Source organism: Alligator mississippiensis, chromosome 10 (assembly GCF_030867095.1).
Source record: "Alligator mississippiensis isolate rAllMis1 chromosome 10, rAllMis1, whole genome shotgun sequence".
Lineage (NCBI taxonomy): Eukaryota > Metazoa > Chordata > Crocodylia > Alligatoridae > Alligator > Alligator mississippiensis.
This window is the reverse complement of record NC_081833.1, coordinates 51,968,588-52,040,676: the sequence shown is the minus strand read 5'-3', so window position 1 is coordinate 52,040,676 and position 72,089 is coordinate 51,968,588. Positions and strand designations below refer to the sequence as shown.

Genomic DNA, 72,089 nt, shown 5'->3' with positions numbered 1-72,089 from the left:
TACACTGTGCTTGGCACCATATGGCCTGGTCTCATTTGGGGATGATGTCTCTGTCTGTTATCTCAGTACAAATAATATATAAAAATGAGCTGGTAGAAGAAGAAAATTGCAGTATAAAACATTCAGTCTTCAAGTACTTATTAATGCTAAATTGATTTTGCTTTTGTCAGTGGATCTTTTAAGATCTTTTCTCCATAACACATAGCACAAAACTCTCTTTAAACACTATTCTACCTAAAGAAAAATGCTTGTAGGCTGAAAGGAACAGCTGACCTGGAGTGGTGTAGAGGATACCAAGATTTGCGTGTCATTGGGTTAAAGGTAACACTTAAAGATCTGGGGTTGAGTTACGCCTCAACTGAAATCAATGGCAGACCTCCTACTGACTTGTAGGGGGCCTGAGGGGAGATGAGATCACTAAGGGAATGAGAATATAAAAAAAAACAACAGGAGACTGAGCAAAAAACCCAAGGGGAAGTAGCTTCATCTGTCACCATGCCAACAAAAAAGGGAAAGGAAGAATCATCAGGGCACTCCTGATGAACATATTTAAAATATTATTATTATAACAAGTCTAGAAAGGATGCAAATAATGAGGTAATACCATTCACTGATGTAAAATTATTCTATCAAATTCATTTTGGTATTATTGCCTGTGTCTTTACTCATTATGGAATACAGAAGGCTTCTCGTAACATCTTCTAGGAGCAGATGATGTGAGAAAGACTGAAGTATTTAATACCTTTTTTACTTCACTCTTTATGAATAAAGTTGGCTACCAAATGACAAGTGCAGTTGGCAGCAAGGACAGGGAGGAGAGAAGCAGCCTAAGTAGTGATAGAACTAAGTAGGTTAGGGATCACTTAATATCAGTAATGCTGATGAGTTGCACCCTAGAGAACAGAACTGGATTCCAAGCTTACTTTAACTGAAACTGATGACATTTCTGCTATTGCCTGCCACGGAAACTTACCACGTTTGGTTTAGCTCATTGATTCTCTACCAGAGTGCCATGAGATTCTTTCAAGGGTACTGGGCATATTAACACTGTTAAGTGTGCAAAAACCTGTACGTGATTCACAAGATAAACCCTGAGATTTCGAATAGGAATCCATTGTATCAAAAACATTTGAAGCTGTTGTGGTCCTTCTGGAGTTTTGTGCAACAGAAGAATTGTTCTACTATTTTTCTGTAGTCAAAAACCAAGTGAAAGCTAACCGCTGGCATTTTTCAGGGGATTGCCTTGAGACAAAAATGTTGAAAACCATTGATTTAGTTAATGATTGCTTGGTCAGAGGGTTACAACTTTACTAATAAGAATGAAAATAGATACAGTGCACTGGGGAGTGTCTGGGGGCCTGTGACCTGTGCTGGTGTGGCCACTGCAGTGTGTGGGGCCCCACTGGTGCAGCCCATGGGGCGTTCAGCCCCTGGCCACTAAGAAGTTGAAGAGCCTGGCTTAGCACATGCTGTCTCTTTTTATTTTTCCAATCTTAATCTTATCTCAGTTACAGATTTTGCTCTATGAGCTTGGCCTTTCAATCCTTATAATTCATTCCCACCTAGGGTTTCCTTTTTACTTTTCTTCTGTATGCCAACCATCCCTCAGAGTAGTAAATTAATTAATGTTTGTGAAGCACTTGGACACTATGGTGATGAGTGCCATAGAAAATCCCATGAGGAAATTAATACGTCTTGTATACTGTACAGGGATTGGATGGTAGGTGGTAAATAAGGCCCGAAACCATGCATTGAAAGAAAAGGATAGCAAATATTGAATTACAAAAAGTAATGCATAGAATCAAAGCATCATAAGCTTAATTAAGTTTGCACATGGCATTTCCTGACTTCTGCATGTTTGACTTTTCAATTCTAACGTTCTTTTACTGTAGCTGTTTTGCCCAGAACGCAGACAGCAGAGTAGAGATTGACCATATAGATTAAGTGAATCAGAGTTGCATAAATTTTAAGTTAATATCAAGAACTGATGTGAGCTCTTGTTCATGAAAACTTATGCATCCCTGATTCAGTTAGTATATAAGGTGCATCATGACTTTAGACTAGCATGGCTAACTCCATTTTTATGTACATAATACAGAAAGTTTCGTTTCATCTCATTGAAACAATTTCATTTCGTTGAAACAGTTGCACCTTAGGGCTGTGTGAAATTTTGACATAAGTGTTTCATTTAAAATTTTGTTTCAATTCGAAACCGCTGTTCTGTTTTGTTTCGTTGAAACAGTGAAACTGTTTCGACGCTGTTTTGAAGTTTTGCCCATAGGTTATAATGAGGAAGCTCAAAACAGCCTATAACTTTGTCATTTCTGGCCTGATATAGATAAAACAAGCAGCAATGGTAGCCCCTTCTAAGGGCATGAAGCCCACCAAGTTTCAAGGAGATAGATGCAGGGGTTTTGGGGAAACTGCACCTCAAATTCTTGAAAGCAAAACTCACGTCATGTGTACTTGTTAAGCGACAGCAGGGTCAAAACTGCAGGCATGCTAGTCCCTGCTGAGGCCATAAAGCCTGCCAAGTTTCAAGGAGGTAGGTGCAGGGGTTTGGGGAAGCTGCACCTCAAGCTGCGGACAAGCAAAACTTGTGATGTTGGTGACACTGTGTGTGTTAAGGTGCAGCAGGGTGAAAGCTGCAAGCATGCTAGCCTCTGTTGAGGCCACGAAGCCTGCCAGCTGTCAAGAAGATAGGTGCAGGGGCTTCTGGGTTCTGGGGCCCTGCACCTCTGGCTGCTGACAGGCAAAACTCATGACATGGGTACTTGTGCAACTGACTGTATCTGTCTTGGGGCACAGGGGGGTAAAAACTGCAGGTCTGCTAGGCCCTGCTGTGGCTACGAAGCCTGCCAGCTGTCAGGGAGATAGGTTCAGGGGGAATCTGGGTTCTGGGGCCCTGCACCTCTAGCTGCTGACAGGCAAAACTGGAACACACAGATCAGTAACTGACACCAAGGCAGAAAGCAGGGCAGTTCAAACAATGCTACCTTTTATGCAGTTTTTCCATCCCTCCCTTAGTGCACTTGGAAGGGACCTCAGGGAAGGATGACAGTCACGGGCCAGCTACACAGTCAACAGTGGGAGCACTCCTTCCCCCCACTTCCCTCTCCCTCTCCTTACTTTAGTTTCTGTTTCTCTGCAGGCAAGCCCAGCTTGAGCTTTGAAACTCAAAATGTTTTGAAAATTTTGAAATGTTTCAACTTGCCTCATTTCATTTTGAGGCTGTTTTGAAGCTCTCTGTCTTGTTTCGATTTTGCTGTTTCAAGCTCGAAACGAGTCGAAACAGCGTCGAAATGAAACTGCCAATGAAATTTTGCACAACCCTATTACATATGTCCAAATCTTTGGATCACAGCACAGATAATGTGCATGTTAGGGGTGTGTGAAGCGGGACCTATTCGATTCGGATTAGGCCGATTCGGCTTAGGCCGAATCAGGGACAGTGATTTGATTAGTTGATTCAGATTTCTGTCCCTGATTCAGTTCAACCGAATCTAAAGATTTGATGACGATTCAGAGAATCAGCAATTTGGACATAGAGTTTTAAAAGTTTTTTCTACATACCTCAAGGTCCAAACAGGTGTCTTTGCTTGTTTGGGCTGCTGCCCCTCCCTGGCATTAGTGTGTCTGGGGACAGGGAGGAGGGCCCTGCGCAGGCTGCTTTGCTATGGGGCTGTGGGGGCTCGGTGAAACTGGAAGTGCTATGGTGGACACTTCCAGTTTTGGTTTTGCTGTGTTGACTGGCATGCCAGTTAATGGAGCATGCTGGTTTCTAAGGTGCTGGCTAAAGCAGCTTTTACTGTACCAGAGTGGCTTGTGAATGCTACAATGCTGGGGTGGATGGAGCATCCCACAGGAGTGCAGGGGGGCCCTCCACATGCTTGGCGGTGAACCAGGAAGTGGACCAGAAGTAGTTCCGGTCCATGTCTGGGCCTGCTGGGTGCCCAGACCCAGGAGGTACTAGCTGTTCAACCATGGGGAGGGGCGGGGGGTGGGGGGGAAATGTCCGCATGCTCCACAGCAGACCTGGAAGTGGACTGGAAGTGCTTCTGGTCCACTTCCGGGTCTGCTGCTGAGTGCACTGGGGACCTCCCATGCTTCTGAGGGATGCTTCATGCGCCCCAGCATTGCAGCACTCTCATGAGCCCCTGCTACTTAGAGGTATGTAGAAAAAACATTTAAAGTTGCGTCTATGTCTGAATCTCCAAATTTTTCCAAATCTCTGTGAATCAATTCAGAGGGTTCTGATTCAATTCAGAGAGATTAAAAGGTCCTCTGATTTGATTTGGAGATTTGGCCACTGAATTGGGCTGAATCTCCACCGAATCGGATCAGGGACTGAAGCTTCACACAGCCTTAGTGCGTATTTGTGTGTGCATGCATGTAAAGTTGGCTTTTGTGTACCCTAAACCCAGAGTGGTTGTATACTTTGATTCTGTTATGTAGCTCAGAAACCAAATAAGTCACCCCAAGAGGCCAATATTGTGGAACCTGTTTTGCAGGACATAAAGAAACTCCAGTCATCAGGGGTTAGCATGGCAGCTTTGCACCCTGGGCAGTGGCAGCACATGGGCAACGTCAGGTGTTGGATGCTGTGGCATGGACAGCCACCAGCTGCATCAGTGGCTATCTTTTCACTTTGTCCCCTTCCATCCTTCAAGGCAGTGTTTGGAGCTGCTACCTTGGCTTCCTCCCCTCAGTTACGCTACTGTCTAATCAGACATCTTTTCTATGGAACATGCTCTCTACATTGGCAGTGGTGTGATGATTTGATGTAAAGCAGACACTGCAATGTTGGAATCTGGGTCACAGAATCTGTATGATGAACTATACATTCCTTTTAATGTATGGGTTAGACCATGTGGTATCTAGTCTGAAAATGTATACATTTAAAATTATATTTTATTAACATATGGAGTATATTTTCTCTTTATTAGTGCCAAACATGTAAATTTTAAAACTATATAATATATGGTATTGTCCATACACTGAAAAGGATCTGTTCCATTCTGTTGGGGTTTTTGCATGTTTTTCTTTGCAATGTTCTTCTTTAGGTCCTTGTCCTTCAACTGTTGTTTTTTTTTAAAACAAAGATGTAAAAATATTTGTTTCTTTCTCTGAAGTCAGTGAGTCCTATGGAAGGAAAAATAATGTAATCACAATTTTACATATAGCCCTTCAAAGGCAGTGTAAGGGAATCTTTATTTTCTATAGGAAAGATAATGTCAATATATTTATGTAATTTCATTAATAGGAAGGTTTTGCAGAAGACCTTTTCTACTCAAAATAGATCAGTTAAAGATGTCTAGTTTCTACCTCACAAGCTGGTTCAGGTTGGTGGAGAAATCATGCAGGAATGTGTCTACAATTGGTTTGCTCTACCTTAAAGGCACAGAGGAAGGCAGCATAGAGCTGTCAGTTGAGCAGACTACCTTGCAAACTATGCCCACTAGCTGCAGTTTCTGTCTTGTAGCGGCAGCATTCAGCCTTTGTGTTTTTGAGTAAGCAGGTATCTTATGGGGCTGTCGACTCTGGTATGCAAATTACTGTCTTCACAGCTAGTTTAGGGTACCTCTTCACAGCACACTGTATTTATTGTCTTATCTGCTTATGACTGAGGTTAGGTTAATGTCAGTATAGAGCTTAACTTGGTAGAATTTGAGCATCCTTGAAGACAAACATTTGAGACTTACTGAGACTGCTGACCAGCAGTAATTGCCACAAGTAGAGATTATTAGTAAAAACTATATTTGCAATGTAAATGAGTCTGACTGCTGACATGTTTTGGAGCTAAGTATAGATTTATAGTCACCTTGTATACTGTAAATATGCCTTCAGTGTGAGAGGCAATCATTTTTCTGGGTGATATCTGTTAGTAAACCAAATGCATGGTTCAGATCAAGTTAGATGAGTTTTTGAATGCAAGGTTTTATCAGGTCAATCCCACATGTCCCTATTCTGGACTTCTAGCTCTTCTGTACCGCATTCCTGAACTTAATGAGAGGCAAGCACAGAAAGAAAGGGATAGTGAGCAGACTGATTCCTAGAAGGACTCTGCTCAGGGACAAGAAACACAGTACATGTGAATATGATGCAGGCCACAAGGTCTGTAGACAGTTCACATGGCTCAGGCTGGTTGAGACTGACCCTTAGGGCCAATACTCAGTATCACTGTAGACGTGCCCTTAGAGCTCATCATCTTGGAACAGTAAAGAGAGTTTGCATCTTTGTCCATATCAGCAAACCTGCATGTGCCATCAGGCTTGTGCAGGAACCGTTTGATCTCCATTCGCTGTTTTTCATGATAAAATGCATGCACATGGCCAATATTTTCCAACAGCATTTCTGCTTTGAACCAGATCTGCTGCACTGGGCATGTTTCAAGTTCCCTTCTTATTCTTTCTTACCCCTAGTAGGTTGCTCCAGGTTTTTCACTGTGCTGTTGCTAGACTTGTATAACAGCTCTTGCATACCACAAGTCCATTCTGTCTACACCAGGACTGCTCAACGTCTGGCCTGTGGAACCATAGCATCTGACCTGAGGAATTTGGTGGTAGGGGAGCAGTGGAAATTAATACCACCACTCTTCTCTGCTGCCAACCTCCCAAGCCCCCTGTGGTGAGTTGGTGTAGTGCTGGGTCAGATTCCCTCCCCCCACATAGCCAGATCAAGGCCAGGCCATGCCTTCTTCCCTCTGAATAGCTGGGTTGGGGCTGGGCCATGCCACCTCCCCCCTGCATGGCTGGATTGTGGCTGGGTCTTGCCTCCTCTCCCCCACTTTCTCCTTCCCCCGTGGGGCCAGGTTGGGGCTGGGCTGAGTCCCCTTCCTCGTAAGCTGCTGGATCAGGGCCTGGCTGCCTCCCACCCTCCTCCATGCTGCCAGATGGCACCCCACTGCACCTGCCCCAGGTACTGGAGTGGGACTGCTGGTCAGATCCAACTCACAGATGGACCAGGCATCACCCATCCAGTCCACCAGGCAAAAAGATTGAGCACCACTTGTATACATCATGGAAGGGGGTGGCTTATATAGGATGGTGGATGCTGACAGACAATTTAGCTTATAGGCAGAAAATGGCCTGTGTTGCACAGTATCAGCCCTGAAGACCTTCATAAGCCTGTCCCTGATCTAACAGTCATGTTGACAACACTTGCCTTTTTGCTAGTAAAAGTTGCCAGTTCCTGTATAAGTATTAGCATGTTCTCTTCGTATTGGTATGCCGCTCTCACTCTTTTACACAGTTCAGGCTCACTATTTCTGAAATATCTTGTTCATAAGTTCTCCCAATTTATTGTATTTTCCATTTCAATATCTTCCATTTTTTCTTTTCCCTCCTTAAAAGACATGGATGTTGAATCCTTTCTTTTTCTTGTCTTCATGAACAGTGAGGTAAAGGAGGCCCTTTGCTTCCCAAAAGCCTCTTCTTTCTCTTATCCAGTCTTCTTTGCTCTCTCCAAGGGCCTCCCTGACTCCTTGTCATCTTTATGCTCCTTTTGTTTGTCAAGCCTTTTTATCTTGAATAAAAATCTTTTAATGTTCTCTGTGATATCATTTTTGATGTTTTGCTCTGGAGTTGTAAAATAGTTCACGTTTAATATTTATAGGTTCATGAATTAATTAGTTGGCAAATGCGGTATAAGGGTGAGTGCACGTAGTAGTAAGCGGGAAATATTAGATTCTGCCCTCCCAAGGACTCATTTTGTTTAAGTTCTTGCCATGGAGCATGCTGATTTGAGTTTGGCATCAGGTATGGTATGTCATATGGAGTTTGCTTTCTCCTGTTTGAAATGAGTTTAAATTGCCTTTTTATCTGTGTGCAGCGCGGCAATCATTTGGATCTGGGGATATGCCTTTGCAGACAGTTAAGCCAGATGCTTAGCTGGATTTCAGAATATTAGCTCAACGCTCCAATTCCCTCTCATTGTCCATACAGCAAAATCTCTCATCTGAGTTTGGCAGTATTCTACCTAGGCATGTGGGTTAGAGTTTGGGTTTCACTTTTAACCTAGCCTGCCTGCTCATTTTGTAATGAGGGTACAAGCTAAACCAGCCAAGAGCTGATAGCCCTTCAGTGTTCTCTATAAATTCCTTGCTGAGGGACAGGCAAGTTTCCTTATAATTCACACAAAGAAGTCTAGACCATCTCTAGATGGGGGTTGGACTTGAAATGCAGTTAGCATTAGGGGCTATAGGCAGTTAGCATTAGGGGCTATAGGCTTTACAGGTGGGATAGAGAAGGAAGGAAGGGAAGGGGTGTGGCGCTCTATGTCAAAGAGCAATACACATCTTCTGCCAGCAAAATGGGGTCAGAGGAGGGGCAAGCTGAAGTGCTCTGGGTCAAGATACAAGGGGGTCGTGGGGAGAGGGATTTAACAGTGGGGGTCTACTACAGACCCCCAAACCAAGGGGAGGAGCTGGACCGGGAATTTTCGGGCCAGCTTGCAGAGGCACTTAAGGCAAGAGATGTAGTTGTCATGGGTGATCTAAATTACCCAGACATCTGCTGGGAGGAGCAGTCAGCCAGGTCGGACCGTTCCAGGAGGTTCCTGGCCGAGATACAGGACCTCCACTTAACACAGGAGGTGCACAGTCCCACCAGAGGAAATGCCCTGTTGGACCTGGTCCTGGCCACAGGCGATGATCTGGTAAGGGGGCTTCAGGTTCTTGACCACCTGGGTGATAGCGATCATTGCTTGCTGGAATTCATCATCCAGCGCAGGGTGACAAGGACCTGCAGCAAGGCAGTAGCCCTAGACTTCAAGAGGGCCAACTTCAATGAGTTGAGGAGATTGGTGGGAGAGGCGCTGGAGTCCTCAAGGGCAGGGGAACTCAGTGCCCAAGATGAGTGGTTGTTCCTTAAGGAGACGATACTTCGGGGCCCAAGGGGTGACGATCCCAACAAGAAGCAAGGGGGGCAAGAGTGCCCGAAAGTCTCCCTGGCTCACCAAGGAAGTCCGGGAATGCCTGGTTGCCAAAAAGGTGGTGTACACCCGGTGGAAGGAGGGGGCTATCTCCGAAGAAGAGTATACCTCCACTGCTCGGGCCTGTAGGGGGGCTGTTAGGAAAGCTAGGACGGACATAGAGCTAGGACTAGCATCCAAGGTCAAAGATAATAAAAAGTCCTTTTTCAAATATATAGGGAGGATGAAGGAGGCACCGGGAAATGTGGGGCCCCTGCAAGATGCGCTGGGCAATCTGGTGGTTGCACCAGAGGAGAAGGCAGACCTCTTTAACAAATTCTTCACCTCCGTTTTCTTGTGCAGGGACCGGGACTCCTCCACTGTGTTTCAAGATGGACTCAAGGGGAACGCCTCAACACCTAAGGTTGAGGAGGACCGGGTTAGAGTGTTTCTGGAGGGGCTGGACGTGTTCAAGTCAGCAGGTCCAGATGCTCTCCACCCCAGGGTGTTGAGGGAGCTAGCAGGGGTTATTGCTGGGCCCTTGGCATGGCTTTACGAGCGCTCGTGGTGCTCAGGCCAGGTGCCAGATGATTGAAAGATAGCCAATGTGGTCCCCATCTTTAAGAAAGGGAGGGAGGGAGGACCTGGGCAACTATAGGCCTGTCAGTCTTACCTCAATCCCGGGGAAACTCTTTGAGAAGATCATCAAGGAGCACATCTGTGATGGGCCAGCATCGGGGATGATGTTCAAGGGCAACCAGCACGGTTTCATTAGGGGCAGGTCATGTCAGACCAACCTGATTGCCTTTTACGATCAGGTCACAAAAGCATTGGATGCAGGTGTTGCCGTGGATGTAGTCTTTCTGGACTTCAGCAAGGCCTTTGACACTGTCTCCCACCCCATCCTCATTAAAAAACTAGGTGACTGTGGCATCGATGCCTACACAGTCAGATGGATTGCTAATTGGCTGAAGGGTTGTACTCAGAGGGTGGTGGCAGATGGGTCATATTCGACCTGGGGGGAAGTGGGCAGCGGAGTCCCCCAGGGCTCGGTCCTTGGGCCCGCACTGTTCAATTCAGCAATTTGGACGACGGGGTGAAAAGCAACCTGTTCAAATTTGCTGATGATACTAAAATTTGGGGTGAGGTGGGCATGCTAGTATTGAGGGAAAGACTTCAGAAAGACCTGGATAAGTTGCAAGGGTGGGCTAACAAAAACAGGATGCGTTTCAATATGGACAAGTGCAGGGTGCTGCACTTGGGCAGTAGTAATCGGCAGCACACTTATAAGATGGGAAACTTCCTTCTTGAGAGCACGGAGGCAGAAAGGGATCTTGGAGTCATTATTGATCCCAAGATGAACATGGGCCGACAATGCGAGGTCACGGTCGGCAGGGCTAACTGGACCCTATCGTGCATCCACAGGTGCATCTCAAGTAGGGCCAAGGAGGTGATCCTCCCCCTCTATGCGACACTGGCCAGGCCACAGCTGGAGTACTGTGTCCAGTTCTGGGCACCCCACTTCAAGAGGGATGTGGACAATATTGAGAGGGTCCAGAGGAGGGCCACCCGCATGATCCGGGGACAGCAGGGCAGACCCTACAATGAGAGGCTACGGGACCTGAACCTGTTCAGCCTTCACAAGAGAAGGCTGAGGGGGGACCTTGTGACTGTCTATAAACTCACTAGGGGGGACCAGAAGGGTTTGGGGGAGACCTTGTTTCCCCCAGCGTCCCCTGGGATAACAAGGAATAACAGCCACAAGTTGTTGGAGAGTAGGTTTATATTAGACATCCGTAGGAACTACTTCACAGTTAGGGCGGCTAGGATCTGGAACCAACTTCCAAGGGAAGTGGTGCTGGCTCCTACCCTGGGGGTCTTTAAGAAGTGGCTTGATGCCTACCTGGCTGGGGTCACTTGAGCCCAGTTTCCCTCCTGCCCAGGCAGGGGGTTGGACTTGAAGATCTACAAGGTCCCTTCCGACCCTACTTCTATGATTCTGTGATCTCAGCACAGAGAACTGCATACTCCTAGACACATATGGGTGATGAAGAAACAATAGACACAGTACCTTGGGTAAGGGTTCATTGTGGAGATACTCATGGCATGCTCAGAGTGCAAAGTCCATTGCCAATCGTCTGGTCAGCTGTGCAGTGTGGACACTCCTCTTACATCTCTGTTGTGGTCTTAACTGCAACTGAGTTGCAGGATGCTAGAATTTGACTCAATAAATTATTTCTGACTATTTTTATGATACAGACATTATATATGCTATGCAAATATGAGAGTATGGCGCCTAATTTTGCTCGGATTTATTAAAACCATAACCATAGGAAGGTAGTATTGGAAGGGACCTCACAAGGTCATCTAGGCCAGCCCTCTGCTCAAGGCAGGATCATCCCTGACCAAACCATCCCAGCCAAGCATCTGTTTAACCTCTCTTGAAAAGTTCTAAGAATGGTTATTCCATGATTTCTCTAGGTAGACTGACTATCCACATAAAAAGTTTCTCCTAGTCTCTAACCTAATTTTCGCTTGCTGCTGCTCGAGGCCATTCCTCCTAGTCCTGTCCCTTCTGGCCACAGAGAAAAACTCATCTCCATCCTCTCTGTAATCACTGTTCAGGTATTTGAAGACTTATCAAATCTCTCTGTCTTCTCTTCTCCAGACTAAATAACTGTATTTCTCTCAGCCTTTCCTTGTAAGTCTTGCCTCCCATGTCTCTAATAACTTTTGTTGTCTTTGTTGGATTCTTTCTAAACTGTATGCATCCTTCTTAGTGTGGGGCACAAAAACTGGACATAGTACTCCAGGTGAGTCCTCACCAGCACTGAATAGAGAAGAATCATGACCCTAGATTTGTGAGAGACACTGTTGCTAATACAACCCAGTATGCTCTTGGCTTTTTTTTCAACAAGAATATACAGTTGGCTCATATTCAGCTTATGTTCTACTGTAACTCCCAGCTCCTTCTCTGCAGTACTGCAGCCTTGCTGCTGATTACTCTAAACGTGTGTACCCCTAGTGACAACTTCAGGGAGAATCCTTAAGTGCTCAATGTTAAACACCATGCTGGGGAGCTTTGCAGAGATGCTAAGCACCTACAGACGCCATTGATTTTGTTTGGAGTTCATATGTTCATCTTGTTTTGAATATCAGACCCATATTATTTTCAGTGTGAAGCACAGTTTAGGGGACTGCATATTGGGCTGGGATCCAGGAACTTTCTGGGTCTTATTCCCAGTTAAGACATTAACACGCTATGGGGCATTACAGTAAATTACCTCACCCTTTAAAATGGGGAGAGTAATCCCAATATACTTAACATAGATATCGTGAATGGTGATTTATATTTGTATAGTATGTAAATATATGCAAATATAAATCTCTTTAGCTTATTATTCCTTTATCTTGCTTAACATATAAGCCCTTTGGGGCAGGAACTATCTTTATCTCTTTGTCCTGTACAAGGCTGAGCACATAGTCTTAACAAATCTTGAATAGTAGTACAAAGCTTTCTCAGATCACCAAATATGCTCCTTTTTGGCTCCATTTATTCTTCTCTCCCATCAAACTTGTTCCTTTCAATTGTTTTTGTTAGCTGCATTCACTGGTGGTGAAAGAGATGCTTTGATGTCTATTTATTAAATCTGCAGTGCCTTAGAAAAATGGACTGGTTTCTCTCTGCCCAATCCTGTAAGGTGCTAAGCACCCTCAGTCAGTTCCAATTACACTAGACACTCAGCACTCTAGAATTAACACTTGAATCCTGCTCAGTCTTGGACATTGGCTTATGCAGAGGGGCTGGCTGCGTACCATGTATTTCAGAAGGTTTCAATGCACTATCTTTTTAATGATCTCATTTTCCATAACAAGGATGTAATTTCTGTTCATTCTTACAATTAACTTTTTTTCCTAAGTTATTACCCACAAGAAATGAACATCTCTAACTTTCCCACATAAATCCCGAAAGTAGGTCATACCTAATAACTTTTAGTCCCTCACTGACAAAGTTTCAAACAAAAACAATAACTTGGCTTTGACCTTGCTCTCTTCAAAAAGGAAGTTACTTCTGAGCAGCAACATCAAAAAGAATAAATAATTGTTTTTCTTTTTGTTGTTATGATATGGATCATCTGAGCAGTTAGTGGTAAGCAAGCCGTCTTTGATTTGGTTCAGACGCCCTAGTGCTTGGTCCTCTATTTATGTCAGCATGTTCCTGTTCCCACACCAGGAAAGTAGAATCCCTTGATTAAATTCATATTTGTTTTAATCTTTCTCTGTGTCTGATCTTGAGCTCAAAGATTCTAATGAAAAAAGGAGTGTATCCTGCTGGGAAGAGTGCTGATGTCAGACTTTAGTCTGTTTGTTCTGTTCTAACCTGATAATGCTGGTAATGCTCAGAACCCAAATGCTTGACTCCAGCAGATTCTTAAGACAAAGATATTTTGATATTTCATGGAGGGTTATAAGTAGAGTATTTTATTTGTAGAACTAAGTAAAACAAAACAACCCCCCCCCTTAAAACACATGTTTATGAAACAATGACTGAACACAACAGTGAATATAATTAATCAGATCCTAATGTAGTTCTTTGTGAGGCAGATTTGCAAAGTTTAACACTTAATCAAAGTGTATAAGAAATAACAGCAAAAGTAAATGTTTGTCTAATTATGTTTACATCTTGTGAGATATACTTAGGAAGATTGGCATGCATTTTCCATCTCAGGTTTTCCATAAGCATTCAGATACTTAATAATTAAATTAATTTTGCTCTGCACAAAGCTGAAATAACTGAGATTTTTGTAGGGAACTCGGGCTCCTGGGAGATGTTGAATGCTTTCTTAAAGATGCTAAAGGTCTTATATTCCATGCTGAGAGTGCTCAGGAGCTTCCAGGAGCTGATCAATTCCTTAAAGCAGTGGTTTTCAACCTGTGGTCCATGAGCCCCTGGGGTTCTGCAGACTACGTCTAAGGGATCGGTGAAAGATGACTATAATCAATCAAAAGGATGTGTATATCCACATTTACTTTTGGATATTACCTAATGTGACAGGGTTGGACCCCAGGAACGACTGTGATGCCCCCTGGTGACCATTCAGCTCCTTCTCTGCTTGGGGTATCCTCCCCCTTCTCCTGCCTGCCATGGCTTGATGTAAATATTCAAAGGAGTCCGCACCTCCATTCAAAATTTCCAAAGGTGTCTGCAAATGAAAAAAGGTTGCAAACTACTGCCTTAGAGAATCAGAGACTAGAATAGAGAAGATAGGGATGGAATTTGCCTTCCCAAAGTTATGGGCTGCAGACACCTATGGAGAACTCCACAGTAATTGCAATTTTAGCCTATAGACTGAAAGAGCATCTTATTGATCACTCTTGCCCATCTGTAGATCCTTGGGGTCAGTGAATTTATAAGTATGGGAAAACTCTCAGCATAGTCCATATCCTTCCTCCATGTTGACTTTTTCTGAACTAGTACAAATCTTGCATTAACATAATCAAAGGTGCACTGAGCATACCTCCTGGAAAGTTACTAAGAAATAACTGTACAGTTGGCTATACAGTCCTCACCGGAAAGTTGAAGCAAATTTACATGTTGTGTGGTTGATCCAAAGGCCTCAGAATGGTTGCAATATAGCCAATTATACACCCAGTCCACTGGTATAAACTATAAACAGAAAATATAGACTTGTTGGCTGAACTAAAACTCTAAGCCTAGTGTCTGCATAAGAGACTCTTCCTGGGTCACAGCTCCTGCAAACCCTAAGCCCTTGCTTCCAGTTCCCAGGTGCAGCCATCTCAGGCATTATCCTGAGTCTCAGCTGTCCTGCTGCAGAGTTCTTTCCCCAGTGACTTCCAGGACCAGACTGAATGCCTTGATACAGGCCCTGGACTTAAATACCTCTTAAGCGCCCCCCTCCCCTTTTCCATCAGGTGGCTCCCCCCAACTACCTGCAGGGGTTTCTCATTAGGGCCTGATGGCTGGTCTCTTTGTCAGCTGGCAACTGGTGTTGTAGCAGTGCCCTGGTTGCCTTAACTAGGCTTTGTCCTACTATCCTACTGAAGAGTAACTAGCTCTGTGATAGGCATTCATAGCCCATGGCTTTTACCTGCCTGTTCTCCTGCAGCCATCTTATTCTGGACAGTGCTCCCTTGACTGGTTATAGGTATTCTCTTTTTCTTTAATATGCAGCTCCCTACCTAGGCAACAGTGTTTCTTTGTCACCCACCTCCTTGCAGCTATTATCTCTTCAGCTTCCTCAGTTCTATCTCTGGGGTAGGCAATTATTTCGGGCAGAGGATCACTTACCAAGTTTTAGTAAGCCATTGAGGGTCACATGGGTAGCCCCACCCCTTGATGGGTGCCCTGCCCCCTGGTCACCATCTTGGGACCAGAAGCCCCACCCCCTAACTCCTAACCTTTGCCACCAGAAGTCCCTCCCCTTGTCCCCCGGAATTACTCCTTTCAGCAAGGAGGTTTGCCATCTGTGAACCAGAAATATATCAAATTATATTCTAAAAATGAAATGTACTACAACATTCATTAATTTCATTAAAAAAAATATTTTTGTCCTGATTTACATATGTTTGTGTAGTGTACATAGAAGTGATAGTAGACTAGCTAAAAATGAAGTCTTACTCTTGTATATTGTGGGAGGGTGGATATAGGTTTGTGGGGGAGGGTGTGTGTGGGGGAGGATTTGGGGGGTGGATAGGTGTGGTTGTGTGGCCTGTGGGTGGGTATGGATTTTGTGGGGGACTGTGGGTGTGTTGGGGAGGGTGGCTGGAGAGGGTTGTAGCTTGTGGAGGGGGAGAGAGTTTGCCCACAGCCTGTCCCCCTTCCCCTCCCACAGCAACCAGAGCCCCTGCCAGCATTCCTGCAAGTCTGGGCTCTGCACGTCTGTCACTCCTGGCCCCAGGGCACTGGCATGGGCCCCAAGCTGCTGCTTGCTGCCACTTGCCACCCATCTGCCACTGCTGCCTTTCTCTTGCTCCATCCCAGCTGCTACTGCAGTCCCAGTGCAGCAACCCTTCTCTTGCTCCATCCCAGCTGCTACTGCAGTCCCAATGCAGCAACTGGGAACCATGTGGTACCAAGGGGGGGGTGGAGGGGGGAGCGGGAAAATGGCAGTGGGGGGAAGGGGCAGCAAGTGGGCATGAGGAGTGCAGCGATAGCCAGGCGCGAGTGTGGCGCTTGCACTGGTGAACCGGGGACAGTGCCGGTGGAACCCAAAGTGGGGTGGCAGGAGCATGGGGCAGGGGCTGCCTTGGGCTCTATGGAGTTGAGTTGGCTCCCTCCTCTCCCTGCTTGAGCAGCACAGCACGGTTCCATAGAGGCTCAGGCAGCCCCCACCCTGTGCTCCTGCCACACTGTGCTTCTGCTGCCCTGCTCTGGGCCCTGCTGGTGCTGGCCCCGTTGCACTGGTGTGGGCCCCATACTCCTGCCTGGCTGTTGCTGAACTCTGCATGCCTGCTTGCTGCCCCTTCCCCCTGCCTGCCCCAGCCATTTCCCCACTTTCCTCATGCCTGCCTGCCAGCACCCTGTGGTTCTTAGCTGCAGCACTGGGACTGCAGGATCTGGCTTGGCCAGCCCTGATGACTGGGGTGATTGCCTGCAGTCTTCCCCTGCCTCCCACTGCTTCCTTCTTATCTGTATTTCCCTCAGCCCAGGGGGGCAGGAACAGTCCCAGGCCAGAAGCCTCCAGAAGCCCCTGATAGGCAGAGGCTTCCAGTTGGTGCTTGGGGTGGAGGGGTCAGGCCAGACCTGCTTCTCCACCCACTTGATCCTGCCTGAGGCTCCCCCTGGGTCTTACTGCCACTGGCTCCTGTCATCTTTGACAGGCAGCCAAGGGCAGATAAATATTAATTTTCTAAATTTTTTAGGGGCCCCGTGGGCCAGGTAGAATAGCTTGGTGGGCCGGATGCTGCCTGTGGGCCATATTTTGCCCACCCCTGCTCTATCTGCTGCAGCTTCTCTTCTTAAAGTAACAGGAGCCCTGGGCTACCTGTTGCACACAATTTCTTTTCAGCTATAAGTTTCATAATAGGAATCTGGTTATACTCTGATTATTGGCTCTGTTTGACTTAATAACTTCATGTAGGTTCATCTGTTTTGCTGTGAACTGGCCAGATGGCTTTCTCCCCTCATATTTCTCTGCTTTATTTTGGCAACACCATGGAAAATATATCCTCTCTAAAAATACAAAAAACAAACAAAAACCGCCCCACAACATCAGTTTTGGCAATTTCAGGAAAGAGTCTTTCATCTTTCCATATCTGTATGGCATTATTACCTGAAGTGTATTTTTTACTTCTATGGATTAAGCATCTCAAATGAATAAGAAAATGCCTCTACTTCTTACATGATGAACACTTAAGACTTGAATATTGCACTTGCCTGAGAATGATATAAGTAGGTATGTGGTGTGATATGTTTGGTTTGAAATAGACTTATTATGAGGGTAAGGTTGGATGGCAGAAACTGAATCATTCCTGGCTTTGCAACAGATATTTTCTGTAATTTTGTGCAAAGGAAAGATGTCAAGTGATTTCAATGAGCTTTGGATCAGGCCATATTCCAAATACCTTTGTCTGTGTCTGATTCTTCCCCTGAATTTTCTGATTCTTATCCTGAATTTTCAGGATAAAGTCAAAACCTTTGTTATATTATAGGATGTTGTTGTTCACACTTGACCATAGTCCATCTTGCCATTACAATGATAGAAGTAGTTTTAACCCTTAGAAGCAGGTCTAAATGAATGTCTGCACATAACCTGGGATCCTATATGATTTTGGTCCAACAGTCCCAGCATCCACACACATACCTCTTAAGCATATGTTTTGTTGTGCCTTGATCCCCTACTTTTTTGCACAGATAGAATATGGTTTAGAGCCTGAGCAGTGCTTTACGTTGGCTAGAAGTCACTCTCTTTACAGTAAAAAGAGGTAACATCGCTTGTGTGCCCAGTGCTCGTCTCATAATCTCTCTAGAGAATATACTAGTTCTTCCACAATTGGCATAACTGACTGGGGAAAAAAATCCTAAAACATTTAAGCACAAAAAGGACATGGACATACATTAACAAGTGCAGAAAATGAGGGCTTTATAATGTGGTATGGGAACATTCATACTTTGCTATGAGAACCTACATATTTTAGGTAAGCTAACAAAAGTCCTCAGTTCTGAGTACTATTTTTCTGAGCTAACTCAGACAAATGTAGACAAGCCTGCAATATAGACAAGCCTGAGGCTGCAATATTTTACTTACTTAGTTCTTGATCATGTTAATAGTCTACAGTTCCAGAGGAGTGTGTGTGAGCCTTACTCCAGACCCAGGCTGGAGGTTGTTTCCAGTTGACCCAGCCGTAAAATGATTAGCTGGTCATTTAAGAGTCAAAGGTGACTGATGGCTAGAAAATGATATTTAGAAATTTGATTTTAGAAATTGGCTTGTGTTAGAACAATGGCCATGGGGAATGGCAAGGGTTAATTGGTTTCTAAAGTCTGTTTGCAGTGAAGATAAATGTTCTTAGCATTTTAGCATCTAAGGGTTTGAAGCTAGCAGACAGACAGGCACATACATACTGGGAAATTGAAAACATGCAGCAGCAAAACAAGCACTTTGCTCCCTTGGAACCCATAACAAGATAGGAAAATGCAGAATTAGCATCAGGTCACAATGACCAGCTGTAACTTGGTGAGAAGTTTTGGTGGAATGACCAAATTAGGAGTCTGGGAATGACTAAATTAAGGTACTGGCAAATGACCAAATTAAGATGTATGCATGTGATGTGTTTAAAGAAACAAAGGATTAAGTAGACAAGGCAGATCTTTGGGGCAGGAATTGGGTATTGACCCCCAACCTCTAAGGCTGCTGACATCCTGATTCAAGTAAGAACCATGAGATGGCACTCACGTACCGGCCGGATGTACCATCTCCTTTTCCTTGTGAAACCCTAGGACTGGTTAAGGAGTAGGGCTGTGTAGTCATTTTGTGTGCTTTTGTTGCATTAACCTTATTTGCTATCATTATGTTTCAGTAAAATTCAGCTATTATGGAATGGAAGGGGTTGTTATTGGTCTTATTCAGAAAGGCTGTGCTTGCCCAGAACAAGGTAACAGGACTGGTTTGTAAATCCAGTGCCAACAGTAGTGACTGGCTGCTAGGCTTGGCAGAACCTTGCTCTTTTTTTTTGTACTTAAATGCATTTTAATTAGTATGCGAGGAATTGATTCCTTCTAGATTAAAGCAGTTACACATTTAACTGGGGATTTCGACTGGGATGTGGCAATGCTTCTGCTGGGACTGAACCCCAGAGACTCCTGGTTAGAAGGTCCTCCCGCTCCACCCCCCCCCTGCTCAGGGTCAGACTAATCACCATATTTAGGTTAAGGAAGGAATTTCACCTTATGGTCATGTTAGGAACTGTGGTGGGTTTTGCCTTCCTCTGTAGCAGGGGGGCCATAACCCTATTCCCTGGATCTTTCGAACATATTTTAACAACTTTTGTAACATCAGGATGTTGGCCACCATGGTCCCCCTGCTTTACCTGTTGCAAGTTAAGGTGTTATATATTGTGTTGGGTCAGGGTTGGCTGTGTAGTTTTACTTGGAGGTTAGATAATCGATTTGTGTAGGATGGTTCAGATAGGGTGATCCTACCTCACGCAGGGGGTTGGTCTAGATAACCTTTGGAGGTCCCTTCCAACCTTAGTTTTCTGTGATTTCTAAGTTAAGCACATGACTACTTAGGGCTGTCCAACTTGTGGCCTATGAGCTGCATAGGTCCCATGAGGGATTAACATGTAGCCCCCAGCCTCCCACTTGAGTGCCACTCTGCCCATTGCTCTTGTGACAGCTGTGGTCTCCAAGCTCCCCTTCCCTTCTCCAGTTATTGATTCCTGCCCCTGCTGCTGGGGGTGAGGCAATACAATAGGAGGAAGCCAGGCTGCCCATACAACACACACAGTAGGGAATGGTGCCATGGTACACACACTGCTTGCTCTACAAAGGAGGGAGTTGGGCTGCATGTGCGACTTGCGGTTGTCTGAGATGCGTATGGCCAGAGGTGGGTGTAGGTGCAGTGCACATGATGGGGGGTGGGGGTGGTAAGGGGAGAGAGATGAGAGGAGGGAAGTTGGGTTGCACATGGGGTGGGAGGGCCTGGAGTGTGCGCATGGTGTGAGGGATCCAAGGAGGTGGCTCCCATGGCTTGTGGCCTGTGCTGCTTACAGCCCTTTGCTACCCAGAAGTCAGGCAGGCATCCGTGACTTAAGTTATTCACAGGACATGATTGGAGCTTAAGCAAATGGATAGTTACAATTCTGTGGATCTAAGTGCTTTGTCAAACAAGGGTGGGATTACTCATTTGGTTAAAGTGAATTGAAATGCTTTGATAAATCAGAACCTAGGTTGTGGCAGAACTGCATGCAGTATAATGTATTTCAGGGCCTTGCCTGCTAGGATGTTTTAATGACAATATCTCTTCAGGAACTAAAGATGAATTTTCCATTATGAATTTTGAACTTACTATATCACTCATATTAATGGACTTCTCTGAATTAATTCTTGCTTGAATATTAAATATATCTTTTAGAAAAATGTCTTGTTTTAAAAACTTGAAGTTGTGGAGAAGCTGCCACAGGCCTTAGAAAGTTGTTCCATTGTTTAATTACGTTCACAGACAAAAAGCAAACAAAAGAACTCCTCTGTGCCTTATTTCTGGTCTGATTTGGTTTACATCACCTTCTATCCCTTGTTTCCTGTTGTATCTTCATCTGCTAGACTGAAGAGTCCGTTATTAACATTTTGTCTCTTCACATAAGTCTATATGGAGTATAATCAAGTGGTCTTTTAACTTTTTTTGTTAGGTTAGCTAGATTGAGCTCCTGTAATCTTTTATTGTTGTCTTTAAGTATTCTTATCATTGCACTGAACTGTCTCCACTTAATCAACATCCTTCCTGAACTGGATAGAGTGTTACAATAGTGTTTGCAGCAGTAGTTGCAAATGTAGTGGTACAATGAATCATCTAATCTCCACCTAAAGATTTTCCCATTTCTGCATCTAATATTTAGATCAATCTTTTTAAGTATGGTGTTACAATGGGAGTTTTAGTTGATTTTTCTACCATGATTCTAAGTTTTTTGCAGTCATTGTTTCTCATTCTAGAATTACTTATCATAAAAAATTAGAGTTGGAAGGGACCTATGGAAGTCATCTAGTCCAACCCCCTGCCCGTCCCCAACTATATCATCTGAGCCAAGGCTTTGTCTACCTGGGTCTTAAAAACCTCCATGGATGGAGATTCTACAACCTCTCTGGGTAACCTGTTCCAATTCTTTACTGCCCTCTCAAACCAGATTCAGGCTCATGGGGTGACTGGTGGCCATGCAACATTTACCTGACACCAGTTCTAGGGTACCCTCCTCGTCTTACCTGCCAAATCTTGATGTAGCTATTTGATTGGAAGAGAGGCTTCCTAATTGGTCATAGAGCGAAACTAGTTCTTCTAGATGCCAGCTAGCTCTTTTGAGCTCCTGCTGGTCTCCACTCTGCACTCGTTAGGTGGGCCTGGATGGCCCATCAGTGCCCTTCCCCAGGGCATCTGTTAGCCTTAAAGGCTAATCATGGTCTCTTACCTCCCCTACAGCCATGCCCATGTTTTGTGGGTGTTACCAATTAATTACTTCACTGGGCACTTTGGCCCCAATCCAGTCCTAGGCCACCTCAGGCCTTTATACCATTGTTGGGCCTCAGCCTTACCAGACTCAACCTCTTTTCTCTTGCTGGTTCCTCTAGCCTAGGCCTACCATGCTGGACTTGGCTTCAGGGTTCCAGCCCTTGACTGCCTAATCCAGCTTTGTCTTTGTTTTGTCCTGGGCAGTACCCTAGCTGACCCTGCTTAGGCTCCTGCCCCCCCCCCAACCTTGTCTCTGTCCCTTTCATGGACAGGACTCCTCCCTCCATGGCTCTGACCTTCCTGGGCGCTGGGTCCCCTCGCCCTTGTCTAGCTCCTGTCCAAGTTAGGCTTCAGCCTTTCCTTCTCTCTCTCTAAGCTTCAGCTTCCCCCTTGGTCTAAGCTATGAATCAAGGCCTCTAGCAGGGCTCTAAACACTGGCGTGCCTGTGGCACCCCACTATGGGTTTAACTCCCAGGTGCCCCTCAGGCACTCTTCTGTGGCCTTTGCTCACTGTCCTTTCAATCACACCCAAATCACAGCTGAAACTGTCACCAAGGAGTAAGCTTCCTGGCAAATGCAACCTAAACCCCCCTCTGGGTTCAAACATAAACAGTGGCTACCTGCCTGCATAACAAGGCTTCCCCTTATCCAGGTAATGTTCCCTTGTGGGGCTGCTGCACTCTGTTTGCCTTTCTCAAGATAGCCTGTGCCAATTAGTCATTCTCCTACATTCCCCCTGCTCTGGAGCTCTTGCTTCTGCAGCCTGCAGGGGCAGACTGCCCCTCCTGGCTTAGGGACTGTGTTGTTGATCTACCTCCCTGGCCGTGCTCCCTGCTGGTCAGATGCCTCCCTGGGTTGCCACAGGCGTTTCCCGATTCATCTTGCCGACTTAACCTGAGAGTGCTGCTGGTCTCTTCAGTGCTGCTATTTTGTCTTCTATACAAGACTCTAGCTCATGGTGCTACTGCAACACAGCTAGTTCTGTGGTAAGTGTTTACATAGGTAAATTCCTAAGTACCTGATCCCTGGCAGCTCATAATGAGCAGCTCTCCCCAGCTGAGGTTCTCTCTTCTGCTCCTTCACCCTTAAAGCAACAAACAGCCTTTGGCTCTCTTATGCTCTCCTAGTGAGAGAGTTTTTCCTAATATCTAATCTAAACTTCCCTTGCTGCAACTTGAGACCATTGCTCCTTCTTCTGTTCAGTAAGTATGTTTAAATATGGCCTGGCCTATTTGGTTCTAGATGTATAATTTTACATTTGGCCATATTCAAATGCATACTGTTTACTTGCCATCTAGCTTACCTTGAAAGAAACATGGTTCTGGTTTCATGAAATAATATATTAGTTTATGATTCAATTATTAGATCTATGTTAAGGAAGAGTTTTGCATTACTGATTATTTTGTAATTGCATTTTCCTGTACCTATATTTGTTTTAAGAAGAGCAACAAAAGTATCTAGAAATACTGATTGAAACCGGACCGTTTTTAGATAGGTTGTATTATTTCATGGGTAAGACATTTGATTGGGACTCAGATACCCTGTTTGTATTATTCCAGGTTCTGCCACCAACCTTCTATGTGGAGATTGGCAAGTCATCAACCTTTTTTGTGTATCTCTTTCCCCTTCCTCCCTTGTCTACCCTGTTTCTTTAGATGACAAGCTCTTTGAGGTGGGGATTGTCCCTCACCATGTGTCTATATGATGCCTAGCAAGCTGTAGTCTTAATTTTGGCAGGTTCCTCTAGAAATTGCCATAACACAAGTGAGAATAGTAATAATAATTTTAGAGGCTGAAGGCTTCACTTTTTATCCTCATTATTTTGTAGACTTTCTCTTTTAGCTTTTGTCTGTTGCCATGGATTCTTCAGGCTTACCATCAAACGTGAACTTTTGTCTACTCAACGCCGCCTCTTCCAGTTGAGTAGACTCTTTGAAACTCATTCGTGCAGATTAGTTTGACCTCCGCTGATTCTAAAAACCAAATAATTCCTATACTTATTCAGTTAGGGACAATGAAGCGCACACAGGCAAGGAAACAGAAATACCCTATTTAGGAAACATGGGTACCAAATACTGTTGAGACTGATTCTAACTTTTATTGTGCAATGAAGTTAGTGCCCTACAGTTGTATGTGCAACTGATCAGAGTTCTTAGCGATGCACTGACTGGTACCTCCATATTGTCCACTGAGTATTGGCCAATGGATAAGACACTGAACCAGGAATTAAGAGTCCTGGATTGTACTCTTGTCTTAACTCCCAGAGCTGTGCTAAGAAATCCTTCTCCTTGTTAGCCATTACATCCTGGATGGTGACTTTTTCTTCTCCACTTAATTTGAGGAAGAAATCCACAGCAGTGTTTCCCAGACTTCTGATACTGGGGCCACACTTTTTTTCTGAATTAAAATTGGTGGCATGCTTTGCTCACCAGTCAATAGGCTGTGACCAGTTTGTAAGCCTGATCCACCCATATGGGGCAAGCATGGTCAGGACCCCATCCAGCTTATTTTTCACAGCATGCTAGTATGCTGCAGTACACCCTTGAGGAATCATTTATCTATAGGGAGGAGTCAGCCAGAGCTGGGTGTTCATAGGACTGACTGCAGAAGCAGCTGAAGTAGGGACATATAATTTGGATAAATAAATAAATACATTTAGATAATGATAACTTCAAGGATTTTTCTATAGTTTTGACTTAATTCTCTGCCCTATGCTGGCTACAGTAGGTGTTTGCTCCAACACCCTCCTATGCTGTCCCTCACAATTTTTCATCTCAGCCTCACTTCACATCTGCTTCTCTCAGGTTTCTCTTCTTCTCTGTCCTGATGCACCATCTGCTTCCTTCCCTTCACTTTCTATACTGCTAAATTAATTCCCTTCTAATTAATCTCCAGTCTCCTCCCAAAAGCATGAAACTAACAAGCTTCATGCTATTACTTCATTGTTCCCTCACTGTATGTCTGCCTTGTCTATCTCAATTGTAAGCTCTTCAGTGCAGGGATTCTTTATGACTTTGTGTTTGTATGGCATCTTGTGCAATGGGACCTTGTTCTTGTCTTTGATCTTCAGGCACTATGGTCATAAATGTGTGTAATAATAACAAAGTGTCACATGCCTGTTTTCCATCTGTTATATAGGTATAGTAGCATAAGTAACCACACATTTTTTGTGGAGGCTTTTTTTTTTTTTTTTTTAAGGACTGTAGATGAAAAAACTGTAGAAATGATAAATATTAATTATTATTAGGCATTAGCATTCATGCCCTCTTCTATCTGTGCTCTCATTTGCAGTGTGTGAAAAAACTCTAACACCTCCTTTTCCCTATTGATTCAAACAACGTCCTTTGTGACTAAGAAGAATAATTAGGAATGGATAAAAGCCTTTTTGTAACAATGCTGAAACCTGTTATTCAGCTCAAATGATGAATGTTATTCCTCCCAAATCATGTTCAGTTTTCACAGATACCATTTCTCTCTGTGTAGGTTCTGTCACTGTAGCATCTGAAGGTCTCAAATGGTGATTGTTGTCATTATTTGTGTTAATTGGCTAAGGTTCTTTGAACCCCTTATTGTACGAGGTGCGGAACAAAAAGTGAGGAAAATGTAGTCCCTTCTAAAAAATCAGTTTTTCGTTACAGCATCATTGCAGGTGAGGAAATATTATTATTCCAATCTTCCATGAGGTATAGGGATACTCAAGGCCAGAGAGAGACAGCCTATGGCAGAACTTTATGATTGAATGCAGATTTTTCCTATCTTAGGCTGGTACTTTAAGTCCATCAACATCCATCCTTTCTGTCTTAGTGTACTCATACCTAGAAAATATTGTTACTCCAAACAGAGTTTAAAAAAAGTAAGCCTCGGTGGGTCTGATAAAGATGGTGCCATTCTCCTTTCTGAATTTTTAATAAATATGATGAAAAAGAATGTGTGGGGTAGTTTATATTGACAGATTTGGCAATTTCTATCTATTTGTTTGGACTTTGAAGCGCACACTAAATTCAATTTGAAGTTCTCTCCAAATACGTATCTTATACCCCGCTACATATTGCCCAGTTAACTGGCAAATTGCATGATTACCCTGAGACCAACTACAAATGCAAAGTACTTATCATGCTATAAAAAGCTCCAACCAGCCATAAAGTTAGACCTTTAAAACATGTACTAACTTTACAGCTGATTGCTATCAAGCTTTAATTTGCACATGTAGCAAGGTCTTTCCTGTGGCTGGGAACCTGGTCACATGACAGCTCCCAGCCACAGGGGTGCACCATGCCCTGCTAGATCTGGGAATAGTGCAACTGAGAGGACTCTCAGCCCAGCAGCTTCTGACTCTGCATCCTGGCAGTACCTGTAGGTGCTAGGACCCAGAGTCTTGCAGCTGCAAGTGCTGAGTCCCTGGAGTGAACTTTCCTGTGCTGGGACCCAGTTGGGTCCTGGCAGGTGCTGGGCATGGCTATGATCTCTTGGCCTCTTGGGTACATGAAACCCCAGGGGCTGGGAGATCACAACAGCTGCAAAAGACACAATCCCCCAATCCTGGGGGTTTCACACACCCCCAAACTGGGGAGATTGCATTAGCTGTGATCTCTGAGCCCTGGGGGATTCATGCACCCCCGAGGTAGGGAGATCATGGCAGCTGCCTCTCCCAGCCATGCGGATGCATGGGGTGCCCCTATGGCTGGGAGTCTGTCAGCTGAGGGGGCTCCCAGCTACAGGAATGTGTTTCTTGTTGGTGCAGAAGGAGCCTGGGATCAAGCTCCTCTTGCATCGGCGATACGGGGTGATAAGATCTAATGCACAATCTGTGCATGTGTGACCTGGCAGGAGGTGTGATTGTTTAGATCAGGGGTTGGCAACACCCAGCACGCATGCCAAGTATGGCACGTGAGGCCATTTTGGTCAGCATGCCACCACCAGCCCCGGCTCTGGGCAGCTGCTGCCAGCCACAGAGCCTGGGCTGCTCCCAGCAGGCAGCTGAGAGGCTGCAAGCCCTGCTGCAAGCAGCCTGGCCTCCACAGTTGACAACAGCTACGCAGAGCCGGGGCTGGCTGTAGCTGGGAGGCTGCAAACAGCTGTGCTAGGCTCTGGCATCAGGACTCTACCGACGGGTGCATGCACGCCTTGGAGCAGACAGAGGGGATAGGGCCTGAGGCAGCACAACCCTCACGCTGTCTGCTCTGAGGTGTGCATGCACCTGCTGATATGGAGCTGATGCTGGGGCTGTAGAGCTCGGCACTGCTGTTTGCAGCCTGCCCGTTGCCTGCTGCAGCTGCCCAGAGCCCAGGCTGGCTACAAACAGCTGTGCCAGGTGCTGGAGCCCAGTCATCAGCTCTGTGCCAGCAGTGGGGGAGAGGCCAGGGTTGTACTGCCTCAGGCCCCTCCCCCACTGTCTGCTCAGAGGTGAGCATGCACCCCCCGGTATGGAGCTGATGCTGGAGTCTGGAGCAACTGTTTGCAGCCTCCCAGCTACAGCCGGCCCCGCCTCTGGGTAGCTGCTGCCAGCCATGGAGCCTGGGCTGCTTGTAGCAGGGCTTGCAGCTGAACCTGCTTGACTCCCGCCCACTCTGAGCTCAGCCCTGACTCAGCCCCCCTACCCGGATGAGGCCGGTGCTTTCCCTTGCCAGGAGCACTGCACCTTTGTAGGCTTAGCTGTGCAGGGTGGCTGGGGAGTTGGGCTGATGGGCAGAAGAACAGTGTTCTTCTCCCAGTTCTCTGTTCACTGTCTTAATTATCAGCTAAGATGGCCAAAACACATCCTTTAATCACCATGATAAACAGTTCAATATTATACTTTAAAAAAATATTTTATAAGTATAAAACCAAACTCCTAAACATGATTAAGCAAAACAGACATATTTTTGCCATTGTTCTGACCATTTAAAAATATTTTTATGCAGCCAAAGCACAAAAAGTACAGAACAAGTGTTGATATGAACATGAAAAAACGTGGAAGACTTCTACATAAACATTAGCTGTTAGTGTGCTTGAAAATAAATATTTAGGACTTGAACTAGACTGGATTGTACTGAGTTGGTAACGAAGCATGTCTTTTCAGGTTGGCATCTTGTCCTCCAAAATTTAAAATTTCAGAAAGAAATAACAAAGGGGGTGTTTCACTTTTAATGTTTCTTTCTCTTTCTCTCTCCCCTCTTTCTCTTCTTTCTCTCTCTCTCTTATTGCAACATGCTTAACAAAAAAGGAATACTCAACAACAAAGGCAACATTTATGATTATTAAATATACTAATATGCAGTGTGTGCTGCCTTGTACTGCCCCCTCCCCCTGCCTCTGCCGTTATTTTGTTTTTCTGGCATGCCGGCACTCTGGCACCCTTCTAAGGTAGACATTGTGGTTTTTTCAGCACTCCGGCCAAAACATTTTCCCTACCTCTGATATAGATCATGCATTAGATCCCATTGCACCTTTGCTTGCATGTGTAGAGGGATCCTTCTTGTGAAAGAAAGTCCATAATCTTAAGTGATTGTTAAGAAAATGTTTCTGTTACAGTTTTTGTTGGAAATGGTTTATGTTATCTGCTGTTTGGTATTGCTTATTTTTTGTTCTGTTTCTTTTTCTTTATAAATACATCATGTCGCAAGTGTATTTAGGATTTTGACTTTTTAACTTAAAATCACTTCTTCACAAAGGCAATATAAAGACTGCTTATGATCTTAAAATGCATTTTTCATAATATGTTCCTAATCAGATGGTTCCTTCCAAATTTGATGTAAATGGAAAGCGAAGATTTAGGAAAAATAGATGCTAACAGATATGCAGCTCCCCACTGTAAGTCATGATGCTTTGCAGGAAGCGCCATGAGGTAGTGATCCTCCAGATCCAACAGATGTTCACTGTTGGGTTCTTGGGGTTGTGGGATTGAGCTGTAGTTCAGAGTGGCTGCGAGTCTGCAGCTGCTTTCCCCTAGTCCTGCCTCTCTTCCCTCCCGGACCTGGTACCATCTGCAGAGGGGAAGGGAGAGGAGGGAGTTCACTTGGGGGTTGCAGGATCAGGCCCTTTTAAAACCCTCTGTAGCTGTGTGGCATGGCTGTAGCATGCTTCAGGGAGGCAAAATGTCACTTGTGTCAGTGCCTAATGTTTTCTGGTCCATTGCCTAACCTGGAGCATAATTTATGCCCTTAATATGAGGCATAAATTGGAATGTGGAAAAAACATGTACCTGTGTTTGCATTGATGGCCATACCTGCCTAGATTTAGAGAACAGGTTTTACATTGTGAAACACCTCAATGAAAATGTTAAAGTACATTTGGTTTCCAGGAAGGGCTTAAGTGCCCATTTTGTGTACATGCCCAGCTAATTCAGTAGAAGGTTCAGTTCCAAGTCACTACGTAGTTCTTTCCTTTTTAGCTTTTGGATGTGATGTGAGATTGTGGCAGGATTACACTTTACTTACCATGGTGTCAGCACCCAGGTGGCCAGTCTGTGGGCAAATTGGCTGGCAACATGTGTCTGGAAGAAGCCCCACAGATTAGTCCACTGGGGAAAGGCTCTGGGTGTAAAAGGAGCCCTGGAGCCAAACTGCAAGGGGAGAGAGGAGCACTGATGGCACTGGTGGATTCTCTCCCCATGACCAGAGCACAGCCAGCACATCCCTGCACAAGATCACTGCTGGGTGTGGCAGCAAGAGCCTGTCTCATGGCTGGAGCACCCAGGAAGGGCCAGCATACCTGGAAGCCAGTGGAGGATGACCAGGTTCCTGCAAGGAAAATTCCAGGTAATGGCATGGGAGAAGACACAGGCAGGTCAAGGGGCCCAGGTCTTACCTGGATCTTACCTACTCCCCACACCAACAGCAGGAAATTATGGGTCAGCTGGGATTGGGTGAGTGTGGCCCAATGATCAATACTGGGACCTGCTTGGGAATCCTTTGGTCCCGTCCATTACAGGTGAGAAGCTGCAGACCTGAAATCTCCTAGTGGGGAATTATCAGAGCCACGAGCGTCACAGGCATGTGAAGGAATGCCACGCATGGCATTACAATACTGGCCAGGTGCTAGCTGACCCAGGGCACTAGTAACGTCTGGGTCTACCTGCGATGTGAAACCCTGTGGGAAATGAGCAGACAACGCTTCAAGAAGTGCCGAGGTGAAACACTGGACATGGCAGGTATTGTTGCCCTTCCCACTGCACCATTCAACTTGCCTGAGTTATAGTTTTGTTCATTTGCTATTTTGTTAAACAATTAAGCTATAGCCACATTCCCGCAGATAGTCATATGGGTAGGCTCTATGTGGAGCTATGACACACTTAGCACATCCAGACACCATTGAAGCTGATCCATACCACCTGAGTGGAAAGGGGTAGGGTGTAGGGGAGGAGGAGCTCCACAGAATGAGCACCAGCCAAGTCACCCAGGGTCTGAGGTATACCACCAAACAACTTCTCCAGGTGAAACCTCCTACACCAAGTCATGGTGTGCGAATAGACCCCCAAGTGGTGTAACCAAACATGTTGGGCACCCTGGCAATGGTGCGACAAGCATGAGTCTGCCACAGATTTAAAAAAAAAAGTGTACAAGCATAACACAGGCTGTTTATTAGGGCTGTGCAAAATTTTGCCAGCTGTTTCTGTTGTCCTGTGGGGTCAGGCCAACTCTCAGGATCTCAATATCACGCTGTTAGACAGGAGGGTGTGACACAATTGCACATATACAAACACACAAATCAAGTAGGTGCATACACACACACACACACACACTACCAACTCAGGCACATACACATCCAAACCAGTCTAGGCACATGCATACCTATCACCAATTCAAGCACTTAGACTAACACCCCAAAAGTTAGACAAAAATCAATTCTCCATACCTGCACACTCAGTACACATACACAGATCACTAATTTGTATATCATACACACAATGGCATACAAAAACACATGTGTGCGCATGTATATATACACACACTCACCAGTTCACACACATACAACCCACCTACACATAGGGTAAGTTCCTAAATTGGATGGTACAGTGTGTATGTGTATGCTTGGGGTACCTGGGATACTTGGGGGAAGGTTAAGGTGAGAGAGAGTTAAAGCATAGGGAGTGAAAGTTGCCAGAACAAGGAGTAGAACTGGTGGACTAGAGAGAAGCTGGCTGAGGAACTGAGGCTTGGGTTTACTTAAGATCAAGTGGCCCCAGGGGTACTCGAGATCACTGGTGCAAAGGAAAGGGAAAAAAAAAGCCTAGCGGCAAGGAAGAGACAGCAAGGAAAGAGAGAGACAGAAGTCTGGGAGCTTGGGGCTGAAAACTGAGGCAGACAGCTGTGATATTGCAGGGCAGAGCAGATAAGTGGTGGCAAGGAGGAGGCAGCCAGGAAAGAAACTGAGGCAGAAACCTGGTTGCTCAGGGGAAAAGGAAAAGGCAGTGGGGATAAGACAATGGCAAAGAAACAGGGGGTTTGGAGGCAGAGAGGAGCTCAGGACAGGTGTTGGAGGTGGCAGTGAGCCAGAAGCAGGAAAGGGAGAAATGAGACAGAAGTTAGAGGGGCGAGGAGCAAAGATTGGAGCAGGGCCAAACCATAGTAAAGCAAAACCCAACTTAGGGGTCCAAATAACAGTTTTATTAAATGGACAACACACTACACAGCCCCATGAAGTTATTGGTTCACACTCACACTGGCAGCAGCAGGAGAAAGAGACTCATTGGAGGGGTTGGAGTCCAGGTAGGGAAGAGAAGCAGAGTCCAAGTCCTTGGTTGAAGAGGGACTTGGAGGTAATAGCTACCTATCCAGGCTGGAAAGGGGTCCTTGTCCAGTAGGTGTTGTCCAGAGGGGGGGGGTCGCCAGCAGGGTCTCTGGGTGGATAGGTGGTATGGCATGGTGCTGATCCAGATGGAGTGGGCATCCCAAGGAGTCAATCTTCACTACCCCTTTTATGGGGCAGACTACCTCTGATCCCCTATGAGGAGGGCCTGTCCAGGCAAGGTCAGTCCTGTTCCAGAGGGCTCCAGGTGTTCTTACTGAGCATATGCAGCCTGGCACAATGGTGGGTTGCCTCATCTTTTGTGTCTTGAATGCTGAGGGTGGTTCCAAGGGCTGGGTCGTTGGTCCAGGTATTGGTGTGGACAGTTCGGTCATTCAGAGGGAGCTATTTTTGGACCTACTGCCATTGTCTCTCAAGCACCCTCATTCATCCCCGTTCATTCAGGAACCAAGTTACATAGGAGGGGTAGGTGCAAGTCATAGGTTACGCAACCAGGCATGGGGATAAGATAGAAACTTGACATGATTTATGCTAACTTACATATATAGGCCTAAGACAGTAATCACTCAATATAAAAGCAGTAAAAAAAAAAAAAAAAAATAAAAAAAAAAATCCAATACAAAACAGTGGATATCTATATCAAAATAGCAGGGAACTTATTTGCAGAGGGGAGAGAAAAATAAAACTTACTACCTAAAATAAAATGTTAAAGCTTATCTTATATCTTAGCTTACTTATACTTATCTATAGGGAATAGAGAGGGAGAGAAAAAGTCAGAAATGGTTGGGGAAGGGGTGGGAAAAACTGGGGGGTTTTCCCTGAAGTCCCTTTCAATCCCAGTGCTCTGGGGGAGGGATGGAAAACACACGTGTCATGAGTTTTGCTCACCAGCAGCCTGAGGTACAGTTTCCCAGAAACCCCTTCACCTACCTCCTTGAAACTTGGCAGACTTCATAGACTCAGTAGGGGCTACCATCCCTGCAAGTTTCATCTGAATCAGGCAAAAAATTACAAAGTTATAGGCAGCTTTGTGCTTCCCCATTATAGCCTGGGGGTCAAACATTGAAACAATGTCAAAACAGAGAAACAGTTTCGACAAAACAACAGAATAGCGGTTTTGAAATTAAACGAGACTTGAAAGGAAACACTGTCCCATCAAAATGTTGAAATGGAAGTTGCAACAAAATGGTGCTCTTTTGCACAGCCCTACTGTTTATTGCTTATGCCACTTATACCCTGTTGGTGTGTGGGTAGAGTTGATGATCTGTGCATTTAAACTTAACGTTGTTTTCACAGTTTAATTTAACTTGCCATTAGATTTTTTAATCAAAGGCTTGATCCATAGCCCACTGAAGACATTGAAAAGATCAGACCTCAAATGAAACTTTATTGACTGTATCAAGAATCGTAACTTATTTACAGGAAGTCTCTTTTTACAATAATAAGGCCAGATATCACCTAGTACAAATTAGCACTGCTTCAATGATATCTCTAGAGCTAGACTACTTTACCTAACTAAGCACCTGGCCTTCTTATATTTATTTCCTTCATGTGTAATATTCATAGACCCGATTCTATTCTCTTGTATATGCTTGGGTTTATAGCTTCCCACTGGTGTAGGTGAGAACATCTGTTTTTATAAAGTATTTGACTCATTATCTGTAACTGTAAACAGATTCTGAAGTTCGGCAGAGCTGCTGGACTGCCACCAGTAGTTTTTAGCGTAGACGGTCAGTGGATATAAGCTTGGGGACAATCCTAGGTGTAGATATAGTACCTTGGAAGCCTAAGTCTCAGAGGAAATCAATGAGATTTAGGCTTCTGCCACTAAGCAGCAAAGTTACTTTTGAAAATGAGACTTATCTTAAGTTCTTTAGACATTTTGAAAATTGTACCTGTTGTAAAAGGTAGAACGTGTAAGGAATTTTTGTTCCTTGTTTATTTCGGACAGTCAATGCAAGTGGCTATTAATTTAAACAGTTCTGTAGATTATCAAATGTTCCTTATGATTAATGAAGCTATTAAGTTCTTATGAATTATCCAGGTCTACCTCAAACTTGTGCTAAAATGCATAACAATCAAAATGTCAAACTACTAATTTGACTTGATATGTTCATGGCACAATGCAGTCAGTCCTCCTTTCCCTACCTAAAGCATATGAATGTGCTTATTCTATTTTTCCAGTTCAACATAAAAGTTTTTTAATCTCTCTTTAAAGTGTAAAATATCTTACAAAGTCTTGAAAGGTGATTATAAAACTGGATCAAATCGTTTTGACATTTTCTATCTAGCCATTTAAAGACATACTACAGATGCAATGCCAGCTTTCACTGGTTGATATGCTGTAGATAAAGGGCTAACCTGCATCTATCATCATAAACACGAGGAGTCCAGCTTGTGTGAGCAGTGTCCCGGAGAGAAACATATTCCTAAAATGTTAATCTATTGCTTTAACTTTAGTGCCTCTTTATTCTTTCATGAAACTGGGACTTGGCATCAATTGAATTCCTCTGTCACTTTTCTAAAAAAAAAAATTGTCAGAATTTGCTAAAACACGTCAGTGACTTGCTGGTTTTAGATTCTGAGTTTAGCATAATAATTCTACAGAATAATCTTCAAAGTATTTACTCAACAAGTATGCTGAATTCAAATCCTGATCTTCAAAAACAGGATCTAAACTGAATAAAAATGAAACAAAGTTTGATCTACCTACATACATAGCCTGTTAAAGATGGAATTACATTATGCTTATGTTAAAGGAAAATAAATATATAAATTGATTTTTTTATGTTCATTGTCATGTTAGAGGCACAGCAAATGCATCATTGCTCATCTGAGATTTCATTATATTCTTTTTTTATACTGAAAACATTTAATTATTTTGGACATGATATTATAGGCTAAGTACAGGTGTTCAAGAAGCCCAAGGTAGAAGTGTTCTAACTTTTGAGCTTTAAGTATCCAAGGTTAGGTCAGGAGCAAACAGAACATGTTAGCCCTTGTGCTGATGGGGAGGGGCTCAGAGCCTGCCTGCATGGCACAAGCCCAGCAGGTGGAGGGGCTCTCATCTGCTTCCCAGCATGCTCCATGGGCTCCCCCGGCTGCTGAAGCCTCCTGGGCAAAGCCAAAAAGCTGCACCACTCTTGGTGGGGCCATCATAGCCACCCACCTGGACCTGATGAGTCAGTGGCTCATCATGGCCACAAGCCATCAGCTGGCTGCCCTGATATGCCTACCCAGTACACCCTGTACCCACCAAGTGCATGCATGTCCTGGATACTGTGTGTGTGCACGTGCACATGCCTGCATAAGTGTGCACATAGATGTGTGTCCTGGATGTGTCTATTTCTTCCTCACTAATGCTGGTGGCTTTGGCCCTGAACAATGGCAGTCTGTCCAGATCCACAAAGCCCTGGTCAAGTTGCTCCTCACCCATGTGGACTGGGAGGCCTTCCCCGATGAGTAGGGCTGGAGAGCTTTGAGTGTCCCTGGTATGGCATTAGGCCAAGGACAGGCAAAATAGTGGATCTGGCTAGTAGCTGGACTCCATGTCCCAGCAGCCCCTGCCCACATGGCTGGGGCTGGTCTCAATGGAAACAGCAGCTGCAGCTGTGCTGTGATAGCACAAAGCTGGGGTTGCCACTGGGATCTTGCGGTGGGGGCAGCTTGGTCTGGGGCCAGGGCAGAGCTACAATCTGCAGCCTGCATGCTCCAGGCAGGGGAGTGCAGGCTGCAGATAGCAGCTTTGCCCTGGCTCTGGACCACGCTGTCACCACTGCAAGGAGCCAGGACAGATCCATGATCTGCAGCCTGCGCACCCCTGCCCGGAGTATGTAGGCTGCAGATCATGGCTCTGCCCTGGCCCCAGACCAAGCTGCCCCCACCGCAAGATCCCAGAGGCTCCGAGCAGCCCACTGCCCTGCCGCATGCCATGCCTGCTTGGCTGGGGCAGGTCTCTATGGCAACTCCAGCCTTCTGCTATCACAGTGCAGCTGGGGCTGGGGGCTCCATGGAGACCAGCCCCAGTCATGTGGACAGGGGCTGCTGGAAAATGGAGTCCATTGCTAGCTGGTTCTGGCCTGTGGGCCAAGCTTTGCCTGCCCCTGCACTAGGCCATGGTCTCCAGGCCTAGGCTTCTCTGCCCCTGCATCACAGGCACTGCTGTCTGTGGCAAAGTGGGGCTCCCTGACTAGCCAGTGCTAGTTTCCCCACTTGCCTTTGGCCATGCCACCCACCTGACTCACCTGCCATGTCTTGTTCTTAATTAATTACTATGTTCATTAACGCAGGAGGCTGCCCATTCTTGACCCTATGCCAGGGGGTGCTATCTGTGGCTCCAATCCTCCCCTACACCACAGCCCAAGCCTTGCAGATGGCATCCAGATGACAAAGTGCTCCCAGCCTATGGCCAGACCAAGCTTAGGCCTCGTTGTCAGGCCTCAGACACACTCACATTCATACCGCCCTCTGCTCACAAGGGCCTCTCACACTCCACCCCCTCTCACAGGGTCTCTTTCATGCATCAACAACTTATGCTACCTTGCTCTCTCTTGGAGCGGGCCCCTTAGGCCATAGGCTTAGCTAGTTCATACCTTGGGTGGCAGACGTACTGTCTTTTGGGCCTCTCCTGCGACCCTCTCCGGGATAGTGGCCAGCCAACTACCCGACCAGGTCTAAGCTTGCTCTGGCCCCTTCCAGGGGCAACTTTCTATAAACATACTGGGCTCTCAGCCCTCAGGTTTTCCCCCCTTCACTGGGGCTCCTCATCTCCTCCCCCTCACTGGGGCTCCACACAGCCTCCTTCACTGGGGCTCCCCCCTCACTGGGGCTCCATATCTTCCACTGCCCCCCTTCACCGGGGCTCCACATCTCCACCCCCTCACATGGGGCCACAGGGCTTCCCTCTCCAGTGGGCTCAGGTGGTCGTAGCCATGCCTGGCCCTAACTACCTTTCCTCAGGGTCCTACACCCCACAGGGCTCAGGTGGTCACAGCCTTGCCTGGCTCCCACTCTTTCTCTTCGGGGTCTTGCACCCCACAGGGCTCACATGACTACAGCTGTGCCTGGTCCCCACAACCCATGATGTTACCAGACCTACCTGAAGGTGAGGGCTAGGGTTAAGGCGCACCTACCCACCTTTCACCAGGGTGATAACTGGCCTGGCATTTCCTGGGGGCTCCCATGCCACCAAGAGCCCTACCAGGGCACCCACTCCCAGCAAGGTGCAGTTTTGGACCAGGAGCAGGACCCTCCTAGCCATCCCCTACAGTTCCTGCCCTTGCCTCCAGGATGCTATGGAGCCTTGCAGCCAGGCAATGTTACTACCTGGCTTGCCAGCAGTGAACTGCCCTGCTTATATGGCTGCCAGAGATCTAAAATGGCCACCGCAATCAAGCACCTGCTGGCTGCTTGGCTCCAGTCTTAAAGTGGCAGGCACCAACAGTGCCCTGCCACACACCTTCCCCCTTAAAATGGTACCCAGGGGAGGTTTCCCCTGCTGCTCCTCCAAAGCAGGCTCCCCTCAGAGCCTGTGAGAGCCCTCAAGTGGCGAGCACCCCCAAAGGTGCTCCACCACACTCCTCCCTCCTTAGAATGACATTTGGGGGGCTTCGCTTGGCTGCCTTCCTTGCTGGCTTTGTCCCAGCCTACTGCATCCCTTGCCACGTGGTGAGCACCTCAAAGGTGCTCTACCACACTGCCCACAACCTAAGCTGGCTGGGCACCATGCCCCTTCCCTTTTCCATCCCCAGCCCTGCAGCAGGGGCACGCACTGGGATTGTGGTGGAATGTGGCCTGTGGAAGAGACTTACCTCATTTTAATCAAATGTTGAAGCTGCCAAACTTTTAATGTGTTTATTAAACAAAAACTGTTGAACATTGCCTGCTCTAGAACTCAGAATCTTTTTCTCAGTTAACATTGTGAGAGTGGGGAAAGACTCTGGATGTACTAGGCAGTTATGACATTGAGTAGGGGAAGGAGGGTGGGAAGCTACAGTGGCTGAACAAACACGAAACCTTGGGGCAGCAGGGGGAATGCTGCATGTAAAATTGCCGCCCATCAATTTTAATTAATGTTGCAGGTGCCAAACGTTTTGTGCACATAATAAAGAAAAACCTGTGGAATGTTGTCTGCTCTGGAACTTGGACTCAAGCCCGGGGGCTGCCTATCCTCTCATAGGCTGTACCTGGCCTGGCAGTGTTGTGGGCCTTCCCCTCACTTCCCAGCTTCTCTGAGCACTTCTTCACCCTTCCACGACTGGCCTAGTACCTCTTTGGGGCCCCACGCCTATGCTGGCAACTGCCAGCAGCCATGGGTAGCAACTTAGCCCTGGAAAGTAAGCTGAATCATTGCCAGCTCTGGCATCGGGTGTCAGGCAGCCTGGCCTTCCTCCCCTCCCACACTGCTGCTCCCTGGTCCCAGCCCTGTAATACATCTTCCTAGCTTTTTGGATCAGTAGCTCCTACAAGGCATATTTCCTGTTTCAGGACCCCCTGGCAGCCCATAATTTCCTAATCAATGCACAGTGTGGAGCACTCTCCCTTGGCTGCAATCTAAGGCTGGCCCCTGTGGTACCCCTGTTCCTGTTGCCATAGGGAACAGTTTCTGGAGCAGCGCTGTCCATGCCTGAGTGTGGGTGGCAGCCTGTCCCGCCACTTCCGCCCAGGGGGACCATGATGTTTCCATGGAAAGTGGTGCTGAAGCCACTCAGGGATGTTGTAGCCGGATCCCAAGCGATCTTTGACTCTGTGCATTAACTCCTTTTCTTGGGGCCCATGACTCTCTCTGCTTTATAGAGGCATACATGCTCCTCACACAGTGGGTAGCCATCTGTAGACCTTGTTTTTGGATTTTGCAGTGTTCCTGTGTCTGGATGGCTCACACAAGTATTGCAGTGGCATGGGTGCAAGCAATCACCACCCTGCCCGTTCCTACTCTCCACATCCAGGATCCCATTTGGTTCTCATTTCATTGGTACCATCTATGCATATATCTCTAGCTGACCATCCTGGATCCAGTATCTTGGGATCCATGACCGGGCCTCCTGCACTCAAATGTGGAGTCTACAGACAAGGGAGACACTGAGGGACCTATGATGAGCTGCTCATAATCTGGCACTGACCACATCATTAAATTCCTCTGTGTTCTACTTCCCAGCTGGGAAAACCCAGACACCTGGGTTTCATTTCCCTGCTGTGGGAGCTGGGAGGGCTGCATCCAGGCCCAGAGGGATAAGCCTTCTCTGGTTCTCCAGGATGAGAGGGAAGGAACGATTGGGGTGGAGGGTGGGGGAGGTTACCTGCAGCAGTGCTCATATGTAAGTGTTCTGTCAAATGGCTCCTGGAGATGCACCAGTGAAAACGCACAGTCGCAACTGTTGTAATACCTCAGCTGTGGGGCTCAAAAAGAGCTTTCCATGTGTTCAGAGGTCTGTTTGGGTGCGGTTTTACATAAAGCGGTTCCGCATTACCACGCTGGCATCTCTCAGGAAAACAATGTAACCTTGAGGGATGGGTTGGCCAGTTGTCAATTAATCAGATTTATGTAATGTAATTAATGTAACACAGACTGATAAGCCCCCAACAACAATAGGGGGTAACAATCCTGGTGCTTCAGCTTCATTCCAGGCCAATGGTTCAGGGGCTGGGGCGGTGTGTTTGAGAGGCATGGGGTCACTGGGGAGCATTAATAAAACAGTATCATCCGTCTTCCACCTGGACAGTCATTGAATCAAGAGCATGCTGAAAATCAGAGTAGGCAACCACATGCTGCTCCTTGAATACACCCCAGTTTACCAAGGAGTCGCATTAGACCATTCCATCACCTATAAACATCACATTCAGAAAGTTAGCAGTAAAGTAACTGCACAAGTAGCTGCCTTAAGACATTTAACCAGCATGACATAGTGTGCCAACTTCAAAGTACTCTGAGCCACTGCACTTGCAATGATATACACCCCAGAAGATTACTGTGCTCCTGTATGATCCAGAACTTGTCTCACTATAAAGCTCAACTCTGTACTTAACAGTGCTCAGAGATTCATAACAGGCTGCACAACTTACACAGGTGTATTCCCTGCAGTCTAGGGCATTAGATCAAATGACATAAGATAAACTCTAACTGCTCCCCTGCTGCCAGGCCCATGGAAAGCCTGGCAGGCTGTTTACTGTGACCTTGTATGTGTCATGACCCAAAGGTCTGATTTTTTTGTGTGCGCTTCGGCACTAAGAATTATCCCCGTGGGTTTACAGCTTCATTGCACGGAGGAGTTCTGCTGCGCAGAGAACCCACGTGCAAAGGAGTGTTCCCGCCACTTTGCAGCGATCTTTGCAGGGTGCATTTCCCTTTGCAACACAGAAATGCACGGTGCAAAGATTTCCCGCTCGTCGCATGCAAATTTGTGCCCCGCAATTGGCTAGTGCTAAATTATTCACACGTGGCGGCTAGCGATTGGCCTGCTAGCTGTATAAGAGGCTTGAGCAGTTTCCGCCCAAGCCGAAGAGGACTCCGCATCCATCTCGTGGGGACTCTGGGTGTGCGCGGCAGGGTAATAGAAACCCTGTGTGTCGCTCAGAGGAGTTTGGCGGCCTGATCCACCGCCCACCTCTTCCCGTCTTTGAACGGAGCCTACTATAAGACGTAACGACGAGTTTTATGCGCGCTTGTCCTGGACATCCGGAGTTTGTCTGCGTGGAGCCTAGCAAGCTCCACGTGATTGTTTGTGTTCTGTCTGCGTGGAGCCTTGCAACCTCCACGTGTGTTCGTGTTTTCTGTTGTAACTGCAACTCAAGCAAGTTCTCAGCCTACATCACGACCATCTCGGTGTAAGTAAAACAATCTTAAAATCAACCGTTACGTGTCTGTGCCTAATTCTAGCTCAGCGACCTCCCTCTCCGATCCGGCCTGCCCGGGCTGCTGGCCACAGCCCGCGTGCAGAATGACGAAAAGGGCCTGGGGTCAGACCCGGCCCGCACAGTATGTTTCACTAAATTTAGATAAGGGGGGAGGTGAATGGAAATGAAATGATTGTTCAGAGTAATCTGGTCTGAAATCTATTTCTGCGGCGTTTTATACCAAAATCACGAATCCCCCATTGGGCACGCCCTTGATGGAGATGCATGGCTCAAGTTGAATAGACTGGAATCTGGATACAGATGTTTGAAAACAGCACTTCACAAGATGATCATCTTGGACAGCCATCTGTATGAATGCTGTGTCTAACAAACAGCACAGAACTTAATTGAAAGATGCAATATTTACAAATTCCCAGGTGGGGTGGATGGAATTTGCATACTGAGCAGTAATACCAGACAGTGGCTCATAGCTGGCCAGAGTGAACAAAAGGAAGGGGCTTCGCCTTTGGAAAGATGGGCTTTGCTGCCTCCGGGCATTGAGAGCTCAGGGGCAGAGCTGGCCTGGCACTTGGGCAGACCAGAAGAGCTCTGGCTGAGGCTAGAGTGCCAACCTGCAAGGGGGAATGAGTGGGATGCTGCAAAGCCCCATGGGCTGCCGGCGGACTGCAACCTACCATGAGTTGTGATGGGATCTGGTATAGATGTTCATAACAGTGCTCTAACCTACAGTGCCGTAGTCTGATATCACATCCATCCAGAGTTATCTTAGAATGGGATCCTCTATGTGCCCTGACTGTCTGTTCAGTTATGGGTGTAGAGTGCTTTCTCTGCATTTACTGTGCAATAAGTGTAACTTCTGGACCTGGCTATAATGCAATGCTGTTTGTCTCATTTACTTAATAAATCGGATTCTTTCTTAAAATACTTCCAAAAAGTGACATAATGTACTTACCATTTGGAGCAAATGTTTTGGTAGTGATTTTTCTTACACATCAGTGTTCTCTCCTATTTGTACATCCAAGGAGTAAATAACCTGTAGAAGGAAAAGATAAAGTAAAGGCTAATCTTTTAATTGTGAACATGTACTGCAGGACAAAGGCTTACATCTGAAGCAGCAGTAGTTATATATGTAAAATTTCCATTGACATCTAGGAAATTATCTTATTAACAGCTGGATAAGAACTTTAAGACTTTGAATTCTTTGAGAAGACACAGTGTAGAAGGAAGTAGTTTGAAAGAACCTCAACATAAATATTAAGTTATCTTGTAAGGACCTTATGGAGTTGCAATCAAATGACTGACTTGTACCTTTTTACAAAGGAGAAAAGCTTAACTCTTAGACATGTCTGGTTATAATTAAACACCAGTAGGTGATCTACAATAGCACTGAATCAGAACAATAAACAGCTTTTTGTTCAAGAATTCTATATATATAAAAAGGGCTTAGTCTGTCTGTCTGTAATGCTCTTGGAATACTCTGATTGGTTGTCTCAGCAGCCAGTCACAATGCTTACTGAAACAACCAATCAGAGTGCACCACACAGAGTGCTCTGTGGAGCACTGCCATGACAGTGTGGATGGAAGGGATGGAGTGAGGGGAGGGGAGGCGAGGCCAGCGCCGCTAGTCTCACCCCTCCCCCAGCCCTGCTCCTTGGAGGAGGTGGTGGTGGCGGCATGGGGTGCTGGCGGAGGGGGACAGAGGAAATTGCAGGGATGGAATGGGATGGTGGAGCACTGCCATGACTGTCCCCACTCTGTCCCCTCCATCTTGGTGGTGCTCCACCATCCCACACCATGTTCACTATTCCCTCTGGCCCTGATGGTAAAGGTAGTGTGGAGTGCTGGCAGAGGCGGATGGAGTGGATGGTTGGGCAAGCTTCCCTTGCCCTGCTTCTGGGAGGTGGCGGTGGTGCAGGTTGGTGGGGTGCGGTGCTCTGTCCCCATCCACTCCCCCGGCCCTGCCAGTCATTCTTGATGGGCAATTTGCTAGTAGCAGTAGAATACTCTAATATTCTACTGCTGCATTTACTGCATGTTTGAATGCTCAAACCTGAGTTTTGTTATCATTGCATCTGTCTGCAGGTATGAGCATAGGCTAAGAACTGCAAATCAGTTAGCATTTTATGGCATCATGCTGGAAAGCTCTATTGGCTTAATTAGCATGCGAGGTCTGAGAGAGGTGAAGATGATCATGACAGCTGTGTCATGTAGTCACTCTAGTATTTTGTCTTGTTAAGATTAACTGTGTTAAATCAGACTCCTTAGCATATTCTTTAGCTGTGAATCAACTGTTCTATGTTTGCATATAAATACATTCACAGACTGTCATTTTAAACGAAACCTACTTTTTTAAGTTTGGAAATTCAGGGTGCAAAGCTACACTGTGGCACAGAAGAACATAATATTTTATATGTTCAAAACAATTTTCAAATGCAGATTAGTTCTTATACAACTCCTATTACTGGTTGGGAAGTCGTTACTATTGTCTCCATTTTACAGACAGTGGCACAAAATAACACAGGTAAGCATCTTGACAAAACTCATGCAACGGATTTTACAACAGAGCTGGACTAACACCTGAATTAATTTTAAACAAACTAATTACTGGAAGTATTCTAGTCATGGTAGCATGGTGCTTCAAGTAGAATAATTTACCCTGCTGAGAAGCAGTTGTTTGAGCTGGCATACCCTAAATTTCCAAACTTATAATGATGTGCGTGTGGCAGAAAGCCACCTTTGTCTCTCCCCAAAGTCTCTGCTCTGTGACAATTTGATAAGGATGGGCCCAGCAGAGAGACGCATCCTTACCCTATCTCTTCAGATAACTTGAGCTGGATACATTCCTGAGCGAGGGGGAAAACCTGCTCCCTCTGCCTATGTGACTGGCATCACATACCTGGGTGAGGGGCTTCCTTCCTGGTGGGCTAGAGTCTGCCCGGCAACTAGTGATATATTTCAAATTGATTGGCTCACAGCCAACAGGTATTGGCTTCCATTGGACCAGGTAAATTTGGTCACAGGGGCTATATAAGTTAAGGACTGCCTGGGAGGAGTGGGGGGGCAGCAGCCATGAGGGATACTCAGGAACAAAGAAGAGCTGTACCATCTGAAACTGGCTCTCTCTCTCAAAACTCATGATCAAGGAACTGCCTGCCTCCAGAGGGAATCTCCAGCAGCCTCTAGATGATACTTGTGAGTAAGCTAACTGAGATCCAACTAGTTATATAGCTTGCAGTAACTTAGATGCGAGATCAAAGGCTACCCCAGCCACAGGAGTTTGCTCTATGGGATTTCTCTGATATTGCTCTACTCTGTACCCTATTCTAACCCTACCCTCTGTAACCAATAAAGTTCTCCTTTGTGACTGGTGTAGGAGACTCATCGAGGGGTGGGTTTAATTATGCCTAGGAGGCCCCTTCGGTCTGCGGACTAAGGGAGACCATCCTTTTTGGCCCCTGACTTGGGGGCCCCAAGTTCTTGTATTGGGTTGAACACCCATAGGACTATTAGGCCTGTGTTTCCCTGAGGACACAGGACCCAGACAGTCCCTTCTCGGGGTGGTGGCACCACACGTTACCCCCAGACTCTGCGGTGGGGCTCGAAAGGGGGTCTGCCAGGGCTTAGGCGCTCCTGGAGGAACACATGGAGTCTGGAAGGTGGACGGGCGTAGTGAGGTGGGAGGCTCAATGCAGGAGCTCCCCCTACTGGCCTGCCACAGTGCTCTAACCTTTTGAAGTACTGCCTTCCAGATTTAAAGATGGACTTACACCAAGGCTCCTGAGCCAAACCCCCTTGAAATTTGGAAAAACCTGGATGTGATATTTATGTTTCCTACTCTGCAAGAGTAAGAAGCATCCCTACTCTATATAACTTTCTTAATCTCAGGGCTATACAAGTGAGGAAGTTTTGTTATTAATTAAACCTCAGACTCCTCCTTATTTAATTATTTCTTGTTCCATGAGATTTATAAGTATGAATGCAAATTCCTTCCTATCTTCTCTTCAGATAAATAATATTTCCATGTTAACCATAGGTGTGGCTAATGTGAGTCTGATGTTCTCTGGCAATAATACTTGGTCTAAAATGCTAGTGGAGTCAATGTAGTTGCAGGTATAACTGATATAATTTTGCCAATAATATTTTACAAGCCTTTGTAATAGAAGTATTTCTGAAATCTATTTTCTATAGCTTTTAAAATACCATGATACTTCATGTTTTTGTGTCTCCTTGAGTTAGATTGCTTGCTTAACACTGTTTCAGCAGTTGAATGACACTGAGAAATCTTACTTTTTAAATGCACTATATATAATTACATTAAGCAATGACCTACTTATAATAAGGGACAGAGAAATGCATTCTGGAGCAAAGGGCTTGGTAAAATAGTATTTCATGGATTCTAAGTAGTCAGCTGGATGGCAGAAAAATTAAGATTTGGGAGGAAGGAATGCCTTCTGGACTTGCTGAAGCCATATTCAGTTTTTCAAAACATAGTTTTTATTTATCCATAGAAGTAATTAAATAAGGTTAAACAATAACACTCTATATGCATGTTTCTTAAAGCCTATTTAGCCTTCATAGCCCATCTTATATAATGTAACTTAATTTTTAGATTCCATTTGTTTTTTTGTAGATGCTGTCTATTTCTGTTTCTCCTGTCTTCCCTGATCTTCTTTGTGTCCCCCGTCTCAGCTTCAGAGCCAAAGTTTTCAACTTCTTTTCTTCTTCTTCAGCCTGCTGATCGGAACCTGTTATAGGTAAACCCTCAAAGGAACTGCCATTTGTTAAGTACCAGTGATTGGCTTATTTAACTTTAGATCCTGCAGACCTGTAAAATCAACTCAAACAGAATAATTTCTCAATTATCCTTTAGCAAGCAATACTATGCACATCAAATGAACAGAGGGCCACATAATATATTTAATATAACAGATATGTGCCCTAGTTTTTTAGAGATTCTTCTTGAAAAAAACCTGTTTCCCTCTACAGCCTTTAGAGTACAACATGGAACTTGCTTCTTGTAGGCATCAGTGGGCATCTTTACATGTGCTCCAGGGTTGGGGATGGGGTGCTTTGAATAGAGAGGCTCTCAGAAGCTGCTCTAATTAAAGTGCTGCCAGCGTCTCATGCATTCAGCGTCTGGCACTTCAAAATGGTGGCAGGGGCACTTTAAACTCATTTAACTTCAGTTAAAGCACACCCACTACCATTTTGAAGCACAGGGATGCTGAATACACAGTGTATAGGTGTCCAGTGATACCTTCTTTTCTGATATATACACCTGGTTTGAGTAGAAAGTGAAAATTGGTTTGATTTAAATAACAAAATTGCACTTTGGTCCAAAATCTTGAAATCTTCAACAAATTCAAAAATTAAACTTTTTATGAGCTTCAACAGAACATAGTTAATTTTGATTTTTTTTTATTCATACTTCTCTGTACTTGGTAGTTCTAGTCATAGTGGATATTTAATTGAGGCCCTTATTTTAGGAGGATTTTACTTCCCAGTTTTGCCACTTGAGAGATTCAGACAGTTTAGCAGCCTGATAAATGGGCATCCTGGTTGAAATTTTCAGAACAGTCTAAGGCAGTTAGAAACATCTACTAAAATTAATTTAAAGAATTTTTAGAACCACTTAGATCAAGGGTCAGCAAACTGATATGAACATTATGCCACCATTTGCAGACCATTTGCAATGGGCTGCTGATTTCCTTTTGCATCCCCTAGCCTTCCCCGCTTTGTGCTTCATATGCCCTCAACTGCAGCCTCTTTTTACCCTCTCCTGTCAAGGGCTGGATATGGCCTGTGAGCTGTAGATCACTGATCCATTTATTAGATTATTCTCAATGTCTTAACTTTTTTGTGTGTTTATCTGAGCCAAGTCACCTCACATTTTGTATTTCCTTTATTTTTCTTCAATGCCAGAATAATCTATTATATTTTGTAATTATATTGAATTTGGAGATGGGCAACAAAAATTATAAAGACACATTTGACAGAAGGCCAGAGATAAATATGTGTAGTTTGGCTAAATGAAAACAAGCTGGAAATATGATCCGTGTTACCAAGAAAAGAAAATGATTGCTAAACAGCCGGTGCCAGGGACAGTGTGTTTAATAGGATAAAACAAAGGAGAATATATCTGAACAACAATAAAAAAATGCCTACTAGTGAAGTTTAAGACCACAGAATCATTTATACTTCTCTGTTTGATTTATTTAAAACTACATTAGATTCAGCTCCCTTTAGGGAGCAAATACATCACTTACCTGTAATAAGTCATATTTCCACCTCTAATTTCAGTAAGAAGCAGTATAAGAGATATAAATAGATTCCAGCCAAAACAGTGTTAATTTTAAGGTCCAATTTAATATTTTCATATAAAATTCAGTTTACAGGATACATGCTATTTTGCACTCAGAAATGATATATTGTATCCTCTCTATGTATGCGCGTGTGCGGCAAATGAAGCCCCCGTGTGTCATTAGCAGCCCAGTAAGGTCTAAGCCCACTGAAGTCATTTTTCCCCCTAGTTGCTTTTATTGGCCTAGATGAATGTTACAAAGAGGAAACCACATGCGAGACAGGGATGACTTGAAAGAACAGGTAATTAATATCATCTGCCTTAACCTTCTTATCTTGATGGGTTGATGTTTACAGCGCTGACCCCAGGGTGGTGGGAGGCACGACCTCCTTAATATAAAATGAGGGAAGTCCAAAGGCTTTTGAGCTTCACAGAGAGCTTTGCTCCTTCTGTGAAGTGCAAACAGCTTGATTTTGTGTGTGTGCGTGTGTGATGACTGTCTTGCAACAGTCTCTGTTCTAACATCAAGTTCTTTTAACTTTCTTTTCACTCAGGGAAAGAAAATGTTAATGGTACACTTCATATGATCTCCTTTATGTACCCATATTGCTCTTGGATCATCTAAGAAGCCTTACTTTTCCTTTTAAAAATGTACTAAATTCATGTCAGGTAATTAAGGTTGGGGTTTTTTTTTTTCTTTCTTTCTTTCTTTCTTTCTTTTTTGATGGGAGGTCTTCATAATAGAGGCATTGTTTCCAGTGGCCTCTCTCTGTATACCAATACCACCTTTTGTACTTAATTATTTCTGACATTTTGCCCATCATATTGTAATGAGCTTCTTCAGAGGAAATAAAAACAGCTTGTCTCTTTGAAAGCAGAGAAGCAACTATTTTTTTGTGTTTGTTATCAAAACACAAGCTGTTTTTCTTCCTCAAAGGACAACTCACCGTACAATGGAAGAAACATCAAGAATTAGATTAGACAGCATCAGGCTCACATGAAAGAAAATATATCTCTTTAAACAGATTCGTCCTTATTTAAAAAAAAAAAAGAGAAAGATGTAAGGGTTTAGTGGGTTTAGTAATCTTAGCCTTTCCTGATGCATGCTAGTTTCTGTGTATAGATGCAATAGTAGGGAACCAAATGGCAGATTTTAAGATAACACTCTAATTGTGAACAAGAGGGCTTGAATTAACTTAAGACATTTGGGAGGTCTTTGATAATTCCATATATTAGCAGGGTCTAATACATTTTATGGTTCTCTGCACATTTCAGAATATGTATCTGTCTTTGATCATTTCACTATGTTAAGCACAAATCACAGATTAATTTATTGTTTGCTTTGAGTGGCTCTTTCATATAAATCTTTGACAGTTTTCCAGAATCAGCAATGGAATTTATATTTTAATTCTGCACATATGACAAAAATCATTTCCAGTTGCAGCAATTAAAGTAGTACCACTAAATATGTGGGGAGGAGAGGTCTGGTTGTCAAGAGACCTGAAAGATTTTGAATATCAATTAATTGAGCATTGGCCGGAGCTCTGTTTTGTTCTTTGTTTTTCTGTTTAGAATGAATGTGCATGCACCCAGATCATCAGCTGGACATGTTTTTATAATCTAAAGTGCACAAAATGAGTAGTAGCAGTGATTTTGTTGGGTTTTTGATGCGGCATGTTGGTGTGGGTGGTCTCCATAATTATTTAATCTAGAGATAAAATAAATGTTTCTTTATATACTTGTTTTCATTATCTTCCCATCTCTAATTCAACTAGGCAGTATAGTGGAATTCTGTTAGTCTCAAATTCTGCTCTCATGCTTCTCCAGTGAATGTCCCACATACATATTTTGGGGGAGAATTTGACCTAGTGTGAACTTAGATATAGTGAACCTCTGTTTGTAGCAAAGAAGATTCAAAGTCCTACATTGTTTCTGTCCATTTTACAAATTACAGTTCTGGTTAAAGTGCACTTCCACTTATAGTACACTTGTTTCGTTTCATCGTTTTCTTATATGGCTTTACATCAAACAATGTTTTACTGTAGTTGCTTCAACCAAAAAGTAAGAAAGCTTTCTTTGTTTAATTGAACTTATCAATATGTTGACAAAGGTACCTGTTTTCTCATAGTGGGAAAGATGACTTAAGTGTTTGCAGAGTCAAGCCATGTGTCCTAAGCTTGCTTGCTTACTTTGTTTACTTATTCCTGAATGGCATTGAATGGTTTGATATATGTGTCTTTGCACAGATTGTGGGAGGAAACCAAGCACTAGAGAGCTTTTGTAGTTAATGTGTTAAATTATGTGTTAAGCTTTTGTACTTAATGTGTTAAATTATATTGGGGCTGATTTTTATGAAAAAGATAAACCCATTCATGTGGGAATCCAAAGTAAAAAACAGTTCAAATGTTCTTTTTCTTCTTTTTCAAAAGAAAAATGGAGAGTGCTTTCCCATTCCAAGGTTTAGTTTTTCTTCACATTCACATCTACCCTATATTCTTTGTTCTGACCATATTTCTCATGTTGGTCCCTTCCAGCCCTCTGCTTAATCAATTGGCAACCTGTTTGTTCTGTCTCCTTCTCTCACCTCATTCAGTGCTGCCTCTTAAGCACAGAATAATCTGTTATCTCAGCTCCCCAGGTTACCACTCTGCCCTCACTTACCTCTGTCATAACTTCCAAAAGAAGTGTGCTGATATTAATCAGCACAATTGGCTACAAACTCCTGGAAGGCCACTTCAGGTTCAATACCAGGAAAAATGTCACAGTCAGGGTGTCCAGACTGTAGAATAAACTCCCCCCAGAGGTAGTGCAGTCACCTACCCTGGAGGTTTTCAAGAGAAGACTGGACAGTCACCTCGGTGGGGTCACTTGACCCCAGTTGTTTTCCTGCTGGGGGGGGAGGCTGGACCCGATGATCTGTGAGGTCCCTTCCAGCCCCTAACAATCTATGAATCTAATCAAACTTTCAATGTTAAAAACTTTCAAAGCTTCTCCGTGATCATGGCTTCTGAATATTCTATTGTCTCCCATGTTTGTAAGTGCTTTGGGATAGGAATTGTCTTTATTATTGTGTTTTACATGGATAGAACATTTTAGCCTTAACAAAAAAAAATATTAATAATACAACATTTCTCAGATTCATTCAGTTTTACTACTCAAGCCATGCAATGTCACAGTAAATCCATTCTGATTGGGTCATCTTCTTTATGTAAGATGTTGCTATATTTTTTGACATCTCAACTGTTCATAAGAGATTATTGCCCAAGTGAAGAGTGCAAGTTCCAAATCTTTAACTCAATTTGGATGCTGTTTCCTTTATTTATGTCATTAGCTTGGAGGTTCAAAGAAACTTAAGAGACTTAAGTGCTGAAATCCTGTTGAAATTCAAACAGGATTGAATACCAGGTTGGAATTCTCCACCAAGGCAATCCTTAATCCCTTTAGCCTCCTTGGAACATCCCAGACATTATTCTAAGTTATAAGAGTAACTCTCTACATAAATGATAGGCAAGGCCATTCCTGCAGTCAATTCATACAGAGCTAACTATAAGATTAAATCCTGAAAAAGCTCAAATTAAAGGTTATAGAAGTTGCTTATCATCCAGATTGTCAAGAAAAAAATAGGCAGAATTTAGTAATTAAAGGTCAATGAAGTTAATATCTCAGGGCTGAGTTGGATTCAGTGCCAAAGCAAACCATCAATCCTTGGATCACTACGAAGGTCTGAATGGCTACATACCATTTTGGGAATATTTATTATATCATGTGAATGGTAGATACTGTAGATGGCACTGAATAAGAACACACATTCAAAATTAATTAGCAGTCAGATTTGTGAGGCTATTTAGGCACCAAATTATGCAAATAGAAGCCTAGTGGGATTTCCAAAGTACCTTAGCATGTTAGATATCTAATTCACATTGAAATCCCATTGAAATCAATAGGAGTTAGGAGTATAGCTTGATCATGTTTCTGAATATTCCTCTAGGTGCCTATCTGCATGTTTAAGAATATAAAACCCTTTAAATGGTGGTGCTCAATCTCTTGATATTGCAGGGCAGATGAATGGCATGATGCCATTCCATGGGCCTGATGTGCCCTGTATGCCAGGATCAGGCCCTGTGCCACTTCCCTTGGCCCCAAACTGCCAAGTGGATTAGGCTCCGTGCCACCTCTCTCAGCCATGCACTGGCAGATTGGGACCCTGCACTGCCTCTTTTGGCCCTGCACTGCAGTGCATTGATCTAGTGTGCCAACTGGCCCATGGGTCTCCCCAGGGGTCCAGAAATTTGGCAGCAGGGGAGCGGTATTTGGCACCACCACTCTTCCACTGCCAAATTTTCAGATCCCTGGGGACCCCTGCAGCCCAGATGACATGGCTTCTTGCACCAGATTTGTCCCATGGGGTAGGAGTTGAACAACACCCCTGCTTTAAAAAAATTGCCATAGGACACAGTGGCACTAATCTGCAGTTCATTTCTTCACTGTAATGGGATTTGCTAATTGCTAACAGCTAATAGCTAATGAATGATTTCTTCTTATTGCTAGAGTGAAAGGCAAAATAGAGTTTTTGGTTCATTTAGAATTTTTAAAATGTCAGAATTATTTTTTTTTATGTCCAGTGAAACATTTTGTTGGACCCAAAATTAAATGGATTTTTTCAACTTCTAACTTTTTAAACATTTAAAAAATAAAAATAATGGACATTTTGAGTTGAAAATTCATTTTGAATTGAAGAATTTTGTTTAAAAACTGTTCAACTAAAATGCTTTATATCAGGGGTCAGCAAAATTTTGGCAGAGCTGGCCACTTTAACAGGGCTATGAAGGCCGCCACTTCTGCTCCTCCTCCATCCCTGCAGTGCCAAATTGCTGTGTAATTGTCACAGGTATTCCAGCTTTATGGGCCAGATCCAATCACTTGGTAGTTTGGATCTGGCCTCCAGGCTAAAGGTTGCCAACCCCTAATCTACAGTGTTTTTCAGAACATTTTTAAAGCAAACAGCAAAGTGAAACTGGAACAAATTTTCAAGTGCTGGCTTAGACTATATTGAATCTCCTGGTCAGTGGGTTTTCTTTTCTTTCACATTTCCTCAGATGCATTGTGCCTAGTGGCAGTGAACTGTTTCTATTCAGAAATTCTGATGGCAACATTTTACTCTTTTGTTGAACATATGGCCATTGTAGCATCTTGTACCTATTTATTAACTTTGTTCCTTCAAAAACTTCAGATAGTAAAGATTCTACTTAAAGTTAGGGATATCAAATACTCCTGCTGTCAGTGGATGACCCAGAAATGTTTGAAAATAATTCAATCAAAAGTAATTCATTGATTTGTGGCATTGAGCTTTTAGACAGGATAAAATCTCATCTACCCTGAATTCACACAAGCTGATTAAATGGAGTGAGTGTAAGTATAAAGCCTTTGGATACAACTGTGAATACAAAGCCTTTGTAAGCCCTGCATGCATTCATGGGTCTGTGCATGTGTGAGGGAGGGAAGATGCATTTTTGTATATAACATTATAACATTATATAGTGCATTACTCAATTTAAGACACTAATCCAGTATATAATGAAACAAATTGCTAATTGCAAGTTACAGTTTCTGTATATGGCTGAAGCTATTAAGAACACAATTTCTATGCATTCTTGAAGAAGGCTTGTTTCTTTTTAAGCACATCTGGATACTTGGCACATTTTTACACATATATGCTGATTAATTGTGCTCTCTATAATCCATTAAATCCTGGATATTGATACTTTCCCTTTTGATATTGATACTTTTCCCTTATTTTTCTATCGTTTTAAACAAAAATGTAAAAAAAGTGTCAGATCTTTATTGCATACAGTCTTATAATTATTTTTAAAACCTTGTTAATCTTTATATATATTTTCTTGTGAAAAATCACCTTTTTTGATGCTATTTCCAGTGAAGGAACAGAAAAAAGTCAAGAACTAAGTCTGTTTATATAGTATAAGTTTGCTGTTTTCTATAATACTAAGTTAGTAAAATATTTATCTAATGTTGGTCAAACAAATGGATACAAGAATGTGACAGGCAAGGATATTTGCTGGACCATCACGGTTATAGCCTCACTCCAACGCTACCAAGGTACAAGAATGTAATTCATAAGGTTTTTACAGCATGCTATGTCTACTCATAGTGATGTATGAGTTTTTGGTCTGCGAATATTGGTGTCCTGGTTAGGGCCAAATTTTCTTCTCAGTTATAGTCATGCAAACAATTGAAGCGATGACTGAAACAAAATAAAGAAAATATATGAAGAGTAGAATTAATAAGGGGGTTATAATTTTGGATGGCACACTAGCAAAACGTTCATTTCTATTCTAAAATTTTCAGTTTATTCATTCACTCCTTCATTTATCAGAACTTATATCTTTTAAGCTCAAATTTTCTAGGCTTATAGAAAGGAAAATATTTTTGTAGAGCTTGAGCAGACATAGTTCTGATATTTTACAGTATGATGGTAGGATAAATTTAACTTCCCCCTTTTATACACATTCCCTTATAATCTTTGTTTTTAATAGCTGTTGTCAATACAGTTGGGGAAGGGAACTTGAAACATCTTACAGAAATAACACTCTTGGAGAAGTGCCTCTGAGCATTCAGATGAAAATCTATTTAGGCTTGACTATTTTTTTAGTGAAATGGTTTTTTCTTTGAAATGATTTGAAATATTTTTATTTTTTCAAGATTTTTTCCCATTGGACAATTTAGTCAATTAAATTTAAATAGAACCCCATATTTATCAGAATTTTTTTTCAGTGGAATATTTTTGACCAGTTGTAAGGAAAGTAGTTTTCTGAACAGGAGACTGTTAAGCACGTCAGTAGCACATATAAGTCTCTGGGTCAGTTCCTGGGAGATCACTGGGGCCTTAATATACATCAGGGATCTCATCACTGGAATTTTAGCCTCAGCCAAATTAATCATTGGTGAAAACTGAGGCTCATTATTCAGGTTCACTGCTTCACTTAGGCTTATTTGTTCTTTTTGTATTCTGTTGTTCTGTAAAGAAGCTTTCCCTGCTTCTGGCAAAAATGTAATCAACCCCTTCACGCAGAAAAGCCAGCCTGGATGTTGACTGAATTCTATACTTTTTCAACACAGAGTATTTACCCTTGCTTTTAAATCTCATCTTTACTGTATAGAATAGGTTTTGTCATACACATTACATTTTTAAAGAGCTGGGGATTTCAGAATGGCCTGGGAAATGTTTGTTTCTTTCATGGCTAACCCTTAAGTAAAAGCATCTTTATTTTTTATAAAAGCACCCTAGAGATCTGTAATATGCTAACATTAACTGAAAAGCTTTTCTAGTAATTATGTTATCAGCATCTTAATTACATGACTGATTTTCAAAAATGTAAATAAATGTCAGATGTAATCATTTAGCATGAATAATGATGATTTGATTTGAAGACTGAGCCTAGGTTTACTTTCTAATTTCAGATGCATGGTAAAGCTTCTTAAAGGCAGCATTCAAATTCCTTTTCTGTTGGTCCTTTTAAAATACATGGTCAATATTGAGTGAATCCAAAGAAATGGAAGTACAGTTTCAGTGCAGGCCACAGGTAAACTACTCCCATTCACATCTGACAATTCTCATGCACTAGAAAAAGTTTTACATGTAGGACAAAATTGTGGATTCAGCTTCAAAAAACAGGCAAAACACAGGCTGTACAGCCTCTGCCTGATTTATTTTTGTTGTTTTTAAATGCTTGTCTAAAAATTATTCCTTTTCTTTTTCAATTGTCACATTACGTTCTTCTATTGCAGCCTTCTGCAGAACCCTCTCTATAATGAAATCCTTCCTCAACTCCTTTACATGGCCATTCTTTGTTTCAGTCTGGGGCCCTTACTTTACAACATGGGGTCTTGTACAGATTCCGGGTGTGGATGGATTCATTTGCCGTGCTGCAAAGTGCTGAGATACTTTGTAGCACTACAGAAATATAGCTCTATGGGGGCATACAGAGATTCCAGCTCCCCCTCCCCCCTTTCCCCCTGGAGAGCTACAAAGTTGCCTCAAAGACCCATTGTTTAGCCATAGGGCTATAGGGGTGCTTCTCTTTCTCTTCTCCCTTCTTACCTTATGGCAGAGAGACTGTCTCCAGCTTCTGTTTTCTATCTGCAACCGTGCTAAGGGACCTTGCAGGTTCCAGAACTGGAGCAAGTAAAGAAGATTCTTTTCAGAATCACTAGCTCCTTAAGCCCTTTTCTGTACTTTTGAATCATTCATAATATAGACTAATTCCCTTGGCTTCAATTGATTACCTTCAGATTTTTATCACTGTATCTGAGACAAAAATATTCAATTTCATCCACTTCTAACTTTTTAAACTTGTGAATATTTAAGCAGCTGAGATAATTGTAGCCAATAAAGGTTCCTTCAGCCATAAAACATGACATATCAATTGCTAAAAATAGGAAACAAATGGCAGTGGTGTAAGTAACTGCAAACTCAAGAGAGCAGTATTTTTTTTTTAAGCCAACAAGTTGTGAGTTGTGTGAATATACCCACAGCTTTTGCAATGGTGCCAGCATTTGCAAAGTGTGTCATGGCAAACTCATCAGCTCTTTGGAAAAATGGAACACTCTTTTATGTGTCGCGTGTGGCTTATGACCTATGAAGAGTTATTGGCAAATGTGTTTCAGTAAATTGAAATATTTTCCCAGGATTAAACCTAATTAGGCAATTTTATGTATAATTCTTTCCCTCCCTCCCTTTTTTTTCTTTTCTAGTTTAATATGGATTTTTTCACATGTTGTATCACATGTGTTTATGTCATAATTGCAAAAAAATATTACAACTTAATAGCTTAATATGAAGGCCACTAGTGGTCATAGGATGCAATTCTGGGGACTCTGCATCCTTGCTAAGATCCATAACTGCAGAAGTAATACCGTCTACCTTAGTGGTTTTATGTTGCATCCTAAGATGCCACCTATAGATTACCTGGCCTTCCAATCCTTGCTGCTTTTGTGGGAATGAGGTTGTAGCCTGGGGTAACTGCTGCCACCATTCAGGTCTGGGTCTTTGTTAGGGCTCTGTGCAGCCTTGGGTACACAGACCCTGCAGAGCTTGGGGGTGCTTTGCCCCCAGCAGGATATATCAGGGTGCTCCTTATAGCCTAAAGCATTAAAAGTAGCTTCCCTTTCCTAGGTGAGCAAAGGGGGCTACAAGGCTAATCTCACCCTCTTAAGCACACACAGTGAGTTGTGCTATAACAGATAGCTTTATTGATCAAAGAGGGAGAGCATGGGAAAGGAATGCAAAACAAAAGGAAAATTGAAAGGAAACTGCTCTGAGCAAATTCACATAGGCTTGTTTGGCCCTTTTGATACGTGTCTAGATCACTTAAAATTAAGTTACTGGCTACATTTCAGGTAGGTTACTCACATGTTCATTCAGAGCCTAATTGAGCTCATTCTGGAGGCCTCAGCTTGGTCCTGTGTTTTCCAAGATGTCTGCTCCTTCCAAGATGGGGTGATCCCTTTTTATAACTTTTTGTGACCTCATCACTAAGTTCCAACCAGAAGCAGGCCCATTGGATGCAGACTGATGCTTTTAAAAGATGTCAATACCACCAGGTGAGGTGACCTGGTCATTTGGTGGGAACTCTCGGGACAAAGAAAGAGTAAGGCCCCCTCTCCCTCTGGAATTTTTATCACCCAGTTATGTAGGCTTGGTGGTAAATGAAACAGAGGGTGGAGCTGTCTGCTTACAGTAGTGAGGCAGACTGGGGGGTGATTTCTCCATTCTATATCTAAAAGAAAAAGAAACAACGATTCATGTTGTAACAGGGAGCTAATTACCCTGTTACTAAAAGAGGGGAAAAAGAGAAAACTTATTGAGAGTTGAGATGCCGGCCAACAATGATGATGTCATCTGTCTGTGCCCCGCAGTGAAGAAATCTAACAACTGGAAAGATTTATAAATTATAGACTGGAAGAAGAGTGAGGAGGAACATAAAAGGAGTGCATTCATAGAGAACAACCCCTGGAAGGGGACAAGCAAGAGAAATTCAGCCCAGTTGGTTGAATCAGCCTGTGCAGAGGCACAGGGAACTTGGAAGCAGCTTTGGAGTGAGCGATAAATCTGGGGAGGAGAATCAGTCACTTACCTGCACCGTTGCAAAAGAGAAGTGAAACTACTCTATGTGCTAGGGGAGAAGAATGCCTCAACATTGACAACAGGACTCGAGGAGAAAAAGAAGAGAAGAGAGACAACTAAAGAAGGTGAGTTTGGCTGAGAGCCACTCACTAGACTGACAGACTGTAAAGTGGACATTGCTGACCTGTGTTCGATTGTGATTGCTTTATGTTAATTTTCTTTGAGTACGAAGTCATTCCCCTTAGGGAATAGAATTATAAGAACTACAGTGATTCTTCATTTGTTTATTGATTTCTTTAATTTCCCATCAAAAGCGTGGCAGGTGAGCAAAACAAATGAAGCTGGTTACAACACTTACTCACTGCAACACTGTCGCAAGGCACTACACTAGGGTGTCCTGCTCCTTTTGAGGGCTGAAACTGCTAAGGAGAGGGCCCAAGCAGTCAGGTGAGAGCCCCAGCTGCTGGATACCAGGGCAGCCAGAATGTGATAGTTGGCATACACCTGCCAGCGGTCAGCTGATCAGAAGGGGCATGGCCTGGCATATATGTAAACCCCAGGGCTGAGGCCAGGGAGGCAGTTCCCTGCTAGCAGCCAGGAGGGAAGGAGCCTCCAGGGAGGAAGTGCCCAGTGACGCAGCAACTGTCTGATATGCTGCACCTAGGGCCAGTGGGACTCCATGAGCTTCACAGGTACCCTTGCCTACTAGAGACTTAGTGCCAGGGATGAAATCTGATTCTCTAAAGGGTCAGAGCACACCCTGATCTTTTGTATTATGTTATAGCTCAGGGGCTTATGTTTTGTTTGCTGCTGTTTACCACTGGTGGTTTGGGTGAAGCTGTTTGGGGAAGGAGGAGGCCTCACTGGGGCCCACTGCAGCATGGGGACCCCGGCACCAGAGAGGGTGTGGCATTTGGGGGTGCATAGACCCTGGCTCCAGAGAGAGCATGGCATTTGGGGCGCAGAGACAGGGCTGTGGAGAGCCCAGGCGCCAGTGAGGCACAGAGACAGGGCTGCGGAGAGCCCAGAGAAGACAAGGGGGCCAAATCACAGCAAGACCTAGACCAGACAATGTCAATGCCATCTGTGAGGCTTGGGGCATGGTAAAGGGGCAGCTGGAGTCACACATATAGCCCATAAGGCCGGGGTGTCCCGTGACATCTGTTTTGAAATGGGACCCACAAGGTGTCCAGGAACCCACGGGGTCAAGGAAATCCATCAGGATTTCTCATTTCAAACGGGACGTGAAGGCAGCCTCCCAATATTATAAATACATCAAGATGTGGCGGGTGAAAATTGGCACGGTCAAGGGGCCCTACAGGTAACACGGCCATCCTTGAGGACCCCATCCCATGGCAAACACACACAAACATCTGGAAAAGTTGAGGTGTCCAAACCTCAGGGCATGTTGGGGTGGTTTTGCATCTTCTGGACCTGTTACTCATAGTCCTTTCTGGACCGTGAATTCACTACCACGTTCTGGCTTCCCTTGATGTGTTCCACAGTCATGTTGAACTTCTGAAGCTGCCATACCCATCTTTGAACCTTGGTATTGGTGTTCTGCATGGTCTGCAGCCATTGAAACAGAGCATGGTCTGATAGGATGGTGAACAGCCTTCAGGGGAGCTTTTTTCTTGTCCCCATTCTTGCCCGTTCACTGGCACCTCCCACATGATCTGCAATAGTCTGTCACATTCTGGCCTAGCCTGGGCCAATAAAAGTTTGGCAGCAGCAGCCCTTGCCCATGTGACCAGCACAGGGTACATCATTAGCCATAGTAAGCAATTGCTGCCTAAACTTAAGAGGTACCACAAGGTGGTTATAGGGCTCCCTGGTTCTTAGGTACCCATAGCCAATATAGGAGACCCTTATCCCAGACCACCTGTTCCCTCTTATCTGGGGTGAACTTGGTCTCTTGGTCCTGGGCCATCTGCCGGAGTTCCTCCAAGCTGGGGTTCACTAGAACCTCCTGCTTGAGCACCTCCTGCCCAGCTAGGCAATCAGCAGGGAGTTCCAGTGCTTCTGTAAGGAGTGCACCTTTCTCACAGGGAGGGTCTACTTCCTCCCCAAGAACCTCAGCTTCCTCTGCTACTGACTGACTGGGCTCCTCCTTAGGACTTTCACTTAGCTCATCCCCAGAGTTATGGGTTCCCTCAGCGGCTGACTGGCTGCCACAATAAGGGGGATTCTCTACCCTCTCCCTCTCTGCCTCCACAGCCAACTGGGTTACCTGGCTCTGGGAGGTTTCCCCACCTTCTGCCTTCACCTTCTTGCTCTGTTGGTGAGTCACTGCTGTGCATCCCACCTAGGATCCATAACTGCAGCAGTAATACCATATACCCTAGTGGTTTTATGTCGTACCCTAAGATACTACCATAGATTACCTGGCCTTCCAATCCTTGTGGCTTTTGTAGGAATGAGGCTACATCAATTATGTCAATTTACCATGCCAGACAATGGGACATGTTGTGGGCTGCCTTCTAAACCAGTAGCAGGGTAATCACATCCATGTGAATGGATTAATTAGCATTGCTGACTAACAGAGCCAGTTAACTCATACCTATGCAAATTAACCCTTTGTATCATGTGGATGCACCTATAGTGCTTCAAGTTTAGGAGAGCCCACCAGAGCAGTACCATTTGCTTGAGGGAACTACTGCCAGTTAGGGTAGTTTTCATTTAAACCTAGCCTTAGACTCTCCCCATTCCAAATGGCCATATGTGTCAGGCAGAAATTTGGAAGTGTCATCCATTTCACTAAGGGGAAGCAAATGGACCAAATGGTTTAAATGTTCCAAAGCAGAATTGTCAGCCATGGAGAGAAGAAAGTTAAAAATAATCTTCCCCTCTCCCACGCAGTTATCACATAACAAAACAATCTTTTTTCTTCTCCTTTTTACAGCCAATTTCTTATTTTGGTTTCAACTGAGGAGGGCAGAACCATGGTCTGCTCCGTGGATAGGAATTATAGATCCCTCTTGGTGGCAGAGAGTTCATGTGAACATTTGCTTCTTCAGGAAATCCTCCAAGGCTTATGCCAAACCCCACTGAAATGAATAGGAAGATTCCCATTTACCTCAAAGGGCAATGGACAGAATCATAGAAGAGTAAGGCTGGAAGGGACCTCTTGAGGTAATCTAGTCCAACTCTGACCCTGAGGCAGGATCATCTCTATCGAAACCAGCTCATACAAAACCTTGTCTAATGTATTACTAAAACTACACAATCAACTCTGTTTCATAATTACAAGGCATAACATCCTCCTCTCCCTGCCTCCCGCCACTGGGCTGCACTCTGTGGGGATGGCAGAGCTGATCGGAGTACAGCCCAGGGGCAGGAGGCAGGGAGAGCCAGGGCTGTGCTCCCCGCCAGGCTGAGCTACATGGGGCTGCAGAGCTGCTTGGAGCACAGCCTTGGCTCTCCTCTGCCTCCCACCGATGGGATGCTTCAAAACTCAAAATATTTCAAAACTTCTGAAATGTTTTGAGTGCCCGCATTTAATTTTGAAGTGGTTTTGATGCTTTTTGTTTCATTTCGATTTTGCTGTTTCAAACTCAAAATGCATCAAAACAGCTTTGAAACAAAACACTTGGTGAAATTTTGCACAGCCCTAGTGATCAGTGTCCTACTGATACAAGGATCATTAAAATATGTCTGAGAGATCTAAGGAAAAGGAGCATACCTGCACACCCCATACCAATCTGGCCACAGGGTAAAAGTCCCTCCTGCCCCCAAATGTGATGATTGGCGTGACCCTGAGTGTAGGAACAAGACCCTGTAGCCAGGATTCTCTGGAATTTTTTAATTCCACTGGGAATATTGGCACACCCAAGTCAAAATCCCCAGATTTAGCTGCAGCCAACAGTCAGTGCTTCTGAAGAAAGTAAAAAAAAAAAACAAAACACCCCTCGCACCACGTAGCAAAAAGAGAGGGGAAAAAATTCCTCCCCAAGTGGCAATGAGCAAAGCCCAAAGAATGGGAAATACCCATATCATAGCATAAGATATTCCTAGATTGGGGCAGGCAATTCTTTTGGCTAGAGGGCTGCTTAATGAGTTTTGGCAAGCTGTGGAAGGCTGCATGCATAGCCCTGCCCCTTGACAGGCACCCAACCCTCTGGTTACCATCTTGGGACTGTAAGTCCCACCCCCTAAACCCTGACCTTTGTCACCAGAAGTCCCTCCTTTTGTATCTACTACAACATTCATTAATTTGATTCCAAAAATATTTTCGTCCTCATTTACATGTGTTTGTGTAGTGCACATAGAGGTGTTTCTATAATAGGTTAAAATGAAGTCTTACTCTTGTATATTGTGCAGGGTTTGGAGGGGCATGGAGGGTATGGGTGGGCGAGTATAGTTTTGTGGCTAGCTCTGGGGGTGCATGTGTGGTTATGTGTGTGGGGAGGGTGTGGTGTTTATGTGGGGTTTGTGGGGTGGATAGGTGTGGGGGTATGGGTGGGTATGGAGTTGGGTGTGTGTGTATTTGGGGTGTGGGTGGTTATGGGGTTTGTGGGGAACTGTGAGGGTAGGGTGGTTGGGGTGTTCATGGAATATGTGGAGGGTGAGGGTGGCTGGGGTGTGGGTGTGAGGTGTGCATGGGGGGTGTGGGTGCATGTGTATGGTGGTGCAAGGGGGGGTATGGGTACATGTGTATGCTGGGGTGTGCATGTGTCCTCCTATGAATATGCTCCTTCCCTTGCCCACAGCCCCTACCACTGGTGGCAGCAGCAGTCAGTGAGGCCTCAAGGTGCTCACGGTGTGTGGCAGGCAGAGCCCCTGCCAGCCTGGGCTCTGCACTCCTGATAGCCTGAATTTCTCGCTCCTGCTGCTCCTGGGCCCAGGGCACTGGAGTGGGCCCCATGCTCCTGCCTGCCCAGTTCCTGCAACTTCCCCCCACATGCCACTGCTGCCCTTCTCCTGCCACTTCCCTACCTTCCCACTCTCAGCCGCTCCTTTCCCCCACTCCCACCTGCCCAGAGAAGCATGAGACCCAGCTTCAGTTCTCTCTATATGAGTGGGTTCACCACATCTCCAAGTGGAAACTTGAAGAAACATCTAGGGAGGAGTATAAGAGTTTTTCTCAGGCTGGGGACTGACTGGCTAAGCAGCAGCTCTGCAGAAAAGAACCTGGGGGTTACAGTGGACAATAAGTTGGATATGAGCCAACAATGCACCCTTATTGTGAAGAAGGCTAACAGCATACTGGGCTGTATTAATAGAAGTGTTGCTAGCAGATTGGGAGAAGTAATTATTCCCCTCTATTCTGTACTGGTGAGATCACATCTGGAGTACTGTGTCCAGTTTTGGCCCCCCCCCCCACTACAGAAAGGATGTGGACAAATTGGAGAGAATCTAGTGGAAGACAATGAAAATGGTTAGGGGGCTGGAGCACATGATTTAGGGGAAGCTGAGGGACTAGGTTCTGGAGAAGAGAAGACTGCGGGTGGTGGTGGTGAGGGGTTTAATAACAGCTTTCAACTACCTGAAGGGTGGTTCCAAGGAGGATGGACCTACACCAGTGGTCTCCAACCTTTTTATAGTAAAGATCACTTTTTGTAAGTAAAGGTCACCCCAGGATCTACTACCCCCACCCCCTGGTTCCTGCACTGCCCTACCCCACCCCGTACCCCTGCCCCCCACCCCACTGTCCCCCCCAGCCCCCACCCAGGAGGCTGTGGCTTGGGGGTGAGGGATACTGGCAGGGGACTATGGGTTGGGCACTGGCAGGGCCAGGGGGTTTTGGGTCAGGACAAGCCATCACTTTTGGCAAATGGGTCCTGGTACAAAAAAGGTTGAGAACCACTGGCTTAGATGATCTCCTGAGGTCCCTTCCAACCCTAATTTTCTGTGATTCTGTGGGGCCACTGAGAGGGGTACCAATGGCATCCTAGACCCAGACCCTTTGAAGGGTCTAGTGCTGCTATTAGCAGACGTTCTGTGGTGTTGGACAGCAAAAACTGGGGGCATAAGCCCAGAGCCTGCAAAGGGCAAGACTGGGGGCCAAGGGATCCAGAGCCCAGAAAGACCCAGCTAAAGTAAAGTAGGTCAAGGCCAGGGTGCCTCAGCCCATGCAAGGCCCTAAGACCTGAAGCAAACCCCACCCTGCCTTCTAGGGGAAGCCTCCCTGTCCAATGATAACACCAAGATATGGCAGGTAAGACAATAGGGTGGGACCCTGAGAGGCTAGAGAGGGTGAGCAAGGTGGGACCCAGGTAGCCACAAGGGGGTGAGTTGGCCACTCCAGCACTGGATATACTACAGGTACCGCCCTGCTGTATTTTCTGCCTTATTTTGGACTAACACAGCTAATTACCATTCTAAGCATGTTGGAGTGGACATCCTCACCACAGATGCACTTGAAAGCAAGCTGTGCAGACAAACCCTAACTCTCCCTTCATATGGTACAAGAAGCTTGGGCTCCTTCCTCACTCAGGTTTCTGGCTCTCATTCTACTAGTGAAGTACCTCTATGTTTTAGGCACCTATGTTACTATTTGAGCCTAGCTCAAGGTCTAACATGAAAAATAAGCAAGAAGTGAAATGCTGAAATTTTCCTCTCTAACAAGGGTTCCACAGCCTGCTGTTAAGAGAGAGTGGCATTCAGACTACAGAACTCAGGAATTCTAATACATATTCAAGTATTTATTTTCACTGTATATGTTAACTTTTTATGCATGTGCAGTGGTTCTGCTTTGAACACTTGCAGTAGGAGGCAGCTGGCTATATGGCACCTAGCACTGTTGTGAGCCATCAATCCTCTATTGCCCTAGCTCAATGCAAACTAAACTGTCCATATAGACATGATATTTCTGTCATTTACCCTTGAGACCTGGTTAATTGCACAGTTACCTTGAGACCAGCTACATGTGCAACATACCTATCACACCATAAAAAGCTCCAACCAGCTATAAAGTTAGACCTAAAAAATATGTACTAACTATATAGTTGGTTGCTATTGAGCTTCAATTTGCATATGTAGCAGGGTTTCCCCTGTGTCTGGGAGCTCCATCAGATGTGGATTCCCAGCTGCCGGGATGCAACTTACCTAGCCAGTGCTGTGAGTCCTTCAACTGAAGGGACTCTTAGCCCTAGCAGCTGCCAACTTTGGGTCCCAGCAACACCTTGCAGCTACCAGGACTAAGAGTTCAACAGCTCTGTGTTAGGGTCACAGTACTTGGATCTTAGCGAGCATTGGATTTGCAGCTGAATAAAAGGCTATAACCTGTGGCCTAGCAAAGCTGCTAACCACAAGGCAGAATGGTATGTTAAAAGTAACATTGCAAGACATGTAGGCAAGTGTTTTCCTAACAATATAGTAGTGTTGTAAGATATATAGCTCATTGTGTAAGAAAAACAGGGCGCAGACCATCAGCTATCATTAGGTGATAAAGCAGAAGTAAGACCTTGGAGATGGTGAAGAAATCAGGAAGAAGCTGCAAGCGACAGAAAGAAGCCAGGGTCAGAGTCTTAGGCATGCGCTCATAGCAAAAAGACATGTAAATAAGTAAAATGCGTAGATAATTCCAGCTAATGAAATAGATAATAAACAGAGGCAGAGCTTAAGATGGGAAGGACTAAGGGTAGAACAAAAGAGGGACAAAGGTGGAGTAAATGTTAATGAGCATGAACCAAGGTGTATAAATATGGAAATAACTAATGTTCACTGTACCTCCCTGGTTTGTTGGAGCATTGCCTGAAGCTGTCTTCATTTTGAATAAAGCTGTTGATGAGAAATGTGTGCAGGTGATACGTCATGGCATTGATCTGTTGTCTCCCTAGTTGTTGGGCGTTGCATGGAGTCGAGGTCTAACACTGTGGATATTGGGTCCCAGGAGCTGCAGGAGCAGGGAACCTCCAGGGCAGGGAAATGACTGCTGTGGTAATCCTTCTTTCCTGGATGTATGTGAAACCCCTAAGGTTGGGAGATCATTGCAGCAGCTGCTGCAATAAAGCATGATGGGATTCAATGTGCAATCCCACAATCATGCCTCCAGCCATGCATGTGACATGGCAGAAGCACAGTTGTGTGAATCATGTATTAGATCCCACTGTGTCTTTACCTGCACATGTAGAGCAGGCCTACCAGTCTCTGTTGCATCTTCCTTCCATATGTTGCCCAGTTTGATAGTGACTTCCTTTGGTCATTGCTAGGAAATGATGGTTATGTAGGCTAGGGGCAGACATTCAAAAAGCCTGAGCCTGAATTGATTCAATCATTGCAGGTTAGTTTAACCTGTGTAGATTGAACTGATTTGCAAGTGAATAGATATTCACTTTTGATTCTGGAAATGCAGGCACATGCCTGCAGTGGCTCAGTCTAGAAGCCAGTGGGTGCTAGAGTGAGCCCTCCCTTCCCTTCCACAGCAGTCTCAAGGCTGGAGGGAAGCTGACCTGGGGGGCATGGTGAGGCCCCATTGCAGGCTGCAAAGTATGACTGGGGAGGGGTTTAAACCCCCACCATGGCTTGCAGAGACCCCAGCCAGGCTGTGCTTGCACAAGGAGAGGGGAAACAGCCATTGCCAGGCTTTTCCCTGGGAGGGGAGGGGGTGTGTGGCCAGACACCAGCCTGAGCAGTGCCTCAGGTGAAGGGGGACAGGGTTAGGGTTAGGGGATTAAACTCCCCTGTCTCCCCTCAGGCATGGGCATGGGGAGCCCATCCAGGGTATGCCCAGCTTTCCTCATTGCTCACACAGCAAGGGGCCTGGCCAGAGCTGGCTGGCATGGCCTCACCATCCGCCTGGGGCTGTGTCTGTGACTGCATGACTGAGCCGGCCCAGCCTGTGGATACTGCTGAGGGTGGGCATGGAGGGGCTGGCCCAAGCTGAGCTGTGGGGGCTGGGACCTTCTCAGTGGGCTGTGGCTCTGCCCACAGCTTCACAGCCTGCTGGAAAGGGCCTAGCCCCTCCATGCCCTCCCTCAACAGTACCCATGGCCTGGCCCAGCTCAGCCCTGCAGCCACAACCCCAGCTCTAGCCCCAGCCTCAGTCCCAGGTGGATGGCAGGGCCATGCTAACTGGCTCTGGCCCCGCCCCTGCCCCTGCTGCTAGAGCGGCGTGGGGGGCAGGATCCTGACAGAGGTTTCTCTGCCCAGGCTGAGCAGACCCTATCTGGAGTCCTTGTGGGAGAGTGGAGGAAGCGGGAATAAACCCCCTCCCTGTCCCTTCACTTTAGGGGCCATGTTGGCTGGCATCTGGCCACACCCTCGCCCTTGCTCCAGTTACAGACCAGAGGGGTGGGGCTACCCCTGCTGTCTGGAGCAGACAGCACAGCCAAGCCCAGGGCTAAAAAGCATGCTGGGATGCTGGGGGACTCTGAATTAACTTAAACCAGGAAGGGGTCTGGGACAGAAGTTGCATAAACCAGTTTGACCCAAATCTGTTAAGTCTGGTACTACATTCAACCAGGTATATCTTAAACCAGTTTTAGCCATTTTAAAAATGGTTTAAATACACTGAATTTCTATTCTGTTTCAGGTTTAAGCCAGTTTCTGATCACTTCAACTAGTTTATATGTAACTTCTGTCCCTAGCTGTAGAGTTTTTTACTTGTAGTATGATGGTGGTCTTAGAAGGCAGCTTCATCACAACAGGATGCAGGGCACTTTGGCTAGGAAGGTCAGGAGCTAGTGAAGTTGAGCAGTGACTTGGGGAAGTGGTGTACCTTGCAACAAAGATTGAATTTTAGTGAAGAGACAGGGAGAAAGTTCAAAGGATCTGTAGGAAAGGAGCAGAGGACCTCCATTTTGCAGAGCAGAATGCTAAGCACTTCAGAGCAAGAGGGGATGGAATTTGTAAGAGGAGCCCTGGCAGGCCTCTCTTAAGGTAAGGGACAGAGGGAAGGAGAGAAAAAGCAAGGGCCACCTGTAAAAGTGCCCTGCCAACCATGGAATTTTAGAGAAACACTTCCAAATAAATCTCAGGGCTCCCTCAGGCTGGTAATTTCTCCATACTGTGCTCTACTCATAAGTAGTAAAGTGGCCTCACCTGATTTTTGTTCCTCTTTGTTACTGTTTCCTAACTTAATTTTTTTCCCCGAACTGTCATTACTTTGTGAATACACTCATTTTTCCTGAATTGTTTCACAGAGGAGTCTTTATAAAGAATCATTAGCCTACTAACAGATTTTTTTTTTTCAATTAAAACAAATTGTTGGATTGAAATCGTTAAACATGAAATTTTCCAGCATATGGAGCATTTAAAAATGAAGCCAGGGCTTCTCTCTCCCTTCATCTCTCTCCCTCTCTGCCCCCGCTCCCCTTTTTCATTAATAGCTTAAAGGTATAGTATTTATTAGTGATACCATGAAGTTCTATAACATATTTTGAGCACAAAAGCCCGTGTTCAGCAAATTGCTTTGACTAATACCATATCCAGTTACCTGAATGTTGGAGGTATATTTTGTTGCGTTGCCAACAAAAGCAAGTAATAATACTTCTAAGAATTTTAACTGCAGGATATAAAATGTGTGGTGTGAGTCTGTTCTTGGCAATAACTTTAGAGTGAGAACCAGATATAAAGAAAATAGATATAATTTATTCTATGTATATGGCTGTTGTTTTTCACCACAGGTTTGTGGTGGTTTCACTGTAGTGAAATTTGAAAAGTAGTATTATTAAGCAGCTTGCTGTAGTATAATCACTCTAGCAATGTTTACTAAGATATAATTGAAATTCTTATATCATGAATTTCTGACTTGCTGCAAGTTGAACTGTGACACTTTAATGTATAAAATGTAATTCTAAGCAAGTTTGGACTAAAAGCCAAAACAGAATCATAGAAAATGAGGGTAGGAAGGGACCTCAGGAGGTCATCATTCTAGTCCAACCTCTGCTCAAAGCAGGACCATTCCCAACTGGATCATTTCAGTCAGGGCTTTGCTGAGCTGGAACTTAAAAAACCTCTAAGGGTGAAGATTCACTACCTCTCTAGATAATCTGTTCCAGTGCTTCACAACCTACCTAGTGAGAAAGTTTTTCCTAATAGCCAACCTAAACTTCCCACGCAGTGGCTTGAAACCATTGCTCCTTGTTCTGTCATCTGTCACTACTGAGAACAATCTAGTTTCAATCTCTTTGGAACCACCCTTCAGGTAGTTAAAGGCTGCTGTCAAATCTCCCCTCAGCATGAATGACGTGTGCCCCTGGCGGCTGGAGGGGCACGGTGGCGGCAGGAGCGCGGCAGTGGGAGCACGGCGGTATTAAGTTGGGGAGCTCCTGCAGACGCCGCCAGTGCTGTCAGTGGTGGGGGAGAGAGGGATGGTGAGCACCGACTGGGGTCGGCGGCGACCTGCACACGCCGCCAGCAGTGTCAGCAGTGGGGTGGCGAGTGGCAACTGCCCGCAGGCACTGCCAACAGAGTCAGTAGTGCCTTTTTGTAGAGCATGCACTGCCACGCTCAGGGGGTGCACGTGCAGCTGCATGCACCCCCTATGCATCACTGCTGCCCCTCAGTCTTCTCTTCTGCAGACTAAATAATCCCATTTCCCTCAGCCTTTCTTCAGATGTCATATGTCCCAGCCCCCTAAACATTTTTGTTGCCCTGTGCTGGACTCTCTCCAACTTATCCATACCCTTTCTATAGTGGGGGGTCCAAAACTGCACACAGTACTCCAGATATGGCCTCAGTAGTGCAGAATACAGGGAAATAATTAGTTCCCTCAGTCTACTGGCAACGCTTCCACTAATGCAGCCCAGGAAGCTGCTAGCCTTCTTGGGAACAAGGGTGCACTGATGACTCATATCTATCTTATTGTCCACTGTAACCCCCAGGTCCTTTTCTGCAGAGCCACTGCTTAGCCAGGTGGTCCCAAGCCTGTACTGGTGTATGGGATTCTTACATCCTAAGTGCAGGACTTTGCATTTGCCCTTATTGAACTTCATGAAATTTCTTTTGGCCCAACCCTCTAATTAGTCCAGGTCACTCTGAATCTTAGCCCCAACCTCCAGTGTATCTACTACTCCCTCCAGCTTGGTGTCATCTGCAGACTTGCTTAGGGTGCAATCAAGGGCAGTACCATCTTCTTCCTGGTGGAGGGTGGGATGGGGCTGAGGTGGGCTAAACAGAAATTTGGGGTGGGGGTGCTGCACAGACAAAGGCAGGACATCTGCAACTTGGGCTGGGTAGGACTGGGAGCACCACACCATTGTAGGCTGTGGGCAGGAGCGGAGTGGGCTCAGTTGTGCAAGGTGAGCAGAGGCAGCCTGCAAAAGAGGCAGAGGGCTTGGATAGGAGCAGCACTGAGAGGGCTAGCTACGGCGGGGTTAAACAAATTTTGGGGTGGCTATAGGCCCCCCCAAAACACCTTCAGCACTGCCTCTGGGTGCAATCCATCCCATCCTCCAGATTATTGATTAAGATATTGAACAAACCTGGCCCCAGGACCACACCCGGCGGTACTCCAGTTGAAACCAACTAGACCTTGAGACATTGGTCATGACCTGTTGAGCCTGCTGTTCCAGCCAGCTTTCTATCCACCTCACAGTCCATTTATCCAACCCATACATGCAAGCCATTCATTACTACCCTTTGAGCCTGATGATCCAGCCAGTTTTCTATTCACCTTACAGTCTTTTCATGAAACCTGTATTTCCTTAGCTTGCTTACAAGAATGCTGTGGAGACATATCAAAAGTCTTGCTAAAGTCAAGGTATATTACATCCGCTGCTTTCCCCGCATCCACAGAGCCAGTTACCTCATCATAGAAGGTGATCAGGTTGGTCAGTTATGACTTGCCCCTGGTGAATCTATGCTGACTGTTCCTGATCACCTTCTTCTCCAAATGCTTAGAAATGGATCCCTTGAGGACCTGCTTTATGAGTTTTCTGGGGACTGAGGTAAGGCTGATTAGTTTGTACTTCCCTGGATCCTTCTTCTTCCCTTTCTTAAAGATGGGCACTATATTTGCCCTTTTCCGTTTGTCTGGAAACTTCTTCAACCATCACGAGTTATTGAAGATAATGGCCAGTGGCCAACTCCCTCAGCACACGTGAGCACATCACGTCCAGCCTCATGGACTTGTATACATCCAGTTTTTCTAAATAGTTCTTAACCTGTTCTTTCACCTGCTGCTTGCTGTCTACCCAATGGTGCTCAGTGCAGTAGTCTGGGAGCTGACCCTACCTGTGAAGGCAGGTGAAAAGAACATTAAATACTTCAGCCTTTTCCTCCTCATCTCTCATTAGGTTGCCTCCCCCCATTCAGTAGGTAAGGAGTAAGTAAGTAAGTAGTATTGTAGGCAATTTCTGAATCCAGTAGTGACACTTAACTTGATGCTCTAAATATTGTAACTAGAGCATTGTCTTGGCATTGATTTGCAGCCAGTGGTCTTGGGAGTTTTGTCACTGACTTCCTTGGGGCCAGGATTTGACCCCAGCATTAGTTCCATTATTGATTTTAGTTACACATCAGGATAGAACAGATAATAATTGAAGCTGAGTAATAATTTGAATGAGTAGCAGGTTCTTCATGTTTGCAATAGGAATGAGATATAATAACTTGGGATGCTCCTTTTTAATATAGAATTATACAAAATTAGGGTTGGAAAAGACCTCAGGACGTTGAAGCAGGACCATTCCCAGCTATATCAACCCAGCCAAAGGGTCATATTTTCACTCGATTGGCCATTTTTAAGTTGTTTGCTGCCATGCACTTGTCACAACTATAAACTGCTTTCTGTGGCCAGCTTGGGCAAAAATTGTCACTTCTGTTTGCACTCAAAGTTTTTCTTAATATCTAACCTAAACTTCCCTTGCTGCAACTTGTGACCATTGCTCCTTATTCTGTCACCACTGAGAACAGTCAATCTTTATCCTCTTTGGAAACACCCTTCAGGTAGTTAAGGGCTACTATTAAATCCCTTCTCAGTCTTCTCTTCTGCACACTAAATTAGCTCAAGCCCTCCCTTAGTTTTTCCTCATAAGCCATGTGCTCTAGCCCACTAACCATTTTTGTTGCCTTTTGCTGGATTTTCTCCAACTTGTCTACATTCTGTTTATAGTGGGGGGCTCAAAACTGTACATAGTACTTGAGATATGGCCTCACCAGTGCTGAATAGAGGGGAATAATTACTTCCCTCAATCTGCTGGCAATGCTTCAATAAATGCAGCCCAGTATGCCGTTAGCCTTCTTTGCAATGAGGGCACACTGTTGGCTTATATTCAGTTTATTGTCCACTGTAATATACACATAACAGTTATGTACCATGGTGTTTTGTATCTCATTACTAGGCAACTAGGTGCACTGACAAATGTGAGGGAAAAAAACCCAAAACAGCCTTTTACCAGAAGAGGCATCATGAAAGTTTGACCCGGCTCCCCAATGTCTGTACAGCTTGGGTGCTGGGTCAAACTGACGCAATGCCTGTTCTGAGCATGGACTGCCTTTGGTGTGGGGGCACACTGAGCTGAAAGTAAAGCACTGTTCGTTTAGGTTTTTTTTTCTACACAACTCTAAGCAGCCTAGAAATCTTCTTATACAGTATTGCTGGACAAGCCCAAACTTGATATATTATGACATAGGCAGTGTACTAAGAAAAGTCTACGAATATTTTCTTCACCCTTTGCACCTCAATGAGGTTGAATAGACTATTCCTGGATTCTACGGCACTTAACCTCCCAGGAGTGTCAAAGAGAAGCCCAGTCAAGTGCTCTTGACCCTAACTGGCAAAGACAAATGATTCATGTCAAGAATTAAGTGAATTAGCAACAAGCAGGCAGACAACACCAGTGATATGCTGAAAGAAATGCAAATAACTAATCAGAGACAAAGCTCTTTAGCAATGCTCTGGACCGACAAGAAGTGTCCAGTCACACAAACAGTTATTACATATTTCTACACAGGGGATTCTTTCCTATTTCAAGACAGAGAGGACAGGGGCAATTTTATCATTCAGTATTGCTCCCTCTTAAAGCCAAAACAGTACTAAAGAGGAGCATGAATGCCTAAGCCTTTTACTCCAGACTACTATTCCGTTTACAGAGCTGTCCTATAGAAAACTTGAATAATTTAGGCTGCAGGGGTACTGCAGCCTTTTTGAGAGTGTAAGTCCCTACCTTTAGGTGGGATGTGCTCTCATTAGTATTGGAAAACCAGTATTTTCTGATAGTCAGCCCACTCAATATTGTTGATAGCTGGTAAATTCACTATTCAGTCTCTAGTCTACCTCTTTTAGATGTGAAGCATGAAGAAAACATTTGTAGGTTTTTGGGGTTTTTTTTAATACACTAAAAATATGCTCTTTGAGTCAACCAGCCAATCTGTTCTTAATATTCTACCTTAGAACAGAACCATATCCTCTGTTATGACTATATTAAATCTAAGTTCAGAAATTTTTTCACCCTTTTTAGAAGCAGCGAATTGAGTGGGGAAGGACTTATGGAAAGCAGCAGTCATGCAACATTCTGCATAATACAGATATTTTGCGTTCAAAGTGCTAAAGGAGCTTGATTTGAGCATTTTTTGCAATTGCTCTGCAATT

At 44.8% G+C, this 72,089-nt stretch overlaps 2 long non-coding RNA genes across 2 annotated transcripts; one reads left to right on the top strand and one right to left on the bottom strand.

Annotated features, from left to right (window-relative positions):
• Window positions 1-37,105: 37,105 nt before the first annotated feature.
• Window positions 37,106-56,266, bottom strand: LOC132243599 (uncharacterized). Its single transcript, XR_009455272.1, has 3 exons — window positions 55,901-56,266; window positions 41,125-41,205; window positions 37,106-39,142 (listed from the first exon to the last, which is right to left on the bottom strand). It is a non-coding gene; the product is annotated as an uncharacterized LOC132243599 (long non-coding RNA).
• LOC109285682 (uncharacterized) lies at window positions 53,761-56,887 on the top strand. Its single transcript, XR_002093496.2, has 2 exons — window positions 53,761-54,071; window positions 56,407-56,887. It is a non-coding gene; the product is annotated as an uncharacterized LOC109285682 (long non-coding RNA).
• The last annotated feature ends 15,202 nt before the right edge of the window (window positions 56,888-72,089 follow it).